The sequence below is a fragment of the Sturnira hondurensis genome, unplaced genomic scaffold (genome assembly GCF_014824575.4).
Source record: "Sturnira hondurensis isolate 20B ecotype Veracruz unplaced genomic scaffold, ASM1482457v3 Scaffold0011178, whole genome shotgun sequence".
Lineage (NCBI taxonomy): Eukaryota > Metazoa > Chordata > Mammalia > Chiroptera > Phyllostomidae > Sturnira > Sturnira hondurensis.
The window spans coordinates 590,501-660,806 of NW_028083809.1; the positions used below are offsets into that span (position 1 = coordinate 590,501).

The 70,306-nt window shown below is 55.0% G+C and overlaps 1 protein-coding gene across 6 annotated transcripts; it reads right to left on the reverse strand.

Annotated features, from left to right (window-relative positions):
• Nucleotides 1–4,901: 4,901 nt before the first annotated feature.
• Nucleotides 4,902–46,051, reverse strand: SLC25A48 (solute carrier family 25 member 48). Of its 6 annotated transcripts, none has more exons than XM_037059485.1 (8): nucleotides 45,889–46,048; nucleotides 41,062–41,105; nucleotides 34,313–34,384; nucleotides 31,820–32,078; nucleotides 17,163–17,420; nucleotides 14,867–15,000; nucleotides 8,282–8,389; nucleotides 4,902–6,704 (listed from the first exon to the last, which is right to left on the reverse strand). In XM_037059485.1, exons 1-8 carry the CDS (start codon nucleotides 45,980–45,982, stop codon nucleotides 6,684–6,686), a joined length of 990 nt encoding a protein of 329 aa, XP_036915380.1. In that variant the 5' UTR covers nucleotides 45,983–46,048; the 3' UTR covers nucleotides 4,902–6,683. The 6 variants fall into 6 exon arrangements, with proteins under 6 accessions (XP_036915380.1, XP_036915381.1, XP_036915384.1 ...); XM_037059486.1 differs by having other exon boundaries at nucleotides 8,260–8,389; XM_037059489.1 differs by lacking the exon at nucleotides 14,867–15,000 and having other exon boundaries at nucleotides 45,889–46,051.
• Nucleotides 46,052–70,306: the final 24,255 nt, after the last annotated feature.

Sequence of the window (70,306 nt, forward strand, 5' to 3'; positions counted from 1 at the left end):
TTACAGCCCCGGCCTCAGAGCTGCCAGCTCAGCAAGGCTCACCCTGCACGGGGATCACCGTGAGGACAGATGCTGGTGATTGGTTTGAGAACAGAACCTGGGGACACAATCGCTGCCAGAGGAGATGGGCAGGATGAGCTGCAACCCACTGTCACCGACTCATCGTCAGCACAGCTTGGTGGTTTCCCGCAGCTTCTGTGCAAAGGTTGTAAAACCCACAGGACACACCCCCGCAGGCCAGCTCAAAGTGGGGTTGTCAGGGCCTGGGCCAGGGCGCCATACCCACTCTCCTCGGTGCGCCTGCACAGCTGGGATTTACCTGGAAGGCACACATGAGAGAGAACTCCCATTTACCAAATGTTTCCTCTTACCAAGCCCTGGGCTCAGCACATTTTGCTAAGTTACCTCCTGTAGTTGGATCTTTACAACCACCCTCTGAGATAAGTAATATTGTACACAATCACCCCTGGTGCACAGATGAGGAAACCGAGGCCCAGAGCAGTTACAGTACTGGCCCAGGGCACACCCTGAAAAGGTCCTTAGGTAGAATGGATGCTTGAAAAAGACAATTTAGTTAACAGAGAGAAAGCTTCATTTGTTTTGTGTACACCGGAGGAAGTGGTTGAATCATTCAGCAAACCAATAGAGCACACAGTGAGTGCCAGGTGCTGCAACACCACGCAGCAGCGTCTTCAGGATCTGCAAGTGTGGAGCAGAGAGACATGGTTTATGTTGCTGGGGGAGGTGGGAGGGGCAAGGCTCTGGGGGTGGGGTGGGTCTTATGACTGGCAGGGGCTCCTGCCACTCTCAGCCAGATGAGGGAAGCAGTGATTCTCTGGGTGGCTTTTCCAGCATCCAGGTGCTCATGAGGCTGGACTCCTCCACTGGACCACGTGTTTTCCTGGAAACCTCTCTGATGTCAGCCTGGTAGAGAGGGGCGAGAACCTTGAAGCGCTGGAATCAATGGCTTGTCAGACACCCTGGCCACAGAAGGACCACATGGGCATCTGCTGCCACTCCAACCACAGAATGTGTTTCAGACTCTCACTTACAGATCTAAAGGCCTAGGAGCCAGGCATCTGGAGCTTTTGGAATTTCAGCTGCAGGGACAAGGCCCAGGAAACGCCGCTGTAGCCATCCCACGTGCCCCCTGAGAAATGCGAACAACCCAGACTCACCGAGAGGAAGGCAGGCTGAAACCAGAAACAAAACAATCACAGGGACCGCGTCCCCGCCCCGCCCCGCCCCGCCCCGCCCCGCCCCCCTTCAACCCCTATGTTCTGCGCTTTACAGTTTACAAAACCATTTTTTCGCTTGATTCTTACCAAAGCCATGGAAGGTAAGTAAGGGACACCCGTGTGGCCATTTTACAGTGAGGAAACGGAGGCAGAGCTTGCTGAGGTCACGCAGGTGACCGGACAGGTAACCGAAACCCAAGGCGAAGGTCTCCCTCGCCTGAGGCTCGTTCCACCGTAGAGAAGTTAAAGGACGACAACAAGGGAGACAGGAGACCCTGAAAACAGGAAGAGTAGTGTCATAGGGCCCAGATGCTGTCACCACAGAGGCGGAGGCCACCAGCTACCAGAACCGACACCTACGGAGTTGTTGACCTCTGCTGTCCCCAAGTGGTGATTCTGCAGCTTAACAGCCAGGAAAGCCTTTGGGTGGCAGATTCTTCTGCCCAGCGGAGCAGCGGTCTCAAAGGGGGCCCTCGGGTCAAAACTGTGTTCATAGAACACGGAGGTAGTACCTGCCCTTCTCATTTTCTCGGGGATGCACAGTGGAGCCTTCCGAAGGCTACAGGTAAGGGCGGCAGAATGGAGTGAAAGCAGGGTCTGTGGGGATCCGCCCGTTTGCTGTGAAAGGCAGAAGTCAGGGAGGATTTGTGAAAATGTAACTGTGCCATTCTCTCGTTATTTATCTTTGGAGAGAATGGCTATTTTCATTAAAATATTACTGTGTTAACATGTAGTGGGGTTATTATACTTTAAATATTTTTAAAGTTCTGTTTTAATTTCTGGTAAATATTATGATCTACAGAAACAAACATTCTTTGAGGCCCTCGGCAATATTGCAGAAAGAGAGGGACCGCGGTTGAGAACTGCTTTTACAGAGTGTCCACTAATGGTCATTGGTGCCCATTCAACGCCAGCAAAAATCTCCCTTTTGGTGAAGAAGGAAACTATTCAGTGAAAAACAGCTCAATTGTGACTGAGCACGGGTTGTGAAAACAGCGTGGCTGTCAAACAGCTCTGGGGCCAGGCCTCTCTCCAGCTAGGTCGCTCTGCTCCACTCCATCCCCATCTGCAGAGTTTCAACTCACCACGGAGACAAGCTCCCCTCCTCAGCAGAAAGGGAACGTGTGCCCCGCAAGTGACAAGGGAGATGGCTTATACAGGCAGAAGTCCCTGCCCTTGGTCCCTGACCGGTCTGTCCTCATGCAAATGAGGGCTCCAAATCTTCACAGTTGAATGGGCCCAAAAGGCACTGCCCTGATTGGTCAGAATAGAGCCTCTCCGATTATGGCTACACAGCTGTGATTGGATGGAGACAGTCTCAATCCTTTTGGTTGAAATCGGATTCCAGGAAACCTTTATAAGGGCTGGCTCAGCTGGCAGAAACAGTGCAGATAGGTAATTCAGCATGGGCTTCTCTGTGAAGTGCAGTTTGCATGAGAGGCCCCTTACAGAAATGACTGCTAGGCTGTTTTTATTGTTATTATTATTATTTTTAAGTAAGCCCAATTAGCCACCAGCCCTTCCTAGTAGGTATTGCCCCTCCCCCCTGCCTTCAGGGTTCACAAGAGTAATGTTAATTGTTATTTTTCTCACTGGTAACAGGAATGTTCCCTGTTCATAGAGATCAGGGTATCCAGGCTAGAGAAAAGCACAGAGGCAGGAAAGCCCGGAAGGTGGTGGGCAGGTAGGAGCTGGTCGGGTGTGATGGATGGATCACTCAGCCATTCCTTCAACAAACATTGAAATGCCTATTATGCTCCTGGCACTGGATGGGATGGAAAAACTGGTTGTAGTACAGGGAACCTGGAATAGGACAAGAGGAGGGGAGCCTGGAAGAGCAACCATGATGGGAATTCCCAAAGGCCATGAAAAAAACTGCTTCTGGGGCTGACCAGCAGGGGGCAGTGTAGCCTCAAGAAGATTATCAACCAGGACTGGCAGTCCGAGCTCTCTGCAGAAGCCCAGGTACACTGCAGCCTCAGTTTCTCCATCTGTAAACTGACAGTACTGCTTCTTTTCCCTTGCCTCCTCCTATCACGGAGCAGATCATAAGATGATCAGGAGAAACAGGGAGGGGCCCGACACCTGCAGAAGGTCTTTCATTGGATCTCAGCCTTATGGGGGGCATCCTGCAGTCAGACCCCATGAATACGCCACCACCTCCAAACTAACTGGGCAACAGGCACCAGAACCTGGAGAAGGCCTATTTGGGGCAGACTTAACACATTCTGGGCCGTATCAGAGAAAAGACCCTGGGCTCACCAGGAATGGACTGAGATGCCCGTGAGCCTCTCTTCCCCGGCATCCACCAGGCCTGCCCAGGACCCGCCGGGGTGGGCAGGCAGACCCCTTCTCCTATCTACTGAACTGTACACCAGAATGGAAAGACTGCTGTCCCCGACCCAGAGGACGGTGTCTGCATGTAACAGGCGCTCACCTCATGCTTCAACGCGTGACAACTGAAGAAATGAAAGAATGCCCTGCAGCTGGAGGGATGGAGAGTTCGCTTATTTATTTTTTTAAATCCTCACCCAAGGACATGTTTTTCCTATTGCTTTCAGAGAGAGAGAGAGAGACAGAAGCAGGGAGAAACATCGACTGTTGCCTTCCCTACGCACCCAGACTAGGGATTGTCCGTGCCCAGGCCAGGGACTGGACTGCAACCTGGGTATGTGCCCTGACCAGGAGTCGACCCTGCAACCTTTCAGTTACTGGATGACGCCCCAACAAACTGAGCTACATCAGCCAGGGCAAGGGACAGACAGCGTAGCCTGCAGATGTGCCCAGGAAAGCCCCACCCCATTGCCAGGGGCCCTAAAGCAGAGAGATCAAGGGCAGCATACTGAGGCTTTTCTTCAAGGAGGGGATCCTTTGCTAAGGCATCAGGATACACTGATGAGACCAGACACTTTTGATTTCTTTGTGCCCAGCAATGCTTTGTTTTGGTACTGGGTCTGTTAGGGCAGGGGATTTCCAGATATGTGCTCTGAATCACTCAGGTGGGGATGGGAGGATGTGGGGAAATCTAGGGGGGGGGGAAGAGGAAAGAAATCTAAGGGTGTTTCCCCCCTGGGATTTAAGCCAGGAACGGCAAAAAGATTCCTTTGTGTGTCCCTTGTGACTGGCTGGTGGTGGCTGTCCGGGGCACTGTGTTGAGGAGGATTCTGAAGCTGCACGCAGCTCCGCCGGAGAGGGCTCTCTGCCCGAGTGAAGACCCTGTAGTAGGCTCAGCAGGGGGGCCCACGACACACGACAGCCGGGGAGCCTGGCCTCCCTGCTCGGTGCTAGTGAGAAATACAACTTAGAATCATGGCATCATTCTGGAAACCAGACTGTGGACGAGTATTTTATTTTGCTTTGTTGTGTTTATCCATGTGAGAATAAGGCCCGGAGGACCCCCACACGACCCACGCTGAGGGCCTCGCTGCTGAAGCGCTGGATCATCGTGGGCGCTGGCAGGGTGGGGAGAGCACCTCTGGGGCCTCCTCTCCTTCCACCCCTGCACCCTCCCAGGGGAAAGCCGAGCAGCTGGGAAAGCCGAGTGAGCCTTCTCACCTGCCTGGAGAGGCCTCTTCTCTGGGTGACATCTACAGGGATCTAAACAGAGGAAGGAACGAGAGTGGCTTGTGTCTCTCTCTAGGCAGAAGCATCTGACACAGAAAGGACCTGGAGAAGTTCTCAGGGTTTTTATTTGGAAACTTAGAGACAACTCCAGCCCCTCTGTGAATTCCCAGGGAGTTTACCGTGGTCGAGGGGAGCTGGGTCCACGTCGCCCCACTTTTCACCAGATGCCAGTGCCGATCTGAGAGCGGCAGCGATCAAGCACTGGTCTCCCCAAGGCAGCAGCTCGGTGGCTCCGGCCCCGAGCGCCAGAACAGAGTGCTTGGCACGGGGGAGCAGGGGTTCTGAGGTTCACAGCCTCTGGAGTGGCCACACCCTCCCTGCGGGCGTGGGAACGCAGCCCTGGGAACGCAGCCCCGGTCAGATGACACCAGCCCTGGCCCTGGGGGAAAAGGAGGGAAGATGGGGCTTCCCCTCCCTGGGGTTATCAGTCAGCAAGACCTGGCATTCCCCCCATTTGGAGCTGCTTCCGTGAAGCAGCAATGGGCCAAGTACCACCCTGCCACTTGGCCCATGAGGCTGTCTAGGTCATTCGTAAACGCGGGAGGAATGTATCTTCTTTCCTTGAAAGTGAGTTTTCCTGAAATTGAAAGTAGGCCAGTGAAGTTTGGAGCATGAAACTCAGGGCCGAGGGCAGAACAGCATCATTCCAGGAAGGTTCTGGAGGCAGGGGGTCCAGGTGGACAGGCAGGAACACATGCCGTGGATTCACGGGCCTCAGACAAGGCCAAGAACTGACTGCTGGTCCGCGGTTGGGACTCCCCTTTCCATCACCGAAGGTCACCTTCCTCGTATTGTCTGACTCTGGATTCTCCAGTGAGCAGAGAAAACTAACCACATCACAAAACGACCACCTTCTGCTGTGTTCACTCAGTCACAAATGGTTCTGGGGGCACTTACATGTTGACTTGGAGAGAAAAGACTGAGCAAGTGGATGACGAGGAAATGTTCTTTCTCCCGGGACTTTAGCGGAGCCGGGAAGCTCTGTGTCTGGTCAGTGGATGGACGCCAGGGCTGCTTGGAGCACGGCTGTTTGCCTGAATACAGTTCCCTGCCCTTCCTGCCGCTGACTGCCACCACCCCACCAGTTCCTGATGTCCTCTAATGACATCATCTCACTGTCCTCAGTTTGGACTATGAGGGAGGCATGGTGTCCCTGTGGTCAGAGTGTGGCTGTTACCCTGGCCCGGACCATGACCTGCCCAAGACCTCAGAGCTCTGCGGCAGGTTCAAATCCAGGACTTGCTAGAGGGCCTTGGTGTTCTTGGGTTAGGGCAGTAAGTTGAACTCCTTGGGTGAGGCTAGTTTAAGATGAGGGTCCCCCAAAGTCACAGCAACCCCCTAATCTCAGCTGAGAGGCACCAGCCTCCTCCCCAAGCCAGCAGAGGAAAGACAGACAGACGGACGGACAGACAGATATCTATGCCCTTGTATGTTCAGAACACTTCCAGAAAGAAAAGCTTCCAGTTGGGGTGGTCACTGTTCTGAATGGCCAAATTCAAAACAATTAGGACTTGGCTCGCTCGAGGCGTCCTCCTTCCTCCTGCAGGAGCCCGTCACCGGGGTGGTCCCGAGGGGCAGAGTGCTGCCACTGGGCAAGCGTCCAGCCACTCTGGGTCTGCCAGGCCTTGGCGGTAAAACCCCCTCGTGGCTGCAGACTTAAGGATGTGGAAGAACAGTCCTGGACTGCAAAGCAGCAGAGCGTTACGCAATGTCGTGGGAAGCAGGACCTGGCGCTGAGCTGCACGCAGAAAGACACTCGGAAGACTAATAGGAAGGTCTTGGAATTACAGGGGGGTTTTTTTTTGTTGTTGTTCTTTCAGTTTATTTCTTTTTTCCATTTTCCTACAATAAAAATGCACTTGTTTTATTATAGGATTTTTTTATCCCTTCAAAGTGGGGAGTGGCCAATATCTGAGCACAACTTTCAGAACCGACCTCTCCTCCCTGCCCTGGACATAACCCCACATAGTCACTGGCCACACGAGGTATTTAACTATGCAGATGGCGTTGCTGCCCCTTCCTTTTGTGTGAGAGGGCAGCAAGCTGGGAGAGCTGTGCACTTGGGTGCTTCAGTAAAGAGCTAACAGCATTTGACCTAGAGCCGTGTCTAGGCCTTAGCCTGGGCTTGCTCTGGTCACCTGGGCCTGGCCTGCCCTGGCTGTGGCTCCAGGCTCCAGCCCTGGCAGGTGTCCTGGCTCAGCTCCCTCAGGGAGGCAGCAGGGGCTTTGCTCAACCTTCCCGATGAAGATCACCCTTCTTGGGAGAATCTGCAGTCACCACGGCCAAGCAAAATGGTTTCTGGGTAACTGAAAAACTCAGTGACTCATTCCACTTTGTATTCTGAGCCCGACAAGTGATCAGTTTGGGGTGGGAGGTGGAGAAACAAGAGAGGACGGCAGGAGGAGAACTGGAGGTGGCCCACCCAGCCACTCCATGGTGTTTCTGGCTATTTTCCTGCCAAGCTCTGGGAGAGGCACAGGCCACCCAGAGGTGAAGTAAGAATTGCAGCTCTCCTGGGACTTTCATGCTGGCTGGGGAGCGAGAGGCAGTTACAAGGCAGGCAGCTGTGGTAGGGACTGAGCAGGGGCTGTGGGAGGGAGCCTACACCAGGCACAACTCCTCCTGGCTGAGGCATCAGGGTAGGCTTCCTGAAGGAAGAGACTTCTAGACCAAGGCCAGGATGACAAAGAGGAGTTGATGAAGCCAAGGACAAGGGGGAAGGTGTGAAAACAGGGTGGGGATGGCAGATCAGGCAGGGACATGTAGAAAGACCCAGAGATGACAGTGAGGGCGGTAGGCTCAGGAAGGTGGTGAGCGCAAGGCGGGCAAGGATGGCTGCTTTACCAAGAAGGCAATGGGGAGCCATTGCAGGCATTTGAGCAAGGAGTCTCTAGCTCGGATTTCTGTTTTTAGATCCTTGGGGTCACTGTGACCTTTCTGCAATGAGAAAGGGAGAAGGAAAGGGTGTGGGGGGGAGGAATGGGGCACAGGCTCTCCCCTAGAGCTTTGGGAGCCTGTTGGTGGCTCTCAGATTCAGGCTCTGAGTTCAGCAAAGAGATGGGGGGATGGTGCCCGTGTGACAGGGGGTGGACGCCCCGGTTTGAGTCCTCACTTCCAAGCCCGGGTCATTACATTATACAGTGAAACTACACTTCTCTCTGTGTGGAAAACCAGAGAGGTGAGCTGACTCTACAGAGGTAAGTCCTCAGCACCCATCCCACCACGCGTCTCAAGAAGGCATCTGAGAAGGGCCTTTGGATGACAAGCAGGGTGACAGTCCAGCCCCAGGACTAACACAGGCTGGACAGCGGACGAGTGCCAGAGAGACATTTCCCTGGTACAGAAGAGAATCTGGAGGTCTGGGAGGTGTGGTCGGCGGGGGAGGAAGCTCACTGACCTGGCGCTCAGGGGCCGGTCACTGCGTAGTCCCCGCGGATGGCCCGCAGCGAGAGCTCGTAGCCCAGGAACATGGCTGCACTCATCGGGAAGCCCCGCACGGCGTTCACCGTGATGCCTCTGAAAAACACCTTCGACAGGAGACGCGTTACCACAGGGGACTGGCCCGAACCCTCTGCGGGGCCACTGCTGAAGCACAGAGAGAGGGCTGGTGGTGATGCCACGCAGGCCCCCATCTCCGGCCGGAGCCCACGGAGCCCGAAGGACCCGTGCAGGCGAGGACCACCCGGGACGCCCCAGCCGTGCCCCTGCCCCGACCCAGGCGACATCCGAAGGCACCTTCCTCCCAGACCCTGGTCCACGAGCACTGGATGCCATGGGGGCACCGTGAGTCCTGTGAACGCCCACACACACTTGCTCAGTCGCACTTGCTCTTGTGGAGATACACTCGCGCATGCGCACACACGCACACAGTTCTCAGGAGTCTGGGTGTGAGAGCCCTCCACTGGGCAAGGGCAGACAGAGCACCCGGCCACGGCCGCCGCTCTGTTCCTTATCACCAAGTCGCCGGTCAACCTGGGTCCTCGGTGGGGCCTGTGGGGACGAGCTGCTAGCCTGCCCTTTGATATAAGGAGACTGCCTGTGTCTCCCATTCCTGGGGAATATGATAAGACGCTTCTCTTCCAGCCCAGATCTTCTCACCTGCTGCAAGAACGTTCATCAACGCGATCTAATTTCAGCCCTTGAAAGTTTAACCCTACGGGTGGAGCTGAGCCCCACTCAGGAGTAACTAACGTCATGTAGAACATGCTGAGGGCAGAGAAGGGCTTTGGTGAGCAGTGGGGTGGAGAGGACCTGTCCTCAAGGGTCCCCTCTGGACGCAGCATCTAAAGGCAAGCTCCCACCCAGGCATAAATGACCAATAACGGTTAGGCATTAGAGGCAAACCTGTGAACTGACTCCTGTATGATTTGCTGAGTTCATAAAATAGAGCTGGTGTGGTAATTTTAAGAAAGCAGAAACCCAGCCCTTTGCATTTGCTCTTTTCCTAGTAGTCAGGTGCTGTGATGTCAGAGTAGATACAGGCCACTGTCATTGGCCAGGACACCAAGTGACCTTCCTTCAGGAGAGGTACCTGCACCTGGACACTGGCAGCCTGGGAGACGCAGCTTGACTGGGATGGGGAGAGAAGGGCCTTGTGGACTTGGGGGGAAGCCTGGGCCTGAGGGAAGGGGAACAATGGTCCGGGATCCCAGAGGTGGGCCAGCGGCCCCTCCAAACCCTGGAACAATTCGGGTGGGAAGCGGGCGGGACCTCTGCACCATTAGTACTCCTCCTCCTGTCCAACCTTTCCGGAATTCCACAGACACACCCAAGGAACTGGGTCGGGCTCCTGGTGGGAAATTCCTTGCTAGGTACCCTCAGAGGTCCCCTGTGGGCCTGGGCTGGGTTCTGCGAGGCAAGAAGCCAGACAGGTCCCAGTGTGGAGGGTGATCCTCCTGTCCCCCAGCACTGGGCCCTGCAGGAGCCAGGGGCCACTTCAGAGAGACAGATGTGGCCTCCCCCCATAGCTGTGGCTGCTCTGCCTCTGCTCTGCGAGGTCGAAAGGTGACGGAAAAAGTGCAGACCTTTTGGCTTTTACTGCAGCTTCCAGAACACAAAACACTAGACTGAGTTGTTCCTCGTGGAGCTTCAATGGCCCCCCACCCCCCACTGCCCAGGGTCAAGTGCACACACACCCTTCCTAGCCTGCCAGGATCCATGCTCTCTGTTCCTGCGCTTTCTCTGGCTGCCCCTTACACCTGTCGCTCTGGGCAGGCTGACAGCCTGTCACTCCTCCTACTGGGCCACCTCCCCGCACCCGTGGGCCCCTGCTGGAATGCCCCCAGACCTGGCTGCACCCTCGAGTAGCCCTCCCAGGGTCACCCCAGCCTAGAATCGGGCCCGTTGCCTTCTGCACACTCAGTATCTCTGCTGACACAGCGCTTCCCACACCATCTTCAGATTGCTCATGGCTTGTGTGTCCTTGCAGTAATACTGCCAGCAAGGGTGGGGAGGGCAGTGTGTGCACTTTGCCTCTGAGTCCCCAGCACCTGCACTGTGTGTGGCCTAGAGGACCCTCAGTAAGTCTTGTGAAATGAGTCCGTGGATGGATGGGTAGATGGATGGGTGGGTGGAAGAACGAACGAATGGATGAATGAACAAATGAACAAATGAATGGAAAATTCTGTGATATGGAACAGAATGGCCTCTGAGCTGGAAGAGCCCCAGTGGTGACTGTCCTCATCGGGGATTCCTGGAGTGACAAAAGGCTCCCGAACCCCCAAGAACTCCCGAACCTCCCGAACCCCCTTTTTGCAGAACCAAAAAGCAGGCAGCCCTGGTGCCTCGGGAAGCATCCTGGTGCCACAAACGTGCCTCCCTGGCTCTCCTTAGAGGTGTCCAGTCTCATCCAGCTGTCCCCACCCCTTTCACAACAGCCACCTCTGTGGGGCTAAAGGACACCTTGTCACTCCCTTGGCATCCCTCCAGGTATGAGCCGGTCTCTAGGTATGCCCACGCAGCCCAGAATGATCCTCCCAGCAGGCAGAGAATGGACTCAGGCCTTTCTTCTGTCCTGGCTTGGGAACGCCCTGAAGGTCCACGGGCGTTTGACCCCTGCCATGAAGGCTGCCTGACTGGTACTCACTACGGGAGTTACAAAACGGGCTCCTGGAATGGGGCACCATCACTATCCCTTCCCTGCTTTCTGATTCTCTCTGACCTCTGAGCTCTTGCTCCATGGTGGGAACAGCCTGGGGTTTAGCACCCCGCCTCTGTGAGTGGCAGTGAAAGTGCTTCGGAACGGGCACCCCACAAAGCCTGTGGCTGAGCCACCTGGGGCTGGAGCCGCCCCTCAGCCCTGGGAAGAGGCGTTCCTCCCACCACTAAGAATTCAACTGTGAGACAGCCCAGCTTTCCAGACCGTTGAGGGGGGGGTCTCTTTGTTACTGTATGTTATTTATATGCAAACACACATACAATGTACATAAATACACACTCACTTATAAGCTTGCATAGGCTGGAATACTTTCAGAATGTATCACAGAAATGACAGCGACCGCCTCTGAGAGAGGAGCCGCAGGAGGACATTTGGACAGTGTATCTCCTCTTACACCTTTTGAAGCTTCCTGTGTTTGTACACAATCTATCTTTAACCTTCTAATAAAAAAAAGTTAAAAAGTAATCTCCATGAACTGATTAATCAGGCTGAATATTGCTCTCTCTGCTTAAAACATGGACCAAATGCTGTTGAGATTAAAAGATTCCTCATCTGGCCTTGTTGCCCTCTAGGACTTTTTTACAGAGCGCCATATTTTTGGAGGAAATATACCAGCAATATATTTTGCCTTTATATACACTTTTAGGTTATGGCATTAATATTACAGATAACAGACAGAAATATCTCAAGTGAAAATGGAGCATCCCATTTAAATTTCTCTCATGTGCCCCTCTGAGCTTATTGGTCAATCATAAACCACCCCTGCCAAAAAAAAAAAAAAAAAGACAGTTGAGTTGAGAATTCTGGGAAGATGGCAGAGAAGAAAATACCAGGAATCTGCCTTTCCCTCTAGATAACAACTATACGAGCAAAATCCATCTTAATTTGGAATTCTGGAGCTTATTGAGGGCTTGCAACTTCCAGGGGGGAGGGTTGGATGGTAAATGTGACGAACTTCAGCCCTTAGCGCCGTGGCAGCTCTCCGCCCTCTGCCCTGGCCCTGTGCCTGGAGCAGTGTGGGCACAGCGCGCGGGAGCCAGGATAGGCAACGGGACCGTCCTCCCAGGGCTGAAGACCCGTTTCTGACCGCAGAGGTGCCGTTGCTTCCCCACACACCCCACTCCCATGGATACAGCCCACCCCCACCCCCGCCCTGGGCTGCAGTGACTTCCAGGGGATGTAAAGAGCTCGTGCCCTTCTCCCTGCATTTTTCACTTTTTCCCCTTTAGGAGCCAGACATTTAGGACCAGGACATTTAAAAGCAACTGCATGTTCGGGGGAAATTAGGAAGTGACTGAACATGCTCAGGGAAAGGTAAAGTCTCAGAAAAGACCTGAAAGGACCTTAAGCTCACACCGGATGCTTGGCGCAGAGACTGTCTGCAAAAATCGGAAAGACAAAACAGGGAACAAAAGCAATAACCAGAAGCACTAAACCCTTGGAAAAGAAAGTAATCTGATCTCCAAAGTAACCACACTAGTAGATTCAAATGTCTAGTTTTCAACAACAAAATGATAAGGCATACAAAGAAACAGGAAAGTATGGTCCATTCAAAAATAAATAAACTAACAGAAACTGCCCCCCACCCAAAAGACCTGATAGCAAAACTACTTGACAAAGACTTAAAACAACTGTCTTACAGATACTTGAAGAACTAAAGGTAAAATGTGGAAAAAGTCAGAAAAATGATATATGAACAACATGAATACATCAGTGAAGACAGAAAACCCATGAAGAAACCAAATAGAAATTCTGGAACTGAAAAGTATAACAACTGAAATGAAAATCTTACTAGAAGGATTCAAAGGCATATTTCAATGGGCAGGAGAAAGAGTCAGCAAACTTGAAGATAATATGATGAAAATGATTCAGACCACAAGTTACTGGAAGAAAAAGGACTGAAGAAAAGAGCCTGAGGGACCTGTGGGAAACTCTCAAGCTGACCAATATACGCCTTGTGGGAGTCCCAGAAGGGGGAGAGGATATGTGAAGTAACACAGCTGAACACTTCCCAAATTTGGTGAAAGACATGAATATAAACATCAAAGGAGCTCCACAAATTCAAAGTATGATGAACTCAAAGAAACCCACACCAAGACACACAATAAACCTTTCAGAGATGAAGACAAAGAAATAATGTTGAAAGCATCAAAAGAGAAGCAACTCATTGCACAAAGGATCCTCAGGAAGATACCTTTAGAGGCCAGAAGGCAATGGGATGATCCAGTCAAAGTGCTGAAAGAAAAAAATGGTCAATTAGAACTTCTGAGGAAGTTCACCAGCAGGGTAGATCTCATGAGACCTACTCTGTGAGAAATGCTCAGGGGCGTCCTTCGGGGTGACAGGAAATGACACTGGACAATAACTTGCAGCTGTACGATGAAGCGAAGACCTCAGTAAAGGAAAATTCATAGAGAGAGTGACCTTGGCATCACAGTAGCACAAGACATTCCTTGTTTTGTCCCCATCTCAACAACAAAAATGTGGCCCCATCCCTGAACAAAAGGGCCTCTGTGGGAGTTGTGGGACCCAGCACCACACACGGAGGGACCCAAGAGGAGTGTCTCCCATGTGTACATCAGGCAGACAGACCTCAACACCAGCAGGGGAACCGGCTCTAGCCCCTCCTGGCCGTGGCCCACAAGACCCCGCAGAACACTGGCTTGGGCAGTCACCCACAGGTGAGAGCCTCTGCGGAATTCCAGGTTCTCAGAGGAGGGGTTCCAGCACTCCCATGCAGAAAAAATTAAGAATTTGGATGCATGGGAGCTGGAGGTTAATAAACATTGGAGGGCTTGGAACAAGGCAGCCAAATGAGAGAGGGTCCAGAGATAAGTGGTAACATTAAAATGAATACAATGAATACTAATACCAATGACAAATGGATAACTCATCGTAAATGTTCTCTGTGTGTGATACATTAAAGGTAGGCACTTTTTATATGCATAATTCAATTGAACCCACAAATATCCCTGCTGTTTGTGGTTATCCTTGGCACACTGAGCCCCAGAAAGGTGAAGCAACTTGTCTGGATTCCTCCAGCTCACAAGTAGCCAGGCCTGGCCTTGAACTCAGGCCTGCTAACTCTGAGAGGCATATCGAGAAAATCAGGGGTCTCCTCAAGAAAGAACAAACAAGGGTTTCTCTGGAGGGTGCTCAGGGTGTCGTGGGAGGCAAGATAGACAGGGATGGATTCATTTATAACCTTGGAACTGGGCATGGGAGTCTGGTCTTCATTCTGGGGCAGCGTAGAGACAAGAAGGAGCTTGGGTTTAGGACAAGACCCTTGGGTGCAGGGGGGAGAAAAGCGGAGGAGGGAGACGAGGCCCGGTTGGAGGCCGCCCCAACAGCGGAGACCAGAGGTGTTAGTTAGGCTCTGGACTCGTGTGGGTGGGAGAGCAGGAGACAGATCAGGGAGCTGGAACCTGTGAGATGTGACGGCTGAGGTGGCTCTGGGCCTTCCCACGTCGGGGAGGGGAGGGGAAGCACAAGCAGGGAGAGAGAAAGGACCTCCCGGCCTGTCTCGATGACAGGGCAAGCACCGTGACAGGCAGACGTGGGTCCAGGTCCCGGCTCACCCTACTTTCACCCTGCTCTCTCTCAGCCACACCGCAGCTGCTGGGCCTCCGGCGGGTTCCAGTCTCTCTGAAGCTCCGTCAGGGTGGGAGGGCACACCGGCTCCCCCCACCAGCCCGGGGCGAGGGAGACACGTCTCTCTCCCAGTGCTGGGCAAGCGGTAACCGCCGGCATCTCGGTTTCCCTTCTCTATGATCTCACATCCCCCCAAACTCCGAACCCACATTCCAGGGACTGACACCGACCCCGCACAGCTGCCATGGGCACTTACTTTAAGACCGTCCTTCTGGTAACTCTGGGAGATACAGTCCAGGACACCTTTGTATTTGCTTAAATAAACACCATCAGCTTGGAGTCGACTTTTCACAACATCCATAGGAGTCGCTGTCCCCCAAGAAATTGCTCCTGTGCCGAGAGAGACAAACAGGTGTCAGGGGCGGCTGGTTGGGGCCTGGAAGTGACCCTGCAGGTTTTCCCCCTCAGAGGCTCAATAAGGTACTGAGGGAAGTGAAGACGCTTGGGGTTAGGGCCTGTAAAGGTTGTTCCTGAGCCTCCCTTGCCATTCACCGTGGGACCCCTGTAGGCCTTGGGTCTGCCATCTGTAAAATGGGGCCGCGTCCCCTGTCTTCACGGGGTTGCTGTGAGGATGGACAAATGGATGCATGTGAACCATTCAGCCCGGTGCCAGGCCCACAGCCGGTGCTTTAGAGGCGGGAGCCTTTATTGGTAGCTTTTGTGGAGAAACGGACGAGGTCCCACCAGCCCCAGCAGTCCTCAGCAGCACCTTTCCACAGGCAGAGGAGGGCCCAGGTGAGGCCTGAGGAGGAAGGCTGGTAGTTCCCAGAGGCAGGATTCAGCCTGAACCAACACCTGCTGAAAAGAGGCTGTTGGGCAAGGAGGGGCCAGCCTGGGGATTGCAAAGAAGAGCAGGAGCAGGTCTTTAAAAACCTCTTGTCTTTTCCAGACGGTGGAACAGGAGCCTTAGAACCATGTGCTCCTGGGTCATCCTTGATGCATAAGCCCAGGTACCCTGGGTTGAGCACTTTGGGGACTTTAAGAGGTTCTAGGAAAACCAATCTGTGTTATTGTGTAAACACGAAAGCTGGCATGCTCTCGGATGGGGAGAAAAAACAAACCGATGCCAAAGTTCAAGGCAGCTGGTTTGCAAGGTTTTGTAACTGCTGCCCCAAGCCCTCTGCCCACCATGGTGCCCAGCCCCTGCAGCCCCCTGCCCCCGGCCCTCAGGGAGCCCTCCGGACCTCTCCTGGCTCTGCCCCTGGCGGGATGACAGGCACACGCCCNGCCCCCTCGGGGGGGGGGCGCCGCCCCCCCCCCCCCCCGCCCCCCCCCCCCGCCGGGGGGGGGGGGGGGGGGGGGGGGGGGGGGGGGGGGGGGGGGGGGGGGGGTTGTTCTCACAGCCAGCAAGTGCTCACTGAGCAAAACTCAGAGCTGGCAAGGGCCAGGCCTCAGCTGGTGGGGGCGAGAGAAAACACTAATGTTTGGTGGCTAAGGCGTGGGCTGTATGCTGTGTTGGCTGAGTTCCAAGCACAGCTAATTACGAGGAGGAGGAGGAAGGACAATCGTCTTCTCTCAGCATCAGCCGTCCTAAACAACAACCGTCTCTGGACCGCGGTGCCACTGGGGCCGCCGCTGCGTTTCTCTGCCCTGACAGCACAGCCGGCGCCCCAGCAGTGCCATAAGCTTGGCTTCTCCCATTTCTTTCCCCTACTCTCTCTCAGTCCCACTTCAGGCAGGCCATCACACCTTCTCTTGACCCAAGTGGGTCTTGTCAAAGTCTCTGATGACCTCCAGCCACCACAGAGGGCCCGTGGAGGGGAGAGAGCCGTGTGGCTAGAGCTCAGCCGTCGGGCGGGGGAGCAGGGAGTGAGGGCAGGTGGGTAGCAGGCAGCTGGGCCCAGAGGGCCTGAAATAGCCCTGCAAGGGCGCTGACTTCGACCCTACAAGGCACAGGGATGCAGTGTGAGCTCTGAGTAGGGAGGTTACATAATGGGTCCACGGTCACCAAATGAGTAGGTGTGAATTTGAACTTGGATCTTTGTGATGCAGAGTCCCTGCTATACTGTGTGCACTGGCTATGTGACCTCGCGTTGGTCACCTAATCTCTCTGACCCCGAGCTTGCTCATCTGAAACATGGGGAGCTTGATGCCCACCTTCTGGAGGTCATGAAACGTTCACACAAGAAAAGCCTACAGTGTGCCAATATTCCAAAACGGTGAGCCTCGGCGACCGATTTCCTCTGCGAAGCTCAGAAACCCTTGGCACAGAGGAAGTGCTCCAAATGGGTCTTCTGATGGAAAAGGGCGAATGAGCTCAGACAGAGGTACTTGTTCCCCCCATGGGTCCAGTGGAGCGGAGATGGAGAAAGGGAGGACTGTTCCCCACTCCTAGCCCCTTCTCTGGCACACGGTAGGTACTTCACATGAATTGCTGGATGAGTGGCGGGTGAATCCTGCCCTTCTCCATGGCTGATCAGGGCACGGTCAGCTCCCCAGCTCTCCCGCCACAGTGGCCAGCACAAAAACGGGGATCGACGCTGCTGCCTTACCTGCTATGCCGCCTGCCAGCCACACGGTATAGGGGCTGGGGTCCGAACAGGCCTCGGGTGTGATCCAGTCACTCACGAACACGTAGGGGGTAAAGTAGAGGCAATAGCCCGGGATGTCCCTCAGCAGCATAGCGCTGGCGCCCCGGTACAGCCCCACCAGGCCCTCCGTCCGCACGATGGTGGCGATGCAATGCACAGGCCCCTGGTAGGCTGGCCGCTCTCCAAGAGCCACGGCCCTGGGCTTCAAACTGAGGTTGGCTGCAGAGACAGGGGGCAGAAGATGACAAGTGACCCAGGGAGCAAGAGACTGGCCATTCTCTGGCACTGGAGCCAGCTTGGCCCATTGATAGTTTCTGCTCACATGGCCCATGGGTTTTTACCAAACCTTATGACCTCCTTGGCAGCTCCAACCAAGGCTCCGGAGTCCTAGCAGAGAGGCCCTGCTAACAGGTACGGCCCGGCTGTAGACAGTCCCATCCAGATGACAAAGCACCAGCTGTCTGAGAACGCCCAGGGAGTCCTGGCCAAACACCACTGTGTCTTCCTACGCAGGTGTGGCCGCAGAACTCCTGGGATCAAGCACGAAAAGCCACACCAAGCTCCTTCTTGAGGCAGAGACTGGAAATCCAACATACTGTGTGTGTGTGTGCGTGTGTCAAAACAGTACAACGCATGAGATTGGGACCCAGCTCTAAATCCTGGCTCCCCACTTACAAACATTTTGTCCTCAGCAGGCCACCTCTTTCAGCCTCTGTTTCCTTGTTTTTGTGAAGAACACAGGCCAACACTGCATTGTGTACTTGAAAGCTGCTAGGGGAGTAGAGGTGAAAAGTTCTCACCACATCCACACCCATAAAATGGTACCTGTGTGAGGTGATGGATGTGTTAACCAAGTCGAACTTGGCAATCATTTTGCAATATACACATATATCACCATGTTGAACACCTTAAACTTACACAGTGTTCTATGTCAACTATATCTCAACGAGGCTGAAAAAGTATGTGTTCAAAATATAAAAGAACAGTGTGTTGTGCGTATAAATAAGCAACAGCTGCAGCGTGCTCAGCTGGGAAGGGGTGCACTGCACTAACCGGAGGTTATTTCTGAGACCCGGTTGGCCAGCACGAATCGGGTGCAGGAGGCACTGGCTGGAGGGCTGCACTTGTGCTCCCTGACTCACTGCAGCCCTGGTGCCACTGGTCCCTCGATGTCCAGGAGCACACAGCTGCTGTCCCCTTGTCTGACCTGCTGGGTCTCTGCTGGCAGATCACAGGTTGCTTTGTCTGTTGCTTCTTCTAGGGGTGCATGTAGCCAACAAGCAGTGCCTCTCTCCCCCTCCGGATTTACCCCTGCCACCTGCTCCCCCGCCGTCTGCATCGCAGACACTCCCCTCTCCTGCTGTGGACCCTTTCCCACAGCTTCCACTGACTCACAGCCAGAGAGACCACCCCGTCCCTGTGCGGACACAGCAGACTCCTATTCTCAAAGTTGTCCCTCCTTGGAGAGCTACCACGACGTGCCCAGGAAAGAAGTTGGGCTGCGACCACGCACCCATTCTGCCACGGGGCTTTAATTCCCGGTACGCACCACCTCGGTTTGGTTTTATACATGCTGGCAAAGAGGCAGATCAGTCTGATTACAGAGTTGAACTTCCAAGTCCCCCAAGTAGTTCTACCTTATCAGAGGAAAGGTTAGGACAAAATATTCAGCTTCTCGACGCCACAGCCCACACTGGAGATCTGGGAGTGAAGCGCAACCTTTCCCGAATCCCAGAGTAGGTGGGGTCGTGGAGGCGGTTTCTCTCTTCCTAGGAAATGTCACTGAACAAAGTAATCCTGTATTTTCCCCCTGTGGGTGGCAGGGGGAGAGTAATCACAGCCATGCTGTGGGACCCAGGCCCCATTCACTTCTACAGCGGATCCCACAGGAAGTGAGCCACGTTTGGGGCAGGGTGCACAGGGCCCCCTGAGCTCAGAGCAAGATCAGACACTGTGGTCTTTGAAAGCCTACTGAGACGTCGCTGGGTACCCCTTCCTCCCCCGAATCTACCACGATACTGCTGGGGTCATCCTGGGGAATCCTGGCATTAGACAAAATAGATGCAGTTGCCCCAACATGCAAACTTTGCCTGGGCCAGTCTCATGTCCGAGTGCAGTGATCCGACCCAGGAGTCAAAGATTTCATGAACCACCGACAGGGACGATGTGGCTTCCAGGAGTTGCTGACAGGAGGAGGGTCTCTGGTAACACTCTCCTTGTTTTGAGGGACAGAGGTTGAAAAACATACTTGCCCAAACTCGAACTGGCCCTGTTAACAAAACCCTGAATTTGCGTCCTTTTCTTTCCACGATCAGCAATAAGGAAACGTTCCCCGCACACTCCCCCCCCTCTGTGTTCCTCTCCAGGTGACGGTGACCTGCCCTGGAGTCTGGGTGTGCACAAGTCAGCCGTGGGTGCAATGTGCGTTTCAGGAATTCTAGGGTGCAGGGCGGTGCGGGCGAGGCCCGCCTCGTTGGAGGTCTCGCTGCTGCACAGAGAACACAGGCCTGACCTCGAACCAGCCCTGGGAACAGGGCCTTGCCTTGTACTTCTTTTTTTCCCCAAGGTTAACAGTGAGGAAATCGTTTAGCATGCGAATACACGTGTGATTTTATTTTTGGAACCTTTTCGAGGGGGGTGGTTACATACACAATGGCCCTCTACATCTGGGTGCGTGTTTACTGAGAACAGGGTATCGTCTTACCTGCCTCCCCGCAGTCATCGGTTACACACTCTGCGCTGACCACACTGCCCTCTGACCTGCCGTCCACTCTCCCACTGTCCGTCGGTCTCATGACGACCTTCAAGGAGTCATCCTTCCCCTCCTCGGACCGCACCCAGGCTGGGCCCGTACTGCATTTACCTGTCCTCTCTCTTCAGCCCCCTCCAGTCTGGGGCCTTTCCAAAACTTTTCTTCCTTCTGTTATGACTCTGACATTTTTAAGGGTGCACAGCCCCCCTTCTGTAAACAGGACTTTCCTCACTGGGGTTTGTTTGATGTTTCCTTGTCACCACACAGAGCTTACGTGCTCTCGGCGTGTCCCGCGCCCCGTTCTTCCTCTTTGCCCACGAAGACGCATCCCTCTCAATAGCCTTCTCTGGCCTCCTATACCTGTTTTTTTTCCAGTTTGATTTTTTTTTAAATTGAGGTAGAATTTACCTTCAATAAAAGGTATAGGTAACAAGTGCACAACAGGTGAGTTCCGACAACAGTCACCACACCCTACTGAGAAAGTGGCATCTTATGCCTGAAACAAACTGTTTTGGTCACAGCCCACTCAGGCAGAGCAAAGATTCCAAGCCTAGCTACCCTCTCCTGCTTTTCAAGGTGAAAGACTCTGTGACACCACGTGTCACTCAGTGAGACGCAAATCTTTCTTTTGGGCGATGGATGTTACCATCTGCGTTAGCAGTGGTGGTATGGACGGGTCATATGGGATCCCAAAGCAGAAAGAGCTCAGTTGCACGGATGCTCAGGGCTCAGCCGGGAGGCGAGGCCCTGAGAGGTGTGGCCTGGGAGCCGGGACAGCTGGACTGAGAAGAGCACTGAATCAGGATTCCTGGCAACTCCAGCGGCAGGCCAATGTTATTTTGCGAGAAACAAACTTTGTTGATCCCTAAAAACTGACTTGGGAGGTTGCTGGCAAGCAGCTCTGGGAAATATGAGCTGAAATCCACCGTCTGCACGTGTATTTGCATGGCATTCGCTCAAGGACCCCGAGGAAGGAGGCTGGGTGCCCGTTGGCACCGTGCGTCCCCACTCAACGTCATAGGTAGGTTCCTGCCCACTGTGACGTAAAGTAGAACGACACATCGAGGAACCACTTTCACCACAAGCTAATTGACACAAACAAGAGTTAGGTTCTTCTGGCATATTTCTGGTCACAAAAGCACCACCAAACTTCTAAATAAAGACCCAAAACACTTCTAAGATCAAGCAGTCAAATAAATGTGAGCTATACATACCTTTAAGAAACAATAAAAAGAACAAGAAGGAGAATTATTTTTCCAGCCCACTTATTTCAGTTCGGAGTCTCAGGGGGCCGGAGCCTGTCCCAGCAGCTGAGGGTGTGGCAGGACCCACCCTGGACAGGACTCCTTTACGTGGCGGGGGTGGGGGTGGGAGGGGGCACACGCGCGCTCGCGCGCACTCACTCGCTCACACTGGAGCACCTTAGACATGCCAGTTCACCTCCTGTGTGCCTCTCTGGCACGTGGAAGTAAATCTGAGCACCCAGAGAACACCCACACAGGCATGGGAAGAACACGCAAACTCCACCCAGAAGGCGGCCCTGGCCCCGAACTGGTCTCCTAAATCACTGTCGCCAGGGTAGGGCGTTGAGCCAAACAGCGTGGAGCGAAGCCCTGTGGTGCTCGCTCCCACTGAACCGCTGGCTCCTGGCCTGCTGTCTCTGAGCCTTCGGGACTTGGGCTGGGGGTGGATGTTTGCCAGTCTACGGGGCAGTCATCTTCCTTTAGGGCGAAATGTATTTAGTTTCTCTAGAACCTTTTGTTAAGTGAGGATAAGATTATGAACCAAATTTTGCTTGTTTCTTATCACAAGTGCTTTTCCATTGAGACTAGTTTTTACTGTGCTCTCGAAATCAAGAGCCTGTTACCTATTACTACAATAGGTTTGGATTATACACCCCAAACACTCTGAATGCCTGTGTTTTTCTTTGTCTTCCCAAATTCAGTTCGGACCAGCTCAAGCCTCTGAGCCAAGGCTGGCGGGATATTCAAAGTCAAGATTGGCCCCCATTCTGTTCCTAACTTTCCCCTTGGAGCAGAAGAGAGCCTGCGGAATTCTAAAAAGACCCTCTCCTCCAGGCTGCCCGACCATGTCCAGGGTGGGCCTGCTCCTTACTGTGGCTCTGTGGCTCTGGTGCCCCTGGTGTGCACCAGGGGTCCCTTTGAAGAAGGCTCTGCAGAGGGCAGGGCATCCAGGTTTGGCCAATCCAAGAGGTATCCACGTGGCCATCTTTGGGGTCCTCCACCTCAGCGGGGGCGGGACCGGCTCAGACACAGGGCAGGGTCCCCCCAGATCTGCCACCACTGCTCCTCTTCCCAGAGCCCAGGGCCTCGCCACGGTGTGCCACCGGGCCCTCCTCAGATGCAGGCAGGAAGAGTTTCATTTCTTTCCCCTTCTTAGACCTGCTGTCCCATTTCTCAATGGGCCGCAACCCTGGAAAGAGGAAAGCTCACTGAAACATCATGGCTGGTCATTGGTTTACTGAGCTAAGGAGGGCCTGGCCCTCGGGAACACAAGGTCACTCTCTGGAAAGGGAATCAGCACTAGGCTGCCCCTGTACGTGTGGATTTGGGGTCACTTGCTATAGAAAATCCTGGATGAATCGGTGGTCCCCAGATGAGACCCCACTGGTCCCCAGTCAACGGCGTGCAGGCTCACCAGATGGTCTGCGCTCGGGCACGTCTAGGCCAGGGGGTCCTCCAGTGCCAGTGGCCAACGTGGAGTTACCTTGACTCCAGGATCCACAGACACTGTCTAGATTGAGAGAACTCCTAACATATCTGACATGTACTTTATGGCCATTTTCCTCATATGCATAGGTGCCATGGTGGGGAACACATAAATATTTACTTACATATTCTAATAATAATCGTTAGTAATATTAAACATTATTACTAACAACAGCCTCTTTTCATATGGGTTTTCTTAACCCACGCATGCGGAAAGGACGGCCGCCACTCTGTGGGCTGGACCCCATCTAACATGTTGAAAAAGCACTCTTAGAGGGGGCTGAGAGTCACTAGTCCAGGCCGAGACTGCATGCCTAGTGTGGGCTGTGCCGATCGCTGCTGTTTTGCCCTAACTGGTATTTCCTGCCATTGGCGAATTTCCAGATGGCAGGAACCACACACTGTGGCATGTCCCAGAGCACCGTGACCTTGTGCCCGCCGGACACTGTGCCCCATATATGTGTTTCAACATTCGTTCAGTGAACACTGGAGCATCTGATCGGGCAAATCTCGAGACTGGGGCCTCCCAACGGTCCACCTCCCACCTCCTGATTCATCCAGGCCTAGCCCTGGCTGGTCCTTGTGCCAGAGGCTGGTCCCAGCCACTGCACGGGTCTAAGATGCTATGGAACACCCAGGCACGGGCAGGCCTCCTCCAGCAGACAGGCTGGCTGCGACCTCACTGGTCTGGGTTGGAGCAGGCTGGTATAGCCTGTCAGTCAGCTTCCCCAGGATGTTGCCAACTGGGAGACTCTTGCCCAGTTCCTGTTGCCAAGAGCCCAGCGGTTTCCCTATGATCTGCAGGGTCCAAGGTGTGCAGATAGTTTCATAGAAAGAAGCCTGGGTCAGGAGCAGCCAAGATGTGCTTTGCTGCTCGGTGCGATTTTATCTATGACCTGGTCGAAAGGACTCGCCCACACTGGGCCTCGGTTTCCTCATCATCTGCCAGAGGGGGAGGGGGAGTGGCCTGTGCACCTCGGTTGGCTTCTGTGAAAACTAAGTGGGAATGTTGGCAAAGCTACTCTCCTAAAATGCATGTTGGGCAAATGTTCTCTCCTCGAAGCAAACAGTTATTATTCCTAATTTTATTATCCTGTCCTGCTGTGAACCCAGATTCTGGAAGTGCTGGGCCTGAGGCAGTGACCACCTGAGGCAGTGGTGGCCCGCTGCCAAGCGGGCTGTGGGAGATGGCGAACCCCCACACAGGGCCAAGAACTTCCAACACTGCTGTCAAGTCCGCAAACCAGGACAATACTTGCTCTTGTCCACTGAGTCACACAACAAACAGATTTGTCCCAATAGGCATAGCTTCACAATGGTGTATTCTGTTGTGTGTACTTTTATCAATCTCTGGTAGCTGCGTGGGACTACGGTTTGAAAAAGACTCAGTTACACTGTCCAGAATTCAAGAACTCCTCTGGAACCTCATGGCTGAATGCCTGGCCTCTCCACAATCCTCCTCCCTCCACTTCTGGGCTGCCACTGCTCCAGCCCTCACTTCCTGTTAGTAACAGCCCAGAGCCTGCTGGAGAAGAAGGCCCTGGCCATATATGATCCTGGCTGGTCTCCAGTGTTTTTGTGCTCCTTGTCATGCTCCAAAGGTTCCTGCCTCCCCATGCAGGCTGCCCTCCAGGAAGTCCGCATCCGTAGTTCCTGCCCCGCACTAGGGAACTGTCGGACAACCCATTGTGCCAGAAGGCTGCTCCTCCCCAAGGCCAGACCGGGCTGTCACACATCTTTATGGTAGCAATAAACCTGTTGCCAAGGAGACCAACTGGCGTATGGAGCCCTCTGAGGCAGAGTAGGTGACCTTCACAGACAGACATTTTCTGCAGATTCAGGACAACTGGAGAAATGGTCTCACTCCAGCTGTCAGCCTGGGGACTCCTGGGCTCACACGGGCTCTGAGTCCTGGTGCACAGTTGGTGACCTCGCCTGCCCACACCCACCTCTCCACTGCGACCCTCCGGCCCAGCGCGTCTCCCCTCCACATGCCCAGAGGACCTTTTACTTCTCAAATCCTCACCTCTCCCTGTCCCCTTATTCTATTCAGGTTATCTGGAACAGGCGAGAGCCAGGCCCCCTGAGGCAAGCTCCCTCATTTCCTTCTTCTTTTCGCTCAATATTCTCTCCGAAGTGTCGCTTTCCTTCTCCTCTCCCAACTTAGAAAAGCCTTTTCCCTTCTCCACCCCTTTTGGAGATCTCCTGATCTGCAGAGCCAGGCTCCCAGGTTCCGGAGCCTCCCACGGGCCCTTCGCATCCTACACATCTGACTCCCTGCCGGACTGTGCGCTCCCTGAAGACAGGGGCCGTGGTCTGAAACCTCTGACTTGCCTGCCGTGTTGGACTCGGAGCAGAGCTCTGGAAATGCTCTCGAGTGAACGCGTCCAAGAGCGAATTCAGACAGGTGGGCCAGTCACCCCTGTGCCTCCCCCCAGGCCTGGGAAGTCAGCAGGGTGGCCAGCAGAGTTAGTGCGCCGGCTCCTCTGAGCCCTCAGACTGCCCTCTGCTGGTACCGAGGGCTTTCTGCTCTGCACAGTAGTTAGGCTCTTCATGAAGACCCAGACCCGAAAGCCCCGGGGTGGGGGATGATGACTGGCATCAGCCGTGGCCTCCAGGATGTGACTGGGCATTGGAGGAGCCAGGGCTTGCAGCACAGGCCCGGCAGGGCACGCAGCGGGGCACATGCCTGGGCAAAGGGTGATGACAGCTTTAAAAGGGAGGGTCTCTCTCCAGGGGCCTCACTGTCAAGTCCACAGCCAATTGGACTCAGGGCAACTCCTCTCTGTCTGCCAAGTGGCAGAGGCCCTGGGAGAAAGCCTCAGTCGAGATGGGAGCGTGTATAGGATGGAGGACCGCGGTGGGGACGTGGCAGTGGTCAAGGTCAAACGGAAGTTCCCTCTAAACTCCGGCCACTGTCAATGTCGTTGGGTCAAGCCCTTCCATATAACAATTTCACATTTGTACTAAGAATCTTAAAAATGGCCATAGACTCTCACCCACTCACGAATCAAAGAGCCCACACATTTAGGGAAATAATCCTGAATGAAGGCAATTCTGTATGGACAAATTTGCTGATCGTATCACTATTTTTAAAAAAGGAAGAACTATAAAAACTGAAATTGTTCATCATTAGGTTGATTGTTAAATAATAAGTTTCCTGCCCTGGCTGGGTGACTCACTTGGTTGGAGTGTCATCGGTAAGGATCACCGATGACCCTTACCCATCATAAGGGTCACCTTCCAAAAAAGGTCATGGGTTCGATCCCCAGGCAGGGCACACGCCTGGGTTGTGGTTTTGACCCCTGGTCAGGGTGCACACAGGAGGCAACGGTTCAACATTTCTCACCTAAGTATTTCTCTCTAAAAATCAATAAACATAGATCCTCAGGTGAGGGTCTAAAAAAGTAGATAATAAATTTCCTGAATTCTAGCTAACACTGGCTTCGTGTTTTCAACGTGCCAGGCATTGCCCTTGCTTTGCAGATGAGTAAGCTGAGGCTGGGTCATGTCAGGTGAGTCGGCCACAGTGTGTGGACATGGGGAGAGGATTAGAAGCAGGTGGTCTAACTCCAGAATCTGAATTCTGACCACACAACAGCATCCCTCTCAGTGAGTGTGCACGTGTGTGTCTTGTGTGTGTTTGTGCACACATGCATATTCCATGGAACACTGCGCATCCTTAAAAAATACTACCCTTGATTTAAAGTAACTTTATACACAATTTTAATGACATAAACATGTTTCTGTTATAATGCTGAGTTAAAATAGGATACAAAACTGTCTCTGTAATGAGTACAATCTGCTAAGATATTTAATCTATGTGTAGAAAGAAGAAAAGGAAACAAGTTTATATACCAACAGTAACTGCATTTAAGCAGATGGGTGTTTTCTCCCTCCAGAGTCCATGTTCTGTGTTTTGTCCACTTTCAGCCAAGGTCCCCTGTAGGAGACCGTTCTGTGTGGCGTGGGCTCAGCTCCCACTTAGAGATGCACAGGATCCACACCCACAAATAGGTTCTCCCGTGGGGGTCAGGCCTGCTATGTACCTAGGCCACTCTGAGTCTTGCTTTTTGCTAAAAAACTCCCTCACCCGGATTTGTGGCAAACATTTACTGCAAAGTAACTTCCTAAAATCCACACCAAATCTTCCCAGGAGAGTGTAACTGGTCCAACCACTTTTTCCTTTTCATTTGCAAATATCCCTCTTCTGTGCTGTGATTAGCGGCATTGGCCCTTTGTTTTCTGTAAAAGGTAACCACCTAAAGCAGCCTGTGCATAGTAAATGAGGACCATCACGTAATGTGCGGAGAAACCCAATAAAGGCCATCCTGGCGAGGGCCAAGGCTTTTGTTCCCCTTGAGAGAAAAGCCATGCCCACCCTTTTCCTCCACTGACTTGGTAGTCCGTGTGAATATCTCATTTCATCCATAATGATTCGGACACTGCAGGCCGGTGTCCGCATCAGTCCCCACTGATGGACAACCAGGCTTCGTATCTGCACACCCGCCAACCACATGACCTGAGCTCACACCTGGACTGGCCAGCCCACCTGTCAATGTCCCAAAGCAGAGAAGCCAGAGGCGTCTGGCACCAGGCTCTGCGACATGGTCGTAGTCTCTCATGGCTCATCATCAAGGTACCCAGGAAATGGGTGGGCAGTTGCGGGGTAAAGCCACAAGCGCTCAGCAATCCCACAAGCCCAGCTCAAGGCTGATGGAAATGGCCCTGTTGGCCGAGCTGCCGCACAGTGCGGGCAGACCCAGAGCCGAGACCACAGCCTGCAGCCAGCCCCAGCCTCGCGCTGCACGGCCCGCACAGTACTTTGGGCTACGCAGCGCTGTGCTGGTTTGGTTCTGTTTGGCTCTGTGTTTAATTGAATTATCTAATCATTCCCAATTGAAAGGCCCCACAGAAAAAACTAGCTTTCTGCCTTCTCTTAAAAATCAGGTCTAAGCCACGTGGCAACAGTGAGCAGATGCAGGGGCGGCAGCCGCCCCCGCAGGCAAGATGTGGGCCCACCACTCCCTGCCGCCTCCTGGACGCGGAGCTGACGCACATGCTTGAACTACTGCTTCTCTAAGAGCAGTGCGATATGGAACGTGAAATATATTCTGTGTCCACACCTCAGTGCAAAGAGGAAAACGGGAGCGTGGGCTAGGAGGCCGGTGGGTCCGTCACTCCTGCTCACCTCTTTACCTGCTGGGTCCTAACGAGTCTCTGAGTTTTCTCCTCGGGCCTGGACGGTTCCCGAAAAACGAGTGCAAGGAAATAGCATCCGTCCTCCTGTTCGGAGCTAGTCCTGGCAGAAAGTATGGCCTGGTGACACTTGGCCTGCCTCCCCTGCTCCACCCTGTTGTCGACTGCTCAGCCCCTGCAGTGGCCAAGCCCTTCTCCCAGGCAGCGGGGGTGGGGGCTGAGGAGAGTGGCCTGTGCAGAAAGGAGCTGCCCAAAGCCACAGAACTCAGACTCATCCCTGGGAACCCACAAGCTGAGCCACCTACTTGAACAGTGTCATTTTGGAGACGTGCTCCCGGTCCACATCCCTCCCTGAAGTGCGAAGCTGGTTTGGTGCCTGACAACTCTGTGCAAAGGCCCAGGAAGCCCCAGCTTCTACAGAGTCCTGGGCCAGAAGCAGAAACAGCAGTGGTGGGTGGCTCTGAGTCAGACTGCCTGGCTCCCCTGCCAGCGCCACCTCCCACCAGGGCAGTGACGTTAGGCATCGGGGGAACCTCTCTGGGCCTCCATCCCCTTCTGTAATTGTCTAGGGGTCGGTTTGTTGTGAAGACTAAACACACGCCAAGCTCTCAGCTCAGGATCCAGGCTCAGGGCTTCAGAAACACCGGCTCCCCACTCCCCTGCTCTGACCAGTCTGCCTCGTCCCAGATTGGAGGGTTGAGGGGCACAGCGGAGGTGGACCCTCCAATCTCGGGTTCTACTTTCCTTCCACCTACTCAGCTAAACTGTCTTCCTCTTTGCACTAACAGCTCAGCCCCTGGGGCCAGGCACTAATGACTTGGAGCTTCGCAGGGCAGGGCTGAGAAACGTTTGCCTATGGGAACCTCCGTGGCCGCCTAGACGTCCCTGGGCTCCCGGAGGCCAGTTTCTGGCACACTGGGAGGACCAAACAAACCCGTGGGCACTCTCTGTGGCTGCCTTTAGGTGTTTACTTAGGAGAAGCCGTCTCCTCTAGCACCACAATGAACTGGCAACCTGAGGTCAAGGGCAGGGTCAGGGAACCCCATCCCTCAGGAGATGTGGTCAGCGCCTCCTGCGGTGGAGAGGCATGGGGAGGGCACCAGGCCCCCACGTTCTCACTGTTCCCCGGGCATCTCTAAGGAGCCAGGCTCCAGAAGAGTCCGGACTTCCTGGATGGGCAGCTCTGGAGAATCCCAGCCCAGCTGGGCCACCCCCAGGCAAGCAGGCATGGGTGACCTTCGGGGCTGCCCTGGCCAGGGGCACATTCTCAACCTCTAGCCTCTCCTGCTGCCTCTCCTACCAGCTGCTCTGGGCCCTTCCCGACCCCCGCCTGGCTGAGAGCCTGACCCACTCCCTCCCACCCGCCATGTTTGACATGGGCAGAGCAGTATAAGAGGGGCAGGGTGGGTTCTTTTGCTCACCACTGTGTCCCCATCACCTAGCCTTGTGCCTGGCATCCAGCAGGTGCATAATGATTGCATGTTGGGTAAATGAGCAGGCTAACGGTCACCCTACACACTGTCAGGGTGATATTAAATGAGATGATGCAAATACCACTGCCCTTGACACAGCGTCAGACACGCCACGAGCAATTCGGCAGCTGCTGGGGGCAGCTGCTCAGCTCCCTCAAACTCAGGCGCCTACACGCCCAGCTCTGGGCCCTTTCTTGGGTCCTGCTATTTGCTGGCTGCCTCCCGTCCCTCCTCCACTCTCCAGAGGCTTCTAGCTTGGTCTCAGGACCACCGTGGCTCAGACTTTGGCGTGCAAAGTCAGCCACCATTCTAGCACTTTCCTCAGGGAAGGTGCAGGGGTGAGGGCAGGACAGAGGACGGATCCAAACACTGTTGAGAAAGCTCAGCAATTATTACAGGCCTTGCCCAGAAGGGATGGTCGGAGACAACCCCTGCTGACCTGCCACCAGGGCAGGGCAAACCTGTTTAGTAAAGGTCTGCTCTTCTTATCATCTTGCAGTGAACTTCTGAAGCATCCAAGGCACCTCACCTCGTCCCTGGCTCCGAATGTCCCCCGTATCTATCCATGCTTTCCTTCTATATCTGAATTGCCCCTGAGTGTGGGGCCTCTGACTCTCATGTATGTGGGGCTCACCCACATATGTGTGTATTAAATTTGGTGATTCTCTCTTGCTAAAAGGAGAAGAAGAACGCGCACCAACTAATCTCCCTTCAAATGTCCCAGGCTTTCTGAAGGAAGGCATTACTCAAAAACCGTCTCCCCTGGGGCCCAGGCTAGCTGCCCCACCCCATAAGCCTCCCCCTATTTCCTCCACTGCCAGAAACGAGGTGCCCAGGCTGTGAAGGAGCAGGGCTGCCCCCAGGAGATGAGGGGCCATGTCACTGAGACACTCCCAACGCCTGGTCCTCGAAGAATTTTAAGATGCATGGAGGGATTTGCTCCGCACCCGAGAACAACTTCAGTTTTTCTGAGGTGGACAGGACAGAGCAGAAGGCCAGCGTGGTATCCAAGCCTCTCATGATGCCCTTCGTTCCTCTACACCTCAGCTGTCACCCTGGGTGGGACCAGAGAGGCAAGCCCCAAACATTTCTCAGAGGGGCCACCCTTTGATCAAACGAAACTGTACTGGGACACCACTCAGTATGCTGAGTGGGTGGAAGTAGGGCCCCCCGCTGCTCTGTATACCCCGGTGGCCCCATGGGGCTATGCCCTGTGACCCCATGGATGAGCCAGCGTGTTTGCTGCCCCGTGCCTCCCTGATGCTGACAGGGATGTGGGGCCCCGGGTACTGGGCATCCAGCAGGTATGACCTGCCTCCTCGGGGCAGCCAGACCCTTGGCCCTGCACGTGCCTCGGTGGGCAGCACCACCATCAAGCTCAGAGGCTGTGCAGGCCTGTCCTGGACTGAATCAAGGCATCTGGGCTGCAGCCGCAGGAGTACTGGGTAGTCCTGAGCGAACTCTCGGAGCTTTACCTGTGGACGCAGCAGAGCCCCGCCTCTGTGGCCACAGGGGTCACACGCAGAAAGCTGACCAGGGCAGGCGTCTTATCCACCTGTGCAGTCAGCCCTGATCGGCCACCTGAGGTGACAGGGAAGATCATGGATCCAGCCCTCCCATTATACAGGAAAGGAAACTGAGGCCTGGGAGGGGCGTATCTCCCCCGAGGAGAGAGTAGAAGCAGGGCCAAGAGCCTCCCTCCCAGGCATTGCAGTTGGTCTTCCGAGTCGCCCAGCTCGTCCTCTCCAGGCCAGCACCTTCTGCCCCGCTCAGGGAGTGCCTTCCGGTGCCTCCCCGCCTCATCGGAGCCCCCCTGCCCCCCAGGAGAAGACACAGCGGCCTCTTTCCCAGCAAGGAGGAAGTGACGGGGACGGCTGTGGTGTAGGACTGGCCGCAAAGCACCCGAGGACCCAGAAACGAAGCTTTAATCGGAGCGGTGAGGGCGAGAGGAGGAGCGCCCCTCCACACCCCGCAGCCCGTGCAGGTACCCGGGGCAGGTGCGGCCTTGAGACCTGCGTCCCCACGCCTGGATTATTGGTCTACCCTTTTAAAATTCTTAATAATTTTTTAAGAAGAATCCCACATTTTCACTGTTCACTGGGCGCCGCAAATTACATAGCTGGTCCTCCCTCACCAGCCATTCACCAAGTGTCTCAGCCTTGGGAGCCTCAGTGGCCTCCCCTGTACATGAAAAGAGTAACAGCACCTGCCTCGTAAGAGAACGGACTGTCCGTAACAGAAGGGCTACGAAAACGAAGGCAAAGAGCACAAGCAGAGGTCTCAGCAGGTGCCGAGCATGCAGTCGACACTAACTGCTGAGATTACTACTCCAGATAAAGTAGCAATCACTCTGGGACCATGGAAAGGCCCGCTCAGTAAGAAGGATGTTGACAACCACACCCCAGATCTGGCGAACTGGGAGAGGGTCTGAGGCGCCCAGACACCAGGCCCCTCCCGGCCTCTTACTTTTCCGAAACGGCTGTGTTTGCATCTGCAGGCGGATCTTGATGAGGTCCACAGGCGTGCCCAGTCCGACAGACACCACGCCGGCCACCATGCTGGCCAGGAGCAGGTTCGACAGGGTGTGGGGTGGGCCGGCCTCGGGCTCCCTGCTCTGGTGCTGGCTGAGGAACCTCTGTGTGTTACTGAAGACCCCAAACACCACCGAATTGTAGACGGCGATGCTGGCCAGGGGGAAGGACATGCCCTTGAAGAAGCCGAACACCTGTGGGGAAACCGGGGGAGGGAGCGTGAGAACTGCAGGCCGGTGCCAAGCCCCCTCGCAGTCCCAGGCACAGACCCGGCTCTCCAGCGGGCTGGGTCCTGTGGGCTCCGGGAGACAGCACAAGGATAAACCAAGGTGCCAGCAAAGAGGACAAAACAGGGTTCTGCTGTGAAAGGAGAGGCGGGGCGGGTGGGGACGTTCCTGCCCCGAGGAGGCACTGGCTTCTGAGGGAAGTCTTGTTGGACTGGCGGTGGTGTCCCGGGCCTGGAGTGTGTTTGTCCTGGGAGTGGCGGTGCCCCTGGGCTGTGGCCGGAGGGGGGGTGGGGTGCGCGGGGCTGTGGCGCTCTCCGGGGTGGCAAGCTTGCCAAGAATCACACACACCCTCCTCGCTGGCCACTCCAACAAACTCATTCTCCGGGCACTTGCCACGTGCCAGGCCCTGGGGGACAACAGGAAGGAAGAAAAGCCTCTACCTAGTTCACAGTCTGGGGGCCGGGGGTGGGTAGTGAACCTGGATGGACAAATTAAAGTACAATGTGCTAAGAGCCGCCCGGGGGAGCTCAGTTGGTTAGAGCATAGTCCCAATAAACCAAGGTTGTGGGTTTGATCCCTGGTCAGGGACCTAAAATGAATGCATAAACAAGTGGAACAACAAATCAATGTTTCTCTCTCTCTCTCTCTCTCTCGGTCCCTCAAAAGAAATCAATAACAAATTTTAAAATGTATATAATGTGCTAAGCTTGTGGTGAGGGGCTAAGAAGAGGGTCCCACAGGCCCACCCAGGGGTGCCCCAAGCATGAGCACCTCTTGGAAGAGCAGTTCAAGGGCGGAGGCCCTGGACACACCACACCTAGAGGCTTCTGCACACACCCAGGGCACAAGAGGCTGGGGAGAGGGTGCTGAGGCTGAGGCCAGGGTCCAGTCCAAAACTGCATTCCCAGTGGACACCACACAGGCATTGCAGACACTGGAAAATTCCACCAGCCCATGGAGGAGTCAGGCCAGTGTGCACCAGCCCCTTGCCAAAGGCGAAAAGGCGCCAGAAGCTGCCGCAAAAACCCCAGGCTAGACGCAAACCGGCCAACCCTGAACTGCCAGAGACCCGGCAGCTCACGTGGGCTCGGTGCCACACACACACACACACACACACACACACACACATGTAGCGGACGTGTGCACACACACACACCCTGCTTCAGTCTCTTCCATGGGTAACCTGGGACGTCGCGGAGCCCTGAGCCGCTGAGTCTCAGACGAATGCCCACGGTCACCACCGGAGCCCCAGAGCTGGGACACTGGTTGGCAGACACTGTGGGGGACAGGTGCCAACAAGGGAGAACCAACAGCCACTTTCCCGGTCACTGAGCAAGGGCCCATGAGCTGGGACAGCAAGTGCAGGTGGGTAGACTCACCCCGAGTTTAAAGCAGCGGATCCCAGTTAGAACCACACCGCAACACCAGAGAGGCTGAGCCTTCCGGGACACTGCAGGGGCCGGCAGGAGGTTCCCGAGCTACAGGTCCACAGTGGGGCCACATTCCCAGGACTCAAGCAAAAGTCCCTGGGGGCTGGCACCTGACCATCGCTTTAAATCAACAAGTCTTGTCATCCTAAATTTTAAAGTTTGTTTTAATTTCCCCCAAAAGGGGCCTTGGGAAGTCTCCCTGAAGCACACGGCAACTCTCAAGAAGGGCCCCTGATGCAACTTCTATAAAATATTCCTCAGGTTTCCCCTTTGCAAAGAAAAGCCTTGGGTCCCACTGTCCCCAGTGACCGGTGGCACCAGCCAGCTGTAGGCGCTGGACGCCCGAACGCCTGGCCCAGGCCACGCTGGGCTGAAGGGATGCCTGTGGGCACACGGTGCTGGCCACTCAATCGGTTTTGAAAAACTTGACAAGGCACCCTGTTTTTTGCAGTAATTTTCCACTGTGGCTCTAAATTCCTCAGAACTTTTGCACAGAGGCAACACAAAACCGGTTTCTTTCTCCAACAACACGGCACTGGGGGCAGGGTTGGCTCAGGTCACGCACACTGTCTGGGGCACGCACGCGGTCTGGAGCACACTGCGGGTGAGCAGGGGAACTGAGCCGAGCGTGATGGTGGGGACAAACCGCCTCCCACCCGCCATGCCCACAGGAGGGCCATGGCCGTGGGCCCCAGCCCGGGTGGGCTTTGCCCCATTTTGTGGGAGGCCCCAGTGGGTAACGCTCCAGCCGCCCGCCCGAGGGGCACTTACGCTCTCCTTCCTGTACACCATGCGGATGCAGCTGAGGGTGTTCCCATAGCCCACGCCGGCCTGCAGGCGAGTCTGCGGAGAGAGGCAAGGGCGTGAGGCCCGTAGGTGATTCACATCCCCACTGCCCCCAGGATGTGGAGCTTCCAGCACTGAGGTGCAGAGCAGGGCAGGCCCTGCCCGATGAGACCCAGGCAGGAGGGAGGTCTGGGCTTCAGTCCTGGACAGGCTGGCCCTCTCTCCCCCACCTGCACCATGTCCCTCAGCCTCCTATTCAGACCTTCCGAAATGCAGCAGGAGCCGTCTTGGTCCCAGAGAACAGTCTGGAAATGCCTGATCCCTGCCTCTCATGTACAAAAAGCTAGCTGGTGGCTGTGGCTCTGTCCCATCTTGCCTGTTGCTCTGCCCTCCTAAACACTCTTCAGGGGCATCTGCTTGTCTCCCCTGCAGAGCACCCCCACTGTCACCACGGGGCCAGGAGCTGCTCTCCCACCTGTGACGAGGCAGCTGCTGGCAGGGGAAGGAGACTCTGACCCAACTCAGTAGTTCGGGCAGGTCCTTCTAGCTTGGCTGCCCCTCAGGCTGGTCCTGGGGCCTCAGACATGCCCCAGTGTGCATGTGCAGTGTGCCCTGCCCTCAGAGTCACAGCGAGCGTCCGCATGGCAGCCCCGCCGGGGAGGTGCTCTGCCCGTTTCATGGACCCGCAGGCTCAGGGAGGCTTCGTGCTGTGTCCCAGCCACAGGAGAGCAAGTGGGCTCCAGGTTATATCTGAAGCTCTTGCCCGGGTCTTTCTCAGTGGACAGGGGGCTCTAGAGAAAATGTCAGCCAGAATGAAGGAAGCTAGGAGGACGTTTTGGGGGGACACAAGGGCCTGGGGCCACTCCCAGGCTGGCCCCAGAGAGGAGTCCGTGCAGGCTGGCATCCCAGGCTGTGCCCTCAGCAGGGAGGCTGCCAGGATGAGCAGAGACAGGGTTTTATGTGTCACCAAGGGTTCCCTCCAGAGGCTCAGGGACTGAGGGGAGACAAGGAGGAGAGCGTTTTCAGGTGACATGTGGCCAGGCCCAGGGCGGCCAGGCTTGCCTGTGTGAGGAGGTGGCGGCAGCTCGCCTGCATCAGGAGCTGGAAGGCCCGCAGGGCAGGGGTGGCACCTGCTTGGTCCACCACCAATGCCTCGCCGTCCCCACCACGCCCCACAAAGTGTCCAATAAGCGGTTGATGCGTAAGCAAAAGGCAGGGCCCATATGAGGGACTTGAGGAGCCAGGAAATATCTCTAAGTATTTAAGACAAGTAGGCTGACCTCCCCATCACAGAGAGAGCAGGCCTGGCTCTGACCCAGGCGGGGCCACTGCCACGCAGGGGGCAGGAAGGGGAGAGAGGAGACGGCAGCAGCCGTGGGGGAAGGGCCTGCGAGGCTGCTCTGTGTGCGGGCCAGGCAGAGCCTTGGACACGACCTGGGCGTCACCACAGGAGGCCGCACTCTCAGGGCACGGCTCTGCATCCTGCTCACCGTGGGGACCAGTGGCAGGGGCAGAGTGAAGCCAAAGAATGCCCCTCTGTAGCATCTCACTCCTTGACGCTTTCATTTGTCATGTGACCTGAGCAAGCCTCTTCCCCGTTCTGAGCCAGCTTCTCCATCTGCAGACCGAGGGGCTTAATGACCCGATGCCAGGTGGCCCCGGTGGCTTCAGAGTCCTCACACCTGGGAGCTTCCTTGACTTGCAGAGGCTCCCCGTTCCCAACCTGGGTCCAGAGTCCTGACCTGACACCCAAGGCCTCTGAGCACTGGGTGCTGACATCCCCCTCCTGGATTTGGGCCAACGGCTGCGGCCAGAAACCTGGTGTGCCGGCACACTGCACGCAGGCCTCTCTCCACGGAGGCCCCATGGAGTGGCCCCATCTCAGTGCCTTTGCTCAAGCTGTTCTCTGTGTCTAAAATGTCTTTCCTAATCACCTGAAACCCAGCCTTCAATTTGGGCTCATTTGAAGCTCCGCAGGGGCCTGCAGGACACTCACCAGTGCCCCCTGCTCCCACACCCCCAGTTCACAAGAACCTGGAGGCAGAGACATCCACCAAAACAAAATCACTGCCAAGCAAGAGGGCAGAGCCATTCCAAACCAGGCCCCTGGCACCACACACCCATGGGCTGGCCCAGAGGACCTGGTCTGGGGACTCTCTGGGGCACAGACAGGGCAGGCCCAGTCCTGCAGGTGGACTCACACCAGGCCCTGTGGCAAGAGGAAATTGTTAGTGTGGGCGGGGATAGGAGGAAGCGCTGGCTGGACTTTGCCAAGACGGACATCCTCACAGTAATCTGAGTCTGAGGAAGAGACCACCAATGCTATATCACTGTTTTGTTCAGAGGGCACCAATTCCCAGCTCCCATGGGGAGCCAATGAAAATAAAACCCCACGACATTCCCTGCTTGGAAGCGACTTCCCCGGCCTCATCCTGCAGACCGGGGAACTTTGCCTGGGTGCACAAACCCCAATAAAGCTCTTTATTGCCTACTTTATGGCTGATTGGCATTTCTTTCTCAGCGGAGCCTAAGAAAACCTCTCATTTGGTGCCAAAACCCGGGAGGGGTTGTTGTCTGCTGAAGACCGCTCCTCTCCCTACTTCCCGAGAAAGCCTCATGGCCACCCCACCAGTCCGGAGTAAGAACCAGGGTAAGTGCCACTGCCCTTAAGTTTCTGGTCCCCGAACACTGATTCCGGGCCCCCGTCTGCTGGAGAGACTGCTCTCCACCAAATTGCAGCGCTGCATCGGGGTGACCCTTCCTGGAGAGGCTGGTCTCCCCAACTGAGAGGCTCTAGGCACCGGAGGAGACGTCCCTGGGCCTTGATCCTCATTTTTACCCACCAGATCAGCAGATTGGGTTGAGGGACGCTGATTCCCATCGGCTGCTCCTCGTGGGACCAGGAATGGGGGGCAGGAGTCCAAGCCAGATCCTGAATCACCTCTAGGGTGCCTTCTGGAAAATTTGAAAGTAATTGATCTTGGCCTCAAGCGAAAATGGCTGATTTTTCTATCCACTACGGCCTGGCTGTTATATCAGCTCAATAATCGTGAGACCTGGCCTCCTAAAGGCACTTTAAATTTCGTTACCCTTACTGACCTAAATAATTTTTTCAGACGGACTGGCAAATGGTCTGAGGTCCCCTACATTCAGAGCTTTTGGGCCTTGCGCTCCCACCCAGCTCCCTGGCAAGTTCTCCTTGCCCGAGGGAACCCTGACCCCGTCCAGCCTCCTAAGCCTGCTGCCCCAGAGCCTTCCTCCCCCTTTTCTGATCCCCCTGAAGACCCTGCTACCCCTCCTCCTCCTTATCAGCTCCCGCCAATGGGCTACTCCAGCCCCGGCCCTCCCCTCTCAACCAGATTCTGCCCCTCCCTCTGAAGACCTTTCTTCCCCGGTCAGCTCATACACTCGCTCCCGCCTGAATCTGGAGCCCCTAGACTCCCGCATTTGCCCCCTCCGGGAAGAGGCAGGAGCAGAAGGTGTCATTCGGGTCCATGTCCCCTTCTCACTAACTGACCTCTCTTCAACTGAAAAACACCTAGGCTCATTCTCCACTAACCCTACCAATTTTATCAGGGAATTCCAGTACCCAGCCCAGGCTTATGACCTCACATGGCATGACCTGCACGTCATTTTAACTTCCACTATGACCCCGGACGAGCACAACTACATCCGTACTGCAGCTAAGGCTCATGCCGACGGCTCATGCCGCTCCTAGGACAGGATGTTCTGCAATTATTAGGCACCATTCTTCAGATCATGCAAAACCCGACCTCTTCCTGCCCCCTTATCCTCCCACTGTTAGAAAATCCAACTCCTCCTTCAGCTCCGCCCATTTCCCCTTCCCTGTCAACCCACAAGTATGGGACACTTCTATCCCAACCGTGGCTTCTCATCACCCCTTGTCCTCATTCGCCTGAAACGACCCGACGTTTTCCCATCTTGACCCCAACTTCCTATTTCCCACATGAACTTAAAAGGATTACAGCCTATCAACAACTGCCTCCTAGACCGGAAACTTCTTGTTCCTGTTAATTCTCCCTGCAACACTCCCATCCTCCCAGTCAAAAAACCGTCCGGAGCCTACCGCCTGGTCCAGGACCTTAGACTCATCAACGAAGCGGTCATCCCTATCCACCCGGTAGTACCTAATCCCTATACTACTCTCTCTCACATTCCTCCTAATATAACCCACTTCTCAGTTCTAGACCTCAAAGACGCCTTCTTCACTATCCCACTACACCCAGAGTCCCAGTTTCTTTTTGCCTTCACATGGACAGACCCTGACACTGCTCTGTCACAACAGCTCGCATGGACAGTCTTGCCTCAAGGGTTTAGAGATAGCCCCCATCTATTTGGTCAGGCTTTAGCTCAGGACTTAGCTTCCTGTGACCTAGGTTCCAGCAAAGTCCTCCAATATGTAGATGACCTCCTTCTCTGCTGACCCACTTTGCAAGATTCCAGACAACATACTGCGGATCTCCTTAACTTCCTTGCCCAAAAGGGATACTGAGTCTCCCCTGACAAGGCTCAGTTGTCAAGCCAACAAGTCACCTACTTAGGTCTCACCCTTTCGCCTACCTCACGTAGTCTCACAGTAGATCACACTCAGCTCCTCTGCAATTTCCAACCACCTATGACAGGAGATCAAATTCTATCTTTCTTGGGGCTAGTTGGATTTTTCAGACACTGGGTCCCCAACTTTGCCCTACTTGCCAAGCCACTGTATGAAGCAGCCAAAGACACTCCTACTGGCCCCCTCACATCCCCCAAGCTGGTGCAAAAAGCCTTTACCATCCTGCGGAACACACTGTTACAGGCCCCCTCCCTGAGTCTTCCCAATCCCTCCCGTCCTTTCCATCTGTTTACAGACGCGAGACAGAGAATTATGGTTAGAGTCTTAGCTCAACCAGTAGGCCCAACATACCGCCCAGTTGCCTACTTATCAAAACAGCTCCAGACCCTACCCTATGTGGACAGCAGCCATGCCTCCGGGCATTAGGGAGCGCAGCTGAGCTCCGGAAGGAAGCCCTCAAACTCACTCTATGCCGACCTGTTACCGTATTTTCCTCTCATCGCCTCATGGACCTGCTATCCCACTGAGCTCTCTCTCTTTTGAGCCCTTCCTGTGTACAGGAATTCCACCTCCTGTTCGTCGAGGGGACGGCCCTGTCTCTCCAACTCTCCCCGCACCTCAACCCAGCTACCCTCCTTCCAACCCCCACTAGGGAGGTAGAGCCGGCCCACTCCTGCCCAGAAGTACTAGACTTCCTGGGTCAGCCTCTAGACCGTATATCTGACAAGCCCCTCCCCGAGACAGATCTCACTCTGTTTGTAGATGGAAGTTCAGTGCTCGGAGCTGATGGCCAAGGACGAGCGGCCTATGCAGTAGTGACTTTGACTGAAAACCTTGAAGCCAATGAGCTCCCTTAAGGTACCACCTCTCAGAAAGCTGAACTCATAGCCCTCACCTGGGCACTTACCCTTGCCTGGGGTAAGAAGGTTACTATCTACACAGACTCCAAGTATGCTTTCTTGATTGTTCATAGCCACTCAGCTTTGTGGAAGGAAAGGGGATTCCTCACTACTAAAGGTTCACCTGTTGTTAATGCCTCCCTCATTGCCAAACTCCTCCAGGCCACAGACCTGCCCACTGCCATAGTGGTGGTCCACTGTAAGGGTCGCCAGGCCTCACAGGACACTTTCCCGTGACAATGCCCGGGTGGATGCTGTGGCTGGAGAACTCACCACACAAGCCCCGCCACACCCCATCCTCTTTCTGACCACTGATATTCGCCCCGCCTATACCCCACCCCAGAATACTCCACTCTCCTCCAGCAGGGCGGGCACCCAGGAAACGAGGGATGGGTACCTCTCTTTCAAAACATAATGAACAGTCCCAAAGTATGTTACACTACTGCAGGCGCTTCCTCATGCAACCAGACCGTGCTGATATCAGAACCGCTACCAGCCCATCAGGTATGTTTTTCTGGTGCAATGGAACACTGCTGTGGACCATTAACTCCTCCTCAGCCTTCCCCTGCTTCCCGACTGTGCTGACTCCACAGCTTACGCCAAGACCCCACCACTCTTGAAATAACTCCGTGGTGATGTTCCCTATTTTTTACCACCCTGGCCACGGTCCTAGGGCCAATCATAATAATCTGCATACTATTAATGCTTGGCCCCTGTTTCCTGAGATTTCTCCGGGAAAGAATTCATGAAGCTTCCAGAATTACTTTTAACCAGATGTTGCTGCAGACACAAACCTACTCGCCCCTTCCTGGCAAACTAGAAACAACTGACCTCTAGACTCTCCTCTCTACGCCCATCTGACAGCAGGAAGTAGCTAGATGAACACGACGCCCCTTATCCTATCAAAGAGGTCGGAATGTTAGGGTGGGCGGGGAGAGGAGGAAGCTCCGGCTGGACTTTGCCAAGACGGACATCCTTACAGTAACCTGAGTCCGAGGAAGAGACCATCAATGCTGTATTGCTGCTTTGTTCAGAGGGCACCAATCCCCAGCTCCCACGGGCAGCCAACGAAAATAAAACCCCACGACATTCCCTGCTTGGGCGCCACTTCCCTGGCCCGATTCTGCAGACCAGGGAACCTTGCCCGGGTTCACAAGCCCCAATAAAGCTCTTTATTGCCTACTTTATGGCTGATTGGCATTTCTTTCTCGGCGGAGCCTAAGAAAACCTCTCAGAAATGACAAACACGGCTACCGTACCTTGACCGTGTCCAGGGGGTGGCCGACAATGACACTGGCTGCGCCTGTGGGTTGAAAAAGAGTATCTGGTCATTTGGCCCCTGGACTCCTCGCTTGCACTCGCTGGCTCTTGGGCACAGGACAGGGGGCCCAGGCTCTTGCATGAGCCTATTTGGGCAAAGCCCAGGCGCCAGAGAGCACTCGCTGCATGCCTGGCACTGGCCCCGGCAAGGAGGACGGCAGAGAAAGTGGAGTAAAACCCAGCTCTGCGTCAAGAACCAAGCACCTGCCCCCCCAAAGGGCGGTGAAGGTGCCGGGACGACTGGGTGCTTGCCTGCAAAGGAGTGAAGCTAGAAACCCACACCCCCCTTACCTCATACCTTATAAAACAGTTAATTCCAAGTAGAATAAAGACCTACATGGAAATACTAAAACTATAAAAATCATATAGTGAAACACAGGGGAAAATCTTCACGGCCAAGATTTTCTACAGATTCTTAGATATGAGACCAAAAGCACAAGTAGCAAATACAAAAATAGACAAACTGAACATCACAAACATTTTAAACTTTTATGCACCAAAAGACACTATCAAGAACACGAAGCCCACTTACAGAATGGGGGGAAATACTTGCATATCATATGTTTGATAAAAACCTAGTATCCAGAACATATAAACTCTTACACTGAAGGAACTTTTTTTTATAGGGCAAAGGAACTTGAACAGACATTTCTCCAAAGAAGATACGCCAATAGAAAGATACGCCAAAGAAGAAGTGGCCAATAAGTACAGGAAAAGATGCTCAACATCGTTAGTCATGAGGGAAATGCCAATCACAACACAATGAGATTCCCCTTCACATCCTAGGACAGCTGTAACTTAAATCAAAAACAGAGGAAAATAGGTGTTGGAGAGGATCTGGGGACATTCAAACCCTCAGCCCTTGCTGGTAGAGATACAAAATGGTACAGCCACTGGGGAAAACCGTTCAGCAGTTCCTCCGAAAGTTAAGCCTTGAATCACCACACGACCCAGGAATTCCACTCCTGGGCAAATATTCAAAAGCAGGGAAAAGAGGCACTCAGACTAGTGCCCGTACATGCGTGTGCTGAGCAGCCCTGGCCTCGATGGCCAGGCCGTGGGGACAGCCCAGCTGCGTGTCACTGGACTCAGGGACAAGCAAAGTGGTCTCTCCACGCAGCGGAGTACTATCAGACACGACCAGGAGTGGCGGGCTGATGTGGGCCGCCCTGTGGATGAAGGCTGGAAACATTGTGAGAATGAGGAAGGCCAGACCCTGAAGGTCTCATACAGTGCGATTCCATTTACATGACTTACCCAGAACGGGAAACCCCCGGGGACAGGCAAGTGACCGCCAGGGCTTGAGGAGGGGCCGTGGAGCACCTGCACGGGCGGGGCCAGGGATGGTTCCGAGCATGAGGAAAACGCTCTGCCACTAGACAGAGGCAAGGGTTGCACACCCTGGCAACGCACCAGATGTCACTGACCTGCACTTTAAAAGGGTCAGTTCTGTGTTGCGTAAATTTCATCTCAAAAACCGGGGAGGGTGTGAAGAGAAGACCCAGAAACCTTTCAGTCGCCTGCAGGTTACTCACTTCCCTACACCTCGTGGTTTGCATGTGTAGGGGAGAACGATATGAGCACCTACCTGAGGGTAAGAGTAAAGTGAGGAACTGAATGTAAGGTGCCAGGAGGGGGCCTGGCGCTTCAAGGACATTCAAAAAGGATGCTGTTGCTATTGATTTTATTTCTTTATTTACTTTTAGAGAGTGGGGAAAGGAGGGAGAAAGAAAGGGAGAGAAACATCATTGTGTGAGAGATCCGTGGATAGATTGCCTCTCGCACACCCCCAACGGCGGACCTGGCCCACAGCCCAGGCATGTGCCCTGACTGGGGATCGAACGGGCAAGCTTTCGTATCTCAGGTGGGCGCCCAATCCACTCGGCCACACGAACCAGGGCTGCTGTTTGGTTTTTGGTTTTGTTTTGTTTTTTTTTTTAAAGAAGGCCTCTATGAAAAGGTGATGGATACTCTGGGTCTTTCTAAAGCAGCATACCCATCCGGGCACACGTTCACAAGACCTGAACCATTCTGGAGCTGAGAAGGCCACCCTGGGGCACCTGAGGAAGCAGCCCTGGCCGCAGAAGTGACTTCGAGGTTGAAGCAGGGGCCGTCCTTCTAAGACAAGTTCGCCATCACGGTGATGAGGAACAAAGTGTCTGCTCACCAGGTAAGGCAGGGAAGAGGTCCTGAAATCTTAGGAATTTACAGGGGAAGAGAAACCAGCTAATCCCAGAGCCAACATTTCCTGGGTCTGGAATCTCCAGACCCTGCTCAGCCTCCCCCTCCCACAGAACTGGGCAGAGGCAGAAGGTGAAGGGCAGCGGGGAGCTGGCATATTCACTCCATTCAACCCCTCCCATCAGGGGAACAAAGGAGTCTGGTCCTCAGCCTCCAGCTGGTCCCCTGACCCCGGTGAGTGCATCCCTCACTGTGGGCATCCCTCAGCCAGGGAAGCCCCCTGGGTCCAGCCTTGGACCAGCATCTCCCTGCTCCTGTAACCCAGCCATCAGAAAGCAGGGATGTGATATGAGAAATCAGACCATCACGTCAGGGGTTTCCAGCCCTTGGGACTTCACAGGCCAGTGAAGTTTCAAACAAAATGTGAAGGATATCGTGGCAAAATATTATCATGCAAGGTCATTGAGAGAGAAAACAGCTAGCTCTGACTGATGTAGCTCAGTTGGTTGGGCACCGTCCCGCAAAGCGAAAGGTCACCATTTCCATTCCCCGTCGGGGCACATGCCTGGGTTGCAGGTTCAGTCCCGTCAGGGTGCTTACAAGAGGCAACTGGTTGATGTTTCTCTCCCTCTTTTTCTCCCTCCCTTCCCCTCTCTCTAAAAATAAATAAATAAAATATTTTTAAGGGGAAAGAAAGAAAACAGTGTAGCCAAGAACAGGGGTCTGGGTGCCCCCAGAGGCAGGCTGCCCAGGCCGGATGACCTGGGCTCACGCTGCACCTGCGGCCTCAGGCCAGCCAGTGAGTTTCCCTGCACGCCCACTTCCTCACCTGTAAAGTGGGGATGCAATCATAGTAGCTTCCTCACTGGAATTGTGAAGAAATAAATAAACAGACATGAGAGACCCCCATGTCTCATGGTTCCGTTTACATAAAGTGTCCAGTAAAGGCTCACTTGCAGAGCCACAGTGTGGAGGGGTGGTGGTTGCCAGGAGGGAGGAGGAGGGGAGGGGTTTAACTGCCAGTGGGCACGAGGGTCTTACTTAACAAGGGATGAGCACGGATCTTCCTGAGGGATGAAGACGGCCCAAAACAAGTTTGGGGCAACGGAGTGGTAAGAACAGCCAAAAGGCTGGGAAGCAAAAGTTTAAGGTAATGGTTTTGCAACTTGGTAAAGTTGGTAAACATATCACGGAATTGTACACTGGTGATGGGTGGATTTTACCACATGTAAAATAACCTTAATAGAATTGTTTTAAAACTATGCACAAAGCACTTTGACAGCACCTGGTACCTACTGTGTACTCACCGTTGCTACACTCACCACCATTGCATGGAAGTAAAAAGACATGTTCACTTCCCCAAAGCACAGGCAGTTCCAGAATAAAGGGCAGCCCACCAGGCACTGCTGCATGGGGGAGGGTCTCCATGCCAGAGGAGACCTGGGGGTCTCCTAAACCCAGCCCCCCACAACCCTGCTGAAGTCGCCTGGCTATGCAAGGAAGCGGATGAGAGAACGCTTTCCCTTGAATGGCTGAAGGGTGTCCAAAGAGGGTCTGGGTGTGCACAGTGGGTCTCCAGGTGCAGCGCTGAGTGGGAAAATTGGGTGCGGGCCACAGAAGCACACTGTTGCCAGCTGGGAGGGGGATGCCAGAGCGGAAGGACCCGAATGCTAACCGACCTGTCCTGCACGCCCCCCCCCCCCCCAATAGCCTCTGCCTCAGCACCTCAGCGCTACTTTATCTGGTCTTCAGGGAGGAGCTGCATTTGCCAACATCCCTTTGCTGATGGCCCTCTTAGATGGGGTCGAAATAAAGACAACATTTTACTGTAAGTAAAGTGCCTCTGACACCCTCCCCCCATGCCCCACCTACATCTGAGAAGAGGAGGCATAGACCTATCCGAAAGAGAAGAACGGAGAAGGAAATGGATGAAACTCCTGACCCTGCAAACCCATCTCAAGCCCAGCAGAGAGAGGGGGGGGGGCGCTGCCTGGGTGGTATGAAGGGACCACAGTGTGGGAAGCAGGGTCCCGAGCAGCTGACAGCGGCTGAAGACGGGAGGGGTGCCTATTACTTGCTCCCTCCAGCCGGGCGCCCTCTAAGACCAGTCTGATCACGAAGTCGGGCTCACCATCCCGCTCCTGGGGCCAGCGACCAAGAGCCACCCTCACCTACAAGGTCCTGCGAGCCATGAGCCACGTCCCCAAATTAAAGTGCGCACCGGGTAACCGAAGGGTGTGTACGCGCCAGGACGCTCCATTGGCTGTAGTCTGGGACCAGCGGCTTAATCATTACCCGACCGAGCTCGGTGTACCCTAACTTGGAGGTAAATCCGGAGCTCAGGTGAACTTCTGTGAGGCTCGCGTAGCTTTTGCGGGCAGCCGACTGGGTCCCGCAAGACCCCAGGCGCCGGGCCGCCGGCTCTCCCCGCAGCCCTAGAAGCGCCGGCACTGAGCGCCCCGTCCCGAGCTGGGGGTGTAAACTCGGCCCACCCGGCACCTGGCCCGCCTCTCTGTCTCTCTGACCCCCGGTCTCCCTAAAGCACACCCACCTCTGGGGGTCCCGCTCATCCCGGGTGAGCTCACCTCCGATCCAGCCAGCCGCGAAGTCTTCCAGCTGGAAGCTGCCCATGGCCCAGGCTGTGGCGCCGCGCCCGCCCGGGTCCGGGTCCGGGCCCATTTAGCGTGTGCGGGGCGTGGCCCACGGGAGGGGCACCCGAGGGCGGCCCGCCAGATCCTCGGAGCGCACGCGAGTCCGACGCCCAACGCGGTCTCCCGTCCCCGCCGAGCTGACAGCGCGCCCCCCAGCGGACCTTAAAGGCGCAGCAGGCAGGCGTAGGACGGCGCGCCCCGCGCCACCGCGCACCCCAGGCTGGAAGATGCCACGACCACGGCCACGGGGAGGCGGGGCGGAATCCCCTGAGCCTGACCTCTCGCCCTCTCCCTCGCCAACTATGAAACCTCGAGGCCTTGAGGCGACAGTGCCTGCTGGGGCCTGTCATTGTTCACACTGGCCCGGACACGAAGTGATTTCAGGGACATTTTTGCAAAGTACATTACGAAAGGGAGGGAAGGATGCTTTATCAAAGGTCAGGAAGTAGATTATTTACCTATGAAGACGCACTCTTTTTTAAATCAAAACAGCGCTGAAATAATTTTAACTGAATGTCCAGGAGTGCTTGCTTCTCTGAGGAGCTGGTTGAAGCCACGGGCAGTTTCGCTGTAAAATAGGCAGGAACTCGGTTTTCCAGGCCGCTTTAGAGCTGAGGGACACTACCCGCGCCTGCTCCCCGCACCTCCCCGTAGCTCCCAGGTTTTAGAAGCCTACCTGTTCACGAAAAACTGAAGCAACATTCAGAAAGCACACAGTCCAGGGGTAGGCTCTAAGTCAGCTCTAACAACGCACTGGCTATTAATAATGCCCAACAGTTCCTGAGCATTGAAATCACACCCTACTCACTGTACCTGGGCTCATCCTCACCCAACCTGGGGGGTGGGCACTACCGTGACCCCTATTCCTAGGCGAGGAAGAAGCCCGTATGTTCAGTGTATATAATGTGTGTGTCACACAAATTTGAGTCTTTTAGGAAACGGCAAAATTAGGAGGTGAAAGTTGTCCACCTGAGTTGTAGGCTCAGCTGTGTAAGAACAGCTTTCAGCTTCTTCCCGGGCACCTGGCTGTCCAGGGGACAGCACCCCCAGAGCCGAAGGTCCGCGGGAGCCCCTGCGGAGGCCAGGCGGGAGTGTCCAGAGCCCCGAAAGCTCCACGCCTGTCCCTTGTAACCGAAAGCGGGTCTGGGCGCCTGCTGCTATGAAAGCCAACGCTCAAGAGGCAGGTGCTGATGTGAAGGAAAGTGGTTTATTCTCAGCTGCCGGCACCCGGGAGGATGGGGCACTTGTCTGGATGCCCATCTCCTGGGAAGATGGGGGACTCACACCTCTTAGCCCATCTCCACATGTCACTGGAGGCAGAGGTTTTGATAAGGAGGAAGTTTTATAAGGAGCAAACAGAGATCAAGGGAGGGGGTTGCAAAGTTCTCTACGTGCAGATGAGCACAGTCCGTTCCCATAAGACAAGCGACGGTCCAGGGCCCAGCATCCTGGCTTCACTTCATCCTCACCTCACACCATCCTGACCCTCGGTTGAAGGTCAGCAAATCTCCTGGGGCTGGGAATGCCTGAAGGTCAGAGTCAGTCTTCTTTGAAGCTGGTGCCTAGGATTCTTACACAAACATGCTGTTCATGTACAAGCCAAGTACCAGAGTGAGCACGCACAGCAACAATGTAAGAAGAATGGTGAGGTGAGGTGGAAATCCTTGCTGTTACAATTTTCCACTGTTGCACCCTGGCCAGGCCTTCAGGAGGGGTGAGGCTAGGCTGAACATTTCCTTTGGTAGCACCTTCAGCATGAAGCCTGGGGTCCACATAGCACACTGTGCCTCTGGAATTTCCTGCCTTGCAGGTCCCAGAATCCACAGATGCCCCCCCAGATGCCAGGGGGCTCCCTGAGGCAGCCTCTACCCCCTGCAGACAAGCAGGACCCAAACTTGCTCTGCCACCTCCTCTAAAACTCTTCTTACCACCCCCAAACAGTCCCTCCCCACCTCTCTACCTGCATGATCCAGGCAAGCAAAGGAACTCTGGCGCTTCCTCACCCTGACTGAGGTTTTCAAGCCAAAGTCTGGCCTGAGGACTTCACATGCCATCCCACTCCCCCTCACAGGGTCCCACCCCCTCCTCACAGGGTCCCACTCCCCCCTCACAGGGTCCCACTCTCCCTCACAGGGTCCCACTCCCCCTCACAGGGTCCCACTCCCCCTCACAGGGTCCCGCTCCCCCTCACAGGGTCCCGCTCCCCCCTCACAGGGTCCCGCTCCCCCTCACAGGGTCCCACTCCTCCTCACAGGGTCCCGCTCCCCCTCACAGGGTCCCACTCCCCCCTCACAGGGTCCCACTCCCCCTCACAGGGTCCCACTCCCCCCTCACAGGGTCCCACTCCCTCCTCACAGGGTCCCGCTCCCCCTCACAGGGTCCCACTCCTCCTCACAGGGTCCCACTCCCCCCTCACAGGGTCCCGCTCCCCCTCACACCGTCCCACTCCCTCCTCATAGCGGCTGTGAACAATCACCAGGATCACCCCACTGATGGTCAGTTTTCTGAGTCAACGTGGCTGGATGACAGTCCCCGGTGACTCAATCAAACACAAATCCAGGTGTTGCTGTGGAGGTGTTTGTAGATGTGATTTACAGCTACAACCAGTTGACCTTAAAGGAGCTTCTCCCTGATGCCCTGGTGGGTTTCATCCAATCTGCTGGAAGGCCTTTAGGGGAACGTGGAGATTTCCCTGAGAAAGAAGAAACTCCCCTGTGGACTGTAGTGGCCTGCCCAGCCCGTCCCTACCACACACACACACACACACACACACACACACCCCTTGGAGATAATACAGGTTTGGTTGCAGGCCTCAGAAATAGAGGCCTGCAACCAAATTGAGCCATAGTCTTTTTGCTAGTGCAAGGTGCTGCCTTCAGTTTGTAAACACACACACATCCGCAACACCTGTGCAGTAGTGCAATAAAAGGAGGTGTGTGCCTAGGCCTCCCCTGTCCACTTTCTCTGGCAGAACCCTGACTGTGTCCGCCTGTGAAACAGCAAGGAGGAGCCCAAGGCTCAGAGAGGTTAAATGAGATCCGATCCACCGAAGAATCAGCCAGCAGTGGGGGTGGGTGGGGGGGGAGGAGCTCTAGGGACAGCCTAGAGCTGGTCTTGTGGCCTCTGACCTCTCCCCACACACCTCTCCTCCCCATCCCCGACTTCCCCGACCAGCTCCAGATGCTGGAATGGCGGCCCACTGGGGTGCTCCCATTCCCCTGGGCCTGTGCCGCTGCTGCTGATCCCGACCAGCTGGGGGCACTCTTCCCCACACCAGCCTGGGGTGGTGATGCTTATTGCCCCTCCAGCCATGTCCCTCTCAGGGCCCTGGGTCCAGGGCAAGCACCTGGGGGGCTAGGGTCACATCTAACTTTCAGGTACAGTTCTCCAGGGCCCCAGCTCCATCCTGGCCCAGCCCAGCCCACATGGCCCGCCCTAGGCCAGCCTGGAGAAGGGTGGTCCTGTGCAGGCCCCAGGTGGAGGTCCATGCTCGCAGCATGGATGTGGCCTGGCTGGGGGAAGGTGTTTTGGGCCCCCCAGGAGCTCCCTGGACTCCCTCTGGGAAGGAAAATGACTTGCTGTCCTCCAGTGGCCTGCTAGTCTCCAGCAGGGACCCAGCCAATGTCCAGGATGATAGAGAATGGTGAGGGGTATGGTCCGGAGCCAGGGGCCTCTGCTGGGCCTGCTCTTCTCCCACTGTCACATCCATGTCACATCATCTAGGCCATCACTCAGTGACTGCCACCCAGGCCTCCTCCATCCAAAGCAAGGCAGTGTCTGACCTCTGAGGCTTGATCCTGAAAGGGCTGAGGGGCCTGCTGGCAGGGGATGGAGGGCGGTGGTCATCACCATCACTGACACCCAGACGCTGTCCTGCCTGCCGTGCTGGGGCATGTGCTGGGGCAGCTAAGAGAAATGAATGGTCTCCAAAGAGTGGCCTTTTGTGAGTTCACCACTGGAGCAAGTCCATAGGTGGAAAGCCTGCCAGTTCTCCATGGCCCACTCTTTTGAAGGACCACCTAATGGGTGCCAGGGCGATTGTCATTCCCTGAGTCCTGTGTCACCATGGGACCAATTGGGAAGGGCCTGAGTTGGCAGCCAGTGGCCCTGGCAACCCCAGGTGGAATCCTGAGCCCAGAAAGCTGCTGCTTGTACTGCTAATGAGCTGGAACCAAGAGGAGGGTGTGGGCGCTTTCCAGAAGGAACCACCGTGCTCCACTCTTAAATGACTCTGCCCAGGAGGCACGTCACCCGAGGGAGGCTTGCGGCTCCCTCTCTTACCTTTCTCAGGGCCTGCTTCTACCCCCTCAGGCAGAAGCTGAAACATCCTTTGCAAAGAGGCTTCTCCAGATCGCCTAGGTCAAGGTCAAGACCACCTTGCCTTGCCTCAAGGCATTCCTGCTTTTCTTCCAGCCCTGCCACGTGGGTCAGCCCTTGTGCAAGGCCCAGGAGGCCCAGGAGGGTGGGCAGGTCTGTCTGACTTGCCCACCCCCAAGGCATTCTCAGCCTCATCCACGCAGCAGACAATGCTGACTACTGGTGATCGAGTGCAAATGGATGGATGGAGTGAGATGCAGGCGCGAGTTGTCCTCCTTCTTTGGGCATTTGCACCTGCTCTGACCACAGACAAGCGAGCTTGGAGGTCCCTTCCCTGAGTCCCCTGAGAAGGAAAGCATATGGTGATTTTCAAGGTGCTATTTGAGCCTCTTGCTGGGGCGGGATTCCTTTATTTACGGAGAATTCTTTGAGAAAGTCTATTCAGAGCATTTTTGGATTGTTTTTGCTCCAGCCACCACTGGATTTGACACTCCAAGTCAAGAAACCGCCAAAGGCAAGGGTTGTTGAAGTGAGGGGGCAAAGCAGCTGCTAGGAGGCTGGGCTGCCTGGGCTCTGCTTTTGGTGCTGCTGCTGAGTCACTGGGCTCCTTGGGCAGGTCTGGGACTCTGCTTTTCCCTATGTCTTTTGGAGGGTAGGTAAGGGTCCCCTCTTAGGCAGTGTCAAATCTCAAATTCTGGGCCATGGAGACCTCTACTGTGGGTGTTTTGTCAAGATCCACCAGCAGAGGGCACTGCTGAACAGCAAAAGGCCAGAGCGGCTGCCCCAGTGGGAGTTTTCTGGCCCAGTTCCCCAGCATTGCACTGGCAGAGTCAGACCCAGTATATACTTGGGCTTTGAAAGCAATGCTGATCTGAGGCTTAGGAATCTGAGGGGACCAGAGGGTGGACCTCTGAGAGGCTTGATGAGAACCCCTCTGAAGCTTCTTGGGAACTGTGTATTTAGAGAGGGAGAGTGCCGCGTCCAGCCGCAGCAGGGTCCAGGGGTCCCTCGAGGTGAGGATAGGCGTCGGCACTGGGTAACAGGCAACTACACAGCTCTAAGGCAGGTGAAGCACTGTTCCGTTTATTGCAAGTACAAGCAGGTTTTTATGTTTTCATTTCTAATAGTGATTTATCATTTACAGGTGCAAGCATGATCAATTAAGCAGAAAAAATTAATACAAAGGTAATCAGGAAAAGTACAAAAGTTCCCATAATTTTTAATTATGTTGAACAAAACTGTTTAGACCAGGAGAACCATTAATCAGACAACTTAAAATAGCTCTATGAACAAAGTTTAAATGTCCTATTATTTATCAAAGTTCTTAGTTAGTCAAGGGGCAAAACGATACACTAGACCAAGCAGAGGTTAGGAACTCATTATAAGCCTTTGTGGTGTCTAATTTAGCTCTCTATCTTTCTGTCTAAAATATCTCTCTGTGTACTAAGAACTCTATCTTCTTAATAATTATTTTTACATGCTTAATAGCTAACTAGTTTCTCTATTTTTCTGCCTAATTCTAATAGATATATATCCCTATTCAAGGTAAAGGAGGGGCTGTTATTCTAACAACTTTAGACTTTCAGGGGCTATTTCATTAGAGGGGATTTGCCTCGGGACTTACTTAAGGGGGCTGCCTTGGGTGTTCCAGGCCCCCTACCAGCTGATATCATCATATCCTACAGTTGCTTCATCAGGTCAGGGAAGGAGGTGTTATTTTGGGGAAAGGCCAAGGTGATATTGTTCTCAGCCTGACTTAGTTGCTGTTCAGCTCTGAGAATGGTCAGCATTTCTAGGAGATTCCAAATTATCAGAAAGGTAAAGGTTAGAACACCAAGAGACAGCAAGACTAAGATCAGCACCACATATCCATTCGTGCCACGGCCGCCAGGCCGGAACACGCTTCTTTGAAGTCGTCTGCCCCATGCCTGGACTTTGTCAGACAGCATGGTCGGCGGAGCTGGATGTGGCAGGAGAGCACCCCAGGAAGCAGAGGTAACACCCCAACTCTTCACCTGCCTTGATTCATCAGGCCCCCAATGCACCCGGCTCTCTTCCACCCTCAGGGTGTCAAGCTGGCCCGGTGCTACGCACTCTGCTTACCCCATCTCATTAAACTCTGTGAGGCAATTCCCCATGTTGCAGATGAGAAGAATGAGGCTCAGGGAGGTTAAGCAATTTCTCCAAAGCCACGCAGCCAGCAAGGGGAGGATTACAGATTTCCACCTGCTGCTTGGCTCTCGGGCCCAGCTCATAACCAAGATGCTGCCTCCTGGCGGAGACTCGGAAAGTGGAAGGGACTTTTCCCAAAGCCCTTGTCCCCGCCCCTCTGTGTAAACGTCCTAACTTCTTTGCCTCCCTCTCTCCACTACCAGTGAAATTTGCCAACTATACTCATATTCTTTTTATTTTAATTTTTTAATCCTCAGCTGAGGACACATTTATTGATTTGAGAGACAGAAACATCGATCACTTGCCTCACATATGTGCCCCGACCGGGGATTGAACCTGCAACCCAGACATGTGCCCTGACTGGGAATTGGACCTGCAACCCTATGGAGTATGGGACAATGCCCCAACCAGCCGAACCACCCACCAGGGCCCACACTCACACTCTGAGGTCTCCCAGAGCTGACGCCTCCATAGTCAGGAGGAGTGCCCTGGGATGGTGTCTGTCCTGTCTCTTCTGACCGGCTCCCGTGGGCCAGGCTGGCTCTGGGCACATCTGTGGACAAGGCAGCCCGGCCCTCCTCGGCCTTTTCTTCTCAGCCGATAGACATGAAAGGCCAGTGCTGAGACCGAATGGAGGCCGTGAAGGTCAGGAGACCAGGAAACTGGGCTGCGGAGATCGGGGGGTGGGGCGCAAGCCACCGCAGTTGTTGAGGTCACTTCTAGAAGGCCCTGCTAAGTGCCTGCTGTGGGCTGGCCGGCCCGGGATGCAGAGAGCCGCCATGCTGACGACGGCCCTGGGGAGTCTGTGCTGGAACGCCTGCCCGGCTCAGCCTTGTGGCGCAGCTCCTCTGCGTGTGTGTCGGGCGTCAGCTGCAGGGCTCCGTGGGAGACCAGGAGCCTGCACACCTTCCCAGATCGAGGAGAACAGAGGCCAGAAGGTTGGAGGCAACCTGGGGAAGGTGGTGGCCCTTGGACTGGTCCTAAAAAGACAAGCTGGGTTTTGGCTGTGGAGGAGGTGCGGGCCGGGTGGACAGAGGGCATAGACTGAGTGACGCCCGGCATGAGAACACAGGGGGCCTGAGGGGCTTCGCCCGACCCAAGGCCCTGCTGTGGGAGAAGATTCGAGGACTGGGGGCCTGGGGGCAGAGGCCTTGGCCCTCACGGGAGGACTAGGATGTGACTCTGTGGGCGGTGCTCTCTGCTGGTCATCAGGGCCCTCAGCCTCCTGCTGCTTCCCCGGAGTGGATCAGGAGCCATTCAGGGCCAACTATGTCTCACCTGGACACAGCTCCTGCACTGCGCTGCGGTGGGCTCGGGCTCCTTGCAAACAGGCCTCTGCTCTCTGTGGGGACCTCAGGGCAAGTCTCTCAGGAGGGCAGGGCACCCGCAGCCCACACACCCTCACTCAGCGGTCTCTGCATGCCCTGTAGGTGGGGGTGGGGGGCGGGCTGGGACACGGGGCAGGGGTGGCGACCAGAAGAATATCAGTGCATTCTGTTCCGAGGCGAAGCCCAGCTCTTCCTGCTTGCTGTGGGTCTTCGGAGACACTGTCCCTCTGGGCCTCGGTCTCTCCGTCCTTTAAAAGAAAGGCCAGACCAAGCAAGACCCTGCACCTTGAGAAGAGACTGGGTGTGAGCGGATCCTCAGCTCTGAACCCCTTGAACCCCACCGCTCTCTGCTCCGGGTCAGTGTGAACATGGCGAAGAGCAGACATCCTGATTTTAGGAGACAGGGGATTTCAAAGGACTTCAAAGACACCTCACTTTTCATGCAAGAACAATAAAAAAACATAAAACAACAAAATTTCCAAACCATATGAATTAGCTTTCCTCCCAGACAGGCAGAGGTTTTCCGAGTGACAAAAGCTGTGCCAGGCAGGAGGCACAGGGGCCCAGCCGAGATGAGGGCAGGCCCGCTGGGGGTGGGAGGCGGGGAGGAGCCACTCACCGTCAGAGTCTAGCAAAGCAGCCGGGCTCAGCTCCGCTCAGCCTGTCGCTTCTCCCGACGCCACTCTGCACCAGGGGCTCAGCCTGAGGCAGCCGCACCGTCTCTCTCCTGCCAGCCAGCCTGCCCCTTCCTTGGAGTCTCCACAAGGACCAAGGCTAGCTCACTGTGCCCCCATCCGCCTTCCCCCGCGCCTTCCTCCGCTGTAGGCTCCATATGGTCCCCCCTGTCTGCCTTTATCGGTGCCTCATACATTCATCCAACCATGAATGCCGAGCACCTACTAGGGACTAGGCACAGAGCTGGGTGCGGGGGTGCAGCCCGCCGCCCCCAACCCCCCGCCCCAGGTCTGGGCCGCCTTGTGAATGAGCTCCCTGTCCCCGGGGAATCACCAGGGTCTGGCACTACTGCTTGTGATACACCCCACAGGGATGGGCCATAGCTGTGGCAGCCGGTCCCCACAGCAGCTCCCACACACACCCCTGTGACGCCTCTGTCCACGTCGAATGGCACCTAATCTGTGGGACTAGCAGTCGGTCTGTGTGACTTTGAGGCTGAGCTATAAGAAGCTCTGCCACCTCTGTCTTGGTCCCGGGGACCAGCTGCCCTGGGGGAGGCCAGGCGTCACACTTGAGGCTGCCCAGGCAGCCCCGTGGAGAGGCCCACCCTGAGGAACGGAGCCCTCCTTCCACAGCTGGCCCTGGTTGGCCGGCCATGTGAGCGAGACAGCAGGTTCCCCAGCCCTGGGGAAAGCCTACAGATGACCGCAGCCCCGGCCAAGACCTCCATGGCAACCTCACGAGAGACCTCAAGCCAGAGCTACTCAGCTAAGCTGCTCCCAGATTCCCGACACCCAAAACAATAAGAAAAAAGTGTTATTTTGAGTCACTGGGTTCTGAGCTAATTAATTAGAGAAACAGAGATCCAGTATTAATGTGAGCATCATGTTTATTAATAATCTGAACCTAACAGCTAGAGCGTGGGCCCTAGAGAAACTCGGGCCCAGATCCTGGCTTCCCGTCTTCCAGGTCAGCCCTTTAATTGGCCCCTGCCTAGACACCCCCACCTGCAAAGTGGGGGTGTTAACTGTATCCAAAGGAAGTCAAACTCGAAATCAATGCATGTGAAGCACTCAGAGCCGTGGCTGGCACACAGTGAACGAGGGGTGACTCTGACCTCTGCTGTGGCCCCTGTGTCCTGACGCCTGTCCCTGCCTGTGTCCACACGGAGTGGACTCCTGCACGGAGCCACCCGATGCACCAGAGGCGCTGACTGCTCCAACTCCGCCCGATCCCACACCCATGGCTCCCTGCTCCGGAGTCTCCCAGCAACCACTCCTGCAAGAGGGGTCTCAGTCCCGAGAAACTCGGGGGTCTTGTCAGCCTCATGAGCGAAGGAGGCCCCTCCAGCCCCTCAGGAGCTGCTGGCAGGTGGCTCTGGGTGTTATTCACACGGAAAGGCGGGGCACACCTTGGACTTGGCTTGGACTGCGCAAGGAGAGTGGCCCCCGTTTCTAACACACACTCAGACACCCCCCACCCTGGTCTACTTGAGGGCAGTGAGGGCCCAAGGGCACCAGCTCCCCTGCTCACCCCACTGGGATGTAAGAGGACCAGGCTGACCTGACCCCCCACCCCTGGAGCGCAGCCAGGACGTCTGACAGCCGGGGCACCCGCACTTCTCCCATCACACTCCCGCCCAAGTCGCCTGGCCACAGGGCGGTCACAGGAGTACCTTGGAAGTATTAAAGAGTGGGTTTCACAGGAGAAATCCTTCACTGTAACTAAAGTGTGACTGACTAATATATCTCTCCTCCTCTTCAACATGCCCATCCTCGGGAAGAGTGGGCGTGGGTGAGGGTGTTCCCCTGGTGAAGGGGCAGGGGTTGGCCAACAGGGGTGCATGGGTCCAAGGAAGGGGACATGGAACCAGCACCACAGGACAATGTCTGCAAAGGGGAGACACAGACGTATGACTGGGCGCAAAGATCCGTTTTGAACAGGAGCCCTGCTCACATGCTCTGTCTCCACACCCCGAGCGTCAGCTGCAGGTGCTCTGCCTCAGGGTGGGGCAGGCCTGCAGCCGGGGGTCGGGCTGGGGCACCAGGAAACATGCCCACAGAGTGAGCCGGCGGGGCCTGGGCTCCACTGTCCTCAGCCTGCTGCTCCACATGGTGGGGGGGGGGGGCAGGGAGGGGAAGGCAGAGGGGCCCGAGGAACAGGGGAGGTGGGCCGGGTCCAGGCTGGCCAGGAGGACTGCATGAACACTGGTGGGGGCGGGGGTGGGGGTGGGGGTCAGGGGCAGTGCTCAGCATTCGGGCTGGGCCAGACAGACCTGATCCGAGTCCCGGCTCACTGTGTGCGCCCAGGCACACTGCTCCACCTCTTTGAGCAGCTGCTTAATCTGCAGAGTGAGGGCGACACCAGGGCCCGCCCCTGAGGCTTATGGAGATGCTCTCTGTGAGGCGCCTGGAAGGTAGTCAGTGCTCGATAAATGGAAGCTGCAAACATCACTCCAAAGCATCACATCAGTGCACCAATCCAACCTCGTAGTAAGACGATTTATTTACAAAACCTGCCTCTGCAGCCCGTAGGTGTTCAGTGGGCCCCACTTCCTCCCTCTGGGTTTCAGACAAGCGGCAGCAACAGTGGGAGAAGGTGTGAGTGCCAGACCAGGCAGGGCCCCCTCTGTGGAGCCACTATGGGGGCTGCTGCTCTGTGTCCCACTGGGCAGGTTTTCCAGCCAACAGCCCAGGGCAGAGGGTCACTCCCTGGGGGCGTGGCTGGGCTGCTCCCCTCTGTTCCTTGAGGAGGAAGGCCAACCCCAGGCCTGCTGAGCCAGACACCAGCGTGGAGCCACACACTAGCAGGGCACAGGGTCTCCTCACCAGGCCAGCTCAGTGCCCTGGGAGGGGCTGGGAGAGCCTGCCAGGGCCTGGGCACCTCCTGCCAGCTCTGCAGGCTGTGGGCACTGCGGCAGACCCAGGGCCAACTGAGCTCTGGGGCCCTTAGCCCAAGCCCCTCCACTCTCAGTGACCCACGGGTGCTGGGGGCCCGTACCCTGGTGGCTCTTGCCACTGCCACCTTCTGCCTCCTCACAGTGTGGCCACACCAGGCTGGGGCAGCTCCCCTGTGGGCTCCTGGCCCCCGATGGAGAGGCAGGAGGCCCGGGGCTAGTGTGGAGCCCCTCCTCGGGGGTTCGGTAGTAAGGCACGAATCCTGAGGCGAGTGGTGCATGGCCACTGATGGCAGCATCGCTGGAGAGAGGGGCGTCCAGGCTGCTGTCACGGGGGTGCCCTGCTGAGACCGTCAGGATGGGCCAGCAGTTAGGCAAGACCCAGGAGATGAGGTCTGGGCCTGTTGAAGCAGCCTGGGTCAGAGGACACAGGACGTTAGCCAGGCCCCAGGCTCAGTCCAGACACCTGGGGCTGAACTGGTCCATGGGGCCTATGCCTGTCTGGCGTGCTGGGAAAGACCCCTCTGCCGCACTGGTCTCCAGGGCTCCAGGCAGGAGGGGCGTGTCTGGGATTAGAGCCCACTCCTCCTGCCCCCTCTGTCTTTGCAGTCATGGGCTCGGGCCCAGCTGCCTGGTGCTGGACGGGCTGTTAGCAACATCACATGGCTGCAGGTCAGCTCTCAGCTGTGCCCTTGCTCAATGTTGTGCCCTTGACCAAGTCACTTATCCTCTCGGAGACTCCTTTTTCTCACCCATAAAATGGGAATAATGATCAGAATTATCTTGTCAGACTATTAACAGGATAAATGAGATGACGCAAGTGATGTACTTGGGTGCTCAGCGAGCCTCCAGGCCTATGCCGATGTTTCTGTGGGGGACACCAGGCCCACCGTGAGTAATGCACACTGCAGCTCTGTGACCAGCAATTAGCACTCTCTCCCTTTCATAAGAAATAAGAAAGTCGAGGCTCACGAGTCTGAAACACATGCCCCAGGCCGCTGTCCTATTAAGTGGCTAAACTGGGACTGAGTGAGGTCGTCCGTCTCCAGCCCCTCTTCTCTTAACCAAGGACGAGCCGCTCCAGGAGCAGACCCCTGGGGGTGGGGAACTGGCCTGGCCTGCTGGGGCCTGGGGCCCTGGGACAGGGGTCTGAGGATGCCAGGGGGCCCAGGGCTGCCCCCACACCCTCCTGTGGCCTCCGCGTGGCCTTCCCCACTCACAGCGCTCCCGCGGCTGCCTGTCCTCCTGCAGTAGCAGCCAGCCTGCACCTCCTTCCTGGAGGCTGGGTCCTGGGAGCCGCCCCAGGAGAGGTCGAGGAAGCTCTCCTCCTCAGAGCGGTAGTAAGGGGAGAACCCACCAGGTGGCTCGGAGTCCTCCCGGGGTGGCGCCTCCCTGGTACTCCAGACTCCTCCCTGGTCCTTGCCAGTGCCTGGCTGCGGGGCCAGCTCCTCCACCAGGAGCTGCCCGTAGGTGCGGAAGAAGGGCAGATACTCCAAGTTCACCAGGGACCCATGGGAGAGGTCAAGGTTGCTGAGGGGCTCGCTGCCCCTTGAACTGGTGGCCGGTAGTTGCTGGGACACGGGCCCTGGGTCCTCCTCCTCCAGGAAGCTCGGAGAGGATGAGAATCCAGGCTCATCCTCATGGCTCTTCTGGGACATCTGAGAAGAGAAAGGCGTTCCATCTCTTACTGTACCCCAACTTCTTCAGCCACTCCAGCTCCCTGCCCCCGATTCCTGCCCACACTGGAGGCCAGAGGGGCCTTTCCAAAGTGCAAACCTGAGTGTGGCTCTCCTGCTAAAACCCAGCCAATGGCTCCTAGCCGGGGCTAAGTCACCCATGAGCCTGCAGCACCTGCAGCCACACCCGGGACCCTTCTCCGCCTGCTCCATCCACACTGCACGCACCGGCCTTTGCACCAGTCCTCAGTCACACTGAGCTGGTCCTGCTTTAAAGCCCGTGCCTGACCTGTCCTCCCACTCTCGGCTCAGAGGGGCCTTTCCAGCTCCCGCCTCCACCCCTGCGACCCCAGGTCACTGGGCCCTTCACTTCTCACACCCGGCAGTGTTCTTGGTCTGCCGTCTTCCCACGGCATGTATGCAGTGTCCTGCCTGCCTGATGCTCCCGGCTCATCGTAACCACTTGATGGATAGTTTTCCAACAAATCTTTGGTCCTGTCTGCTGACTCTTGGTCCACCTCCTATTCCTTCCACTCTGTTCAGTGTGGCCCCACAGACCCCCTCTCAGTCTTTCAACTTTCCAAGCAGCCTCCTGCCACAGGGCCTTTGCACGGGCTAACACTCCTCCCTGAAACCTCTTCCCTCTCCCCTTTCCTCGATGACACCTTCTTTAGCTCTTGGCTCAAGGCCACTTCCCTCACTCCCCTGGTGTGGGTACGTCACTCTGTCGCCAAGTCCCACTGCCCTCAATCACGGCACCTATTCTTCCCATGAGACGTTCACTGGCGTGATTTGATTAATGTCCCATGTCCCATTAGCTGTAAATTCTGTATCCCTAGGGCCTAGAACAGCCCTGGCATTCAGGAGATACCCAATATTGGAAGGGAAAAAGGAAAGGTGGGAGGGAGGGAAGGAAGAAGGCAGAGAATATTGAAGTGGACTTGGCTGGGAACAAAGTCCTTGCCAGGCTCTTCGGCGATGGGAGGGAGAAGCCAGGTCTCCGGGGGACGGTGGGGGGTGGGAATGAGGAATTGCTTCCCAGGCCCCGAAGGGACACACAGAGGCCCTGTTGTGGAGAAGCCAGCCCTTTCTCCGCCTCTGCCTGTCTGGGTTGAACTCAGAGACCCTGGGCTGGGGTGCGGGCTCTGCACCCATGGGAAGGAGCTATTGTGGTCTGGCCCCGGGCTTCCTGACCCCTGCTGGGGCCCCTGGACCTCACGTCCCCCACTCCACCCCATGTCCTGAGCTCCTGAGATCACCACAGTCCCAATCTTAAGCCCGATCTGCCACACCTGCCTGCGGTCCCACCCACTGCTGTCCCCCTGGCTGCTGTCCCCCTGGCTGCTGTCCCACTCCTGGAGAGCTCCAGGGCCTGCTCTGCCGAGCTCCCGCCACTCCCCAGACACTCCCCAGGTTGCTCTGCGGTCCTCTCTCGGGTGTTCCTCAGGCAGCCTATGACGATAGACTCGCCATTCCAACTTTGTGGTGCCGAGGACACAGGACAAGCTAGTGGCAGGGCTCGGGGTCCAGCCCAAGTCTGCCCTGCTGCCAAGCCTGTGCCCTTCTCACTGGGACTTACAAGTCGCAGTGGGTTGGGCTGTGTCTTCCCCAGGGTCAGCGAGGTCCTGCCTCTGGTACCTGTGCGTGTGGCGTTACTTGGACACGGGGTCTTTGCGGGTGTAATCAGGTAAGATGAGGTCATGATCAGTACGTGGACCTTACTCTCAGTGACTGTGCTTATCAGACCTGGGAAATCCACACAGTGTTGTGTGACGTGGGGTCAGACGTGGCTTGTTGCCCCAAGCCAGTGCCACCCAGGACTGCCAGCAACACCTGGGAGACAGGTGGGCACAAAGGCTCCGTCTGAGCTCCCAGGAAGGAGCCCTGTGAACCTTGGTTTCGGACTCCTGGCCTTCAGATCTGAACGAAAATGCACCTGTCTGTGGGACTTGTCGCAGCAGCCCTAGGACCCCAACTCATACGGGTTGGCTGGCCGGCTGGCTGTGCAGATGGAGGGATTCGGCACAAGGCAGAGGGCAGCAGGGCTCTCCCAGCGCTGCCCGGGGAGCCGCTTGGGGGAGAGGTGCATCTCTGAGACTGGGTCCCCTGTGCGGGCTGGGCACACCAGGCCTTACCCTTCCTACCGTCCGGTGGGGCTGGCCCAGGGCTTTCCCTGCTGGGCCCCTGCTCCACGTGGCCTGCCAGTGCTGGACTGAAGGAGGTCGGATGTGCCTTTACCAGCTCCCCACGTGCTCAGTGCCACTCATGCTGTCCCTCTGACCCCGCCTCCAGCACCCATCCTGACGTCAGCAGTAGCTCCGAGGTAACGTGTTTAAGCCTCATCTCTAACTCCACCTGGAAAGACAATGCCTCTGGGGTGGGTCCCATTCTCCTGGCCTTCTCTTCCCCAGGCAACCCCCCCTCTGGCTGTCATAGAAGATTCTAGCATGAAGTCACAAGACCTGGTGTCAGGCAAGAATGCCAGATGGCTCCGTTGCCATGGAGACTCCTGCCCAAGCGTCCAATATCTGTGGCCATCACCTGCCTCTTAATTCAGCTTAATCCTGCTCCCCCCAGAGACTCGGGAGAAGCCCAAGGAGGGCGGATGTCTTCTGAAATCAGATCAGCTCCCCCTGACAGGGCCAGTGAGCACCATGCCCCCTGGGGACTTGTGCCCTGAGACAAGCAGAGTGCCCCGGGGCCTCCAGCGGCAGGTGGGTGGGGGGTCCCAAGGATCCGTTCTGTCACCCCGAGCTGCCCGGACCTCCCCTCACTGGCTGCCTCCATCTCCTTGGGGCTGGGCCTCTGGCCTTGCCACGTGGTGTCAGTCCTGCGGGTCTCCCCCAGTCACTCGTGAGCTCCCAGCGAAAAGGCAGCAGCGGTTGTACCAGACGCTGCTCTCCCCCAGAGCCATCACCCCCAGCTTCTCTCCCGGGTCTGGGGCTCCCCTCAGAGGGAAGAGGCCAGCCCTCGTTGCTGCCAAGCATCGGCTGCCATGCCAGGCTAACCCGCATGCGGTCCTCCCCTCAGACTTCAGTCAGGAAGTGCACCGCGGCTGGGCCACCTCGCAGCTGGGATGGCCTGGAGGAGAGGGCTCCGGCCAGGCTCAGCCCCAGGGCTCGAGATGAGTGTCCCTCTGCACAGAAATGGCAGGAGGTCGCCAGCGTTAAGGATCTGAGTGACAGACGGCCAGGTGTACAGTGGCGGAGAGGCGACTCGAATTGTAGGTAGTGAGCCTCGGAAGCCAAGTACTTAATCACTTCGCTGCTGGAGAAAGATTTTAGGTGGCACACAGGTGGATTGTTGTTATTGTAACAGCAAATACGTATATATTTAAATTTTCTACAAAATGTTCGGGCTGACATCAGTAAATAAGATTCTGCAGGTTTCCAGGGCACACGGTCTATGACACGACCTCTGCGGGTGGCGATCGGCACCCACCCCCCGAAATCGAGCCCTCTCCCGTCACCATCATTAACATACAGTTCACACTCTAAACCACGGTTTTATAGATAGTTTTGCTCAGGCCAAGGGTAAAGTAGTTTTTTTTTTTTTTTTTGGTAGAAGATGACTCTATTCAAACACCTATCCTGAGGGGTAAGCAGATTTGGAAAGACCACACAGGATGCAGGTTTGGTGACTTGCTCCGGGCTGGCCTCTGCGTGGGTGTCAGGGGCACGGGGGATGCACCGAACTCTACATAAAAGGAGTCAAGGAGCCATGCGCCCCAACTTGTCTTCATTCCACAACACGTGCTGGACTTTGCCCTTCTCCTCACATGTAGAAACTAAAGCTAGCCCTGCAGGCCTTTCTGTGGGGCTGACAGCCTTCTTTTTTAAAAAACAGATTTCATTGATTTATTTTCAGAGAGAGGGGAAGGGAAGGAGAAAGAAAGGAAGAGAAACATCTCTATCAGTTGCATCTCACACATGCCCCATCTGGGCACCTGGCCTGCATCCCAGGCATGTGCCCTGCCCGGTAATCGAACCAGTGACCATTGGGTTCACAGGCTGGTGCTCAATCCACTGAGCCACACCAGCCAGGGCTGATGGTCTTCTTTACCTGCAAGAAGTTTCAGATGACTTTCAGAGAGCCACCTATGCGAGTCCAGGGCTCCAGGGGTCACAGCAAGCCCTCCGCTCTCCCAGGAAGCCCAGAGCCCTGGGGAAAACACATGCAACTTGGCTGCCCGCTGGTGCTCAATCAAACTGGAACTCGAGGGCAGGGCCAGGCAGGGCCCCTCCCACTGTGTGCCTGTCCCTGGGATGCTGCCAGTTTGCGGGGCGCTGGCCTCTTGGGGCTCCACCCAGTCCTCACCAGATCCCCATACTTGTGGACCCGAAGGTGTGATCGGGCCAGAGGTGGGGACTGACTTGTTCGGGGGGTTGCAGGATGTGGAGCCTGACTCAGCACCAGGACCCTGTACATACACCCTGCGTGTACCCCTCACAGTCCCTGGGGGCAGGGGTCGGGATCTCCACTTGGAGATGTGGCCCTCGAGGTCAGTGTGGCCGAGTCTCAGGTGCCCGACCCTGGAGCCTGTGCCAGAGTCGCTGCTGGGCAGGACGGGCACTCTCTGCCCAGACAGACCGCTGAGTGGGCAGCGGGGGCACCAGGCCTCCCCATACCTCACATCACATCTGTGTAGCAGGGATCGTCCTCCAGTCCTGGCAGGAGCAAGGAGGACAGTGCGGGGACGAGCTCTGGAACTCAGACTGTCTGGGACTCCCAGGCACACCTGTCCCTTTGCTGCCGAGCACAGCTGGAGTTCAGAGAGAGCAGAGACCCTTGAGGCTGGAGCGGTCACAGGAGGCTGCCTGCAGGAGGCAAGAGGGCCGGGGCTGCACCTCCAGGGCGTGTATCTGAAGGGCAGGGGCTCCTGAAAAAGGCAGCCGAGGGATCAGCGATGTTGAGCCAGGGCACAGACAGCGGGGCTCCCACTCGGGGCACAGTCACGCTGAGACCTGGTACTGACTCGGGGCTGCACAGGCTCGCTCCCAGCTGCCCACTTGGTTGTCCTCCCCGGAGAAAAACCCCACACTAGCACCTCTGGTGGTCAAGATGGCCCTTGGCGTCTTTGAGTGACACATTCCCCACCCAGAAGCAGCTCTCGTCAGAGAAATGGGACCTTGGAGCCCTGATCATGAGACCCACGCGGGGTCTGTCCGGAGGCAGCACCTTCTGAGCCCTCCCACGCACTCCTGGGGACCCCCCGCCCTCATCCCAGGATTTTCTTGTTTTCTAGTACTTTCCAGGGAAGAACCACCTCAGAGCGGGGGCGTGCTGAGGTTTCTGCTGTTTCTGAGCGTGTACAACCAACCCCCCGTGCCCTCCGTGTCCTTTCTCCCTGGAAGGACTGAGGGTGGCTTTAACTTCCCTTCCTGCCAGGTCACCGACGAGCTCGCCCACCACTCTGCCAACTCATACAAGGAGCCGGCAGCATCAGAAGGACTAACTTCACACCTAAAATTACTGCCTGCTTTTCAACGGTGTGCGTTTGCAGGTGCCAGTCACTGTGATGGATGGATGGACAGACGGTGTCACTGAGGGCTTCACAGCTCTTACCCGAGTCCCCACACTCTCTGACCCTCATTCCCCAGTCTGAGGCTGACATCTCTTGCCTAGTAGAGGATGCCATTTGGATCCCTCATGCAGGGCCACTGTGTCGCCTGCAGGCTGGTCCTTGTTGGGAGTCCACCTGGGAACCTGTGCCCCAGCGGCTCTCATCCTGACCCTTACCACTCTGATCCCGGACAACTGTAGCCTCTGAGCTGATCCTGACCTTCAGACAGCCCCCCGCCCACCCAACGTGCTGCTGCCAGAGCTCTCTTTGTAAAGTCTGCTTTTATCGGTCACCTCCTTGCTCAAAAACCTCCAGCGGTGCCCTCTTGGTTAGGAAATCACACCCAGACTCTGTCCGGCATTCTAGGTCTTTCTCATCCTGTCTGTGTCTTTCCACTGCCTACCGAAAGCAAGCTTCCCGCTTGGCCCTGGACATGCTGTGCCCCCAGCAGGGCCCCGCACAGTCCCCTCTGCACCTTCTCTCAGGTGGTAGCCCCTCTCATGCGGGCAAGCCAGCAGCCTCCTTCCGGGACACCTCCCAGGTGGCCACAGGTGCTAGTGTGCTGGGGCGTCCCGTAGACTGGACGGGGGGGGGCGGGGGGGTTACACCCTGACGTGTATTTTCTCGCAGCCCCAGAGCCCGAAGTCCAAGAGTGGGGTGTCAGAAGGATCGACTCTTCTCCTTGTGTCCTCACAGCCTTCCCCTCTGTGTGTGTTGGGAGGGCACCAGCCGGATTACATTAGCGCCCACCCTGACAACCCCTCTTACCTTAATTCCCGCTTTGGAAGCCTTACCTCCAAATAGGATTACATTCTGAGGTGCTAGGGGTTAGCATGCTGACATATGAAGTTAGGGGTGGGGGGCACAATGAAGCTCTTAAGTGGTGCTCAGACCTCCCTGCCCCCCTTTCCCAGAGTGCAAGGGGAGTGACTGGTGACGCCCGGGGGCAGGAACAAGGTCTCCTGCTTCCCGATGCTCACTGCTGCTCTGGTGCTGCCCGGGCCCCTCCCAGGGAGTGTGCCTCCGCCCTCTGGGTGCACCAGGCTCAGGGCTCCAGGGCCAGGCGGACCTTCCTTTATATCCCAGCTCAGCCACATCGGCTGTGTGACTCTGAGAAAGACACTCAGCCTCTCTGAGTCTCAGATTCCTCAGCTACAGAATGAGATGATAACAACATAAGCTTGTTACGAGAATTAATGTACCGAACCAACCGTCACAAAGGGTAAGACCAGTGCCTGGAACACAGGCGCCTGCCCCCAGTAGTGAGTGATCACTACTGCTGCCTGTCCCGTGAGTCCCCCACAGCCACCTGCGGCCTCCAGGTGAGCCCGAACCTCTCCGTTCACAGGACATAGCCCGGGACACAAAAGCTGGCTTTACAGACAAGGCTGTCTCTGCTCTGGGGACACAGGACAGGAAACCCTAAAAGTCTGTATACATTATACTTTTCCTCTTGCACTTATTTTTGGGTGTTCTACTTAAAATGCCAGTCATAAAGCCAATCCACTATTAGACATATTGCATTTTGTTACCCTAACACAAATTTTTACATAAAATGTAGTTACTATTACTTCTAAATGAGAAGGAAACTATCAGGGACTCTTCAGTTCCCTCAGAACTCGTACATAACTTTTACTGAGGGAAATGGGTACTTTCCTAGTTTTATCCACAAGGGGGAAGACTGATTCCATTTCTTCGGGAAGGTACCCTTTGGGTCATTATTAAAGATCACTCAAAACTGATACGACTATTTCCTTCAAAGACATGAAATTTCCCTATTCACGGAAGGTGCCATTTTTTTAAAAGCTGACAACTTACAGATGGCCGTTGATTTAAAAACATCCTGGAATCAGCCATCCACACTCTCTCCCTGCAGTCGGTCACTGAGGATTCTAACAAATGCCCCATCCGGAATCTAAGGACGCTGAGGTTTTTCCACCAGGGAGTCAAGCAAATTATTTAAATTCACAGGAGAGAAAAAAATCTTTTCTCAACATCAAACAGAAAACATTCCCTCTTTGAAAATGTAAATCCCTCCAACTTACTCAAGAATTTTAACAAGCATCTCAGAAACTATCCTATTACTCTTTGAAGCCCTTCAAGAATCTTCTGAAAACAGTCACGCGCTGTTCAGGGAGGGGGAGAGGGGCTTTTAAGTGGCAACAGAGAGGGAAGGGCCCACCAGTCCCTGGTACGTCTCCCGAAATGGAAGAGCAGGGAATCGCTGAGCAAATGGAGGGCGGTGGGGACATCTCCGAAGAGTGAGCAAGGCCCAGCACCCATTCCCATCCGCTTTACATCTGGGCTTAGAAACCCACAGGGTTCCGAGCTGCAGGGAGCCTCCAGGCCAATGCGAAGAACAGAGTGTGGAGAGCCTGGGTCCCCCGTGGCTCCACTCCTTCCAAGCCTCAGGCCCAGGACATAACTGAAGGTACCTGCAGAGCTGTGGCTTTAAGACATTTATGACAGTGTTGTTTATAACAGGAACAGTAAATAATTTTTTAAAAGAAAAACTCCTAAAAATCCACCAATGGGGAGCTGGCCAAATGAATAATGCTGTCTCCACACAGGCCAACACTACAAAATGAGTTAAAATTGTAAGATAGAAATGCGTTTATTGCCATGGGGAAAAAGAGTCAGGGTATTCAGGGAAAGGCAGCTGGGGCAGTATTCAGGGGCAGCCTCTGCAGGCAGGACACTACGTTATGGTAGATTTGCAGACATTCTCAGGTCTCTTTTTGCTATTTTTTAAAAATTTCAACCTGTTAAAAATAATGTATGAAATACATGCAGGCTATGAAAAAGTTAACATAAAAAAAAAAACAGAAGCCAAAATTCCCATCAAAATCCCAGGAAGATATTTGGTAGATATAGGCAAGATTATTCTAAAATTTATATGGAAAGACAAAGAAATCAGAATAGCTAAAATAAATTTTAAAAAAGAGTAAAATGGGAAGAATCATCTTACCTGATTTCCCAAAAATCTACTGTGTACCCACAGCAATCAAGACGGTGCGGCCCTGGCTGCATGGCTGCCCCGGCTGTGGCCTTGGAGCACCGTCCTGGACACCAAAAGGTTGTGGGTTCGATCCCTGGTCACGGCACGTGTAGGAGGCAACCAGTGGATGTTTCTCTCTCACTCTCTCTCCCTTCTTCTCTCTCTAAAACCAATAAAAAATAATATCCTCAGGTAAGGATTAAAAAAACAAAAAAGATTGTGCAGTATTAGTAGAGACACAGAAAGGTCAGCGAAACAGAAGAGAGAACCCAAAACAGAGCCACTCAAATACGTCCAACTGGTTTTTGACAAAAGTGAAAACACACATTAATAGCAGGAAGACAATCTTTTTAAATATATTTTATTGATTATGCCATTACAGTTGTCCCATTCCCCCCCTTCATTCCCCTCCTCCCTGTACACCCCTCCCCCCCATTCCCCCCCTTTAGTTCATGTCCATGTGTCATAAATTCTTTAGTTCTACATTTCCCACACTACTCTTGCCCTCCTCCTGTCTATTTTCTACCTACTGTCTATGCTACTTATTCTTTCTACCTTTTCAACCTCTCTCCTCCTCCCACTTCCCTGTTGCTAACCCTCCATGTGATCTCCATTTCTGTGGCTCTGGTCTTGATCTGTCTACTTAGTTTGCTTTTGTTTTAGGTGTGGTTGTTAGTAACTATGAGTTTGCTGTTCTTTCACTGTTCATATTTTTTATCTTCTTTTTCTTAGCTAAGTTCCTTTAACATTTCATATAGTAAGGGCTTGGTGATGATGAACTCCTTGAATTGACCTTATCTGAGAAGCACTTTATCTGCCCTTCCATTCTAAATGAAAGTTTTGCTGGATAAAGCAATCTTGGCTGTAGGTCCTTGCATTTCATGACTTCAAATACTTCTTTCCAGCCCCTTCTTGCCTGTAAGGTCTCTTTTGAGAAATCTGCTGACAGTCTGATGAGAACTCCTTTGTAGGTGACTGTCCCCTTATCTCTTGTAATTATGATGTACCTTGGTGTGTTCCTTCTTGGGTCCACCTTCTTTGGGACTCTCTGAGCTTCCTGGACTTCCTGGAAGTCTATTTCCTTTGCCAGACTAGGGAAGTTCTCCTTTATTATTTGTTCAAATGAGTTTTCCACTTGTTGCTCTTCCTCTTCCTCTTTGCTCCACCCCTATAATTTGGATGTTGGAACGTTTAAAGATGTCCTGGAGGTTCCTAAGCCTCTCCTCATTTTTTGGAATCCTTGTTTCTTCCTTCTTTTCTGCTTGGTTGTCTCTTTCTTCCTTCTGGTCCACTCCATTGATTTGAGTCCCAGTTTCCTTCCCATCACTATTGGTTCCCTGTACATTTTCCTTCATTTCACTTAGTGAAGCCTTCATTTTTTTTTAATCTAATTTGCGACCAAAATCAACCAGTTCTGTGAGCATCCTGATCACCAGTATTTTGAACTGTGCATCTGATAGGTTGGCTATCTCTTGGCCACTTAAAAGTATTGGCTCTGGGGCTTTGATTTGTTCTTCTGTTTGAGCCATAATTTTTGGTCTGGTTGAGCCTGTTATGTATGAGGGGTGGAGCCTTAGGTGTTCACCAGGGAGGGGCAACCCAGTTGCTGGGCTGTGACACTGTACAGGGGGTTGGGGTCAGAGAGGGAGCAATGGCACTTGTTCCACTCTCTCTGATCTCAGTCCCCTCTGCCGCTTCCCACAAGCAAATTGAGCCCTTCTGGTGCTGGTTCCCGGGTGGGTGGGCTTGTGTACATTCTAGGACCCTGTGGGTCTCTCCAATGAACTCTCCTGCGAGGCTGGGAGTCTCTCCTGGCACCTCAACCCCTACAAGTGTTTTCCATTGGTGCTTTTAGGCTTTATTTCCCATCGTTAGGGCCCTGGGTTGTGCGGTCTGTATCACTGTCCATTTTTTGCCTGGCTTATTTGCACACAAGTGTGTGTCCGTGGTCAGCCAGCCACCTGGCGCGCCTCACTGCATTGGGTTTGCTCGTTGCCTCCCCACACCCGGGGTCTGCCGGTCACTGCCTGCGTGCCCAGGTCTGCCAACCACCACTTTTTCCTGCCACGACCCCTCTCCACCCACCGCTGACCCCACCCCTCTTACCGGTCTGGCTGAATGGTTCCTTATTGTCAGACTTCTGTACAGTTCAATTTTCTGTCTGTTCTGGTTGTGTTTTTGTTTCTAAATCCTTGTTGTCTTTAAAGTTGGTTGTGCGAGGAGGCACAATGTCTCCACCTACGCCTCCATCTTGGCTGGAAGTTCTGAGGACAATCCTTTAAACAATGGTGCTGGGGCAACTGGACACCTCTGGGCAAAACACAAACAAAAAAGTGAACCTTGACTTAAGTCTCACACCTTATACGAAACCGACTCAATCACAACCTTAATGTGAAATGAAGAACTAAAAAGCATTTGGAAAAGAAATGGGAGAACATCTTGAGGGCCAGGAAAAAGTTCTTAGACACCACACGAAAAGCACAGTCTGAAAAAGAAATACTGATAAGCTGGACTTCATTAAAAGGTTTTTCTCCATTAAAAAGAAAAACAGAGATGAAAAATAAGCTGTACACTAAGAGAAAATATTTACAGATCATCTACCCGACCGAGGACTAGCATCTAGACTATGTACATAATTTGCAAACCCAACAGTGAGAAAAGAATTAATTAATCAATTAATTAAATAGATCAAACAGTCTAATTCGAAAATGGACAAAAGGCAAGAAA

Coding starts and splice junctions, on each gene's coding strand:
- SLC25A48 (XM_037059485.1), bottom strand. CDS start 45,982: ATGGGCCCGGACCCGGACCCGGGCGGGCGCGGCGCCACAGCCTGGGCC. Junction 32,079..34,312: donor TGGTGTACAGGAAGGAGAGC/GTAAGTGCCCCT, acceptor GTTTCCCCACAG/GTGTTCGGCTTCTTCAAGGG. Junction 6,705..8,281: donor CCATCCGCGGGGACTACGCA/GTGACCGGCCCC, acceptor TTTTTATTGTAG/GAAAATGGAAAAAAGAAATA.